The sequence below is a fragment of the Rattus norvegicus genome, chromosome 3 (assembly GCF_036323735.1).
Source record: "Rattus norvegicus strain BN/NHsdMcwi chromosome 3, GRCr8, whole genome shotgun sequence".
Classification (NCBI taxonomy): Eukaryota; Metazoa; Chordata; class Mammalia; order Rodentia; family Muridae; genus Rattus; species Rattus norvegicus.
Window position 1 is genome coordinate 76,359,787 of NC_086021.1, and position 72,089 is coordinate 76,431,875.

Here is a 72,089-nt window from a genome sequence, read left to right on the forward strand (position 1 = left end):
ACACACACACATACACACACACACACACACACACACACTTCACACTTTAGACTTTAAGTGAATAAATAAAAGATGTCTTTTGTGGCTCTGATACCCACTTCATTTTCTAATACCCATTTATATAACCTGTCCATTCATAAAATGGATTTGTATATCTTTTCTAAGGATTCGCAGGAATTCTGAATCAGATCCTTTTTATCGAGATGTATTATTATGTTTTCTTCCCATTTGAATCTTGCCTTTTTCTTCTCTTCCCGTAAGTAGAGACTCTTGGTTGTAACCAAGTGACTCATTTTTCACCCGGAGTTACAGTTCTTCAATTGCTTTCTTCCCATGACCTTATCAGGAAGTTCTCCCTTGTACCCCTCCTTTATCCCCGTATGGATTATGTTCACAGCACCTTCCCCTGATGTAGCCCTGCTCCTGCCATCCATCTGCGATGGCAGTGTTATTGTGCTCTTTTCTCTGCATCCCAGACAGTGCAGGAGGAGCTAGGGAAGGTTCTAGAAGTGTGTAGAAAGGTATGGGATGAAAGGTGAGAACCCTTGACTCCTGTCTTGAAAGGGAGCTCACTGTGGAGAACAGTTGCTTTCCATCTGCTATGTCCGACTCATTAGACGATTCCATTATTCTTTATATGTCGGGAGGGAATCTGGACTTTCATTGAACCTTTTTTATCTGTTGAGATAAATGGTGTTTCTCTCCTTTAATCTGTTAATAAAATCAAGGACATCGGTAGATTCTAATTTTAAGCAGTGAAATAAAAATGTATTTGATCATCTGCACATTCTCCGTGCTCTGAAATATCTGGATCTGGTTCACTGGACTGCTTAGAAATTTGGTTTCATAGCATTTCTTGGTTTTGTTTAGAGGAAGGGACCTTGGCCGGTAGCTTCTCTCTTGCTTGCATGAGAAGGGCATACAGTGTTTGTAAACACAGGGTTTGCAATCAGGGAGAGCCTTTTTGTTTGTTTTTTGCTTTCTTATTTTGTTGTTGTTTATTTGGGTTTGGGGTTTTTGTTTGTTTTTAAGACAGGGTCTCACTGAATAACCCTGGCTAGCCTGGAACTCCCTATGCAGACGGGGCTGCCCCATAGAGGTCTATGCCTCTGCCTCTCAAGCGCTGGGACCACATGCAACACAGGTGAGACCTGTCTGCAGTGGGCCTTCCATTTGGTAGGTGGTGACCTTAAATGAGTTGCTTTAGCTTCTCACACGCAGCAGTAACGTTTACGAGCCTTCACAAAACCAAATCACGCTTGAAAAGGCCCAACCCCGGGCGGGGCACACTGGGATGTTTCCTCAGCTGTTGTCGGCTCCTTTGTGATCTCAAAGTGCTGGCTTTCATTTTTACTAGGGGTAAAAGAACATGTATTTTATGTCAGTAAAATTCATTTCCCCAGCAAAGTAAAACATACATGTTACGGTGACGTATCTTCCTAGGCAGGGACATATATCATTCCAAAAGACAAACATGGGATCCGAGAGACATATTTTCTGCCTTCGTTACATGCACAGGGGAATACAGGTGCCGGAGTATTAGGTAGACCGTGTGGGGTTTGATCATTCTGAGAGAGTGCTCTCATGACAAAGTGGGGGCAGATTCCACTCAGATTCCACTGAGACCTGAGCCACAGTCCTGGGGTTGGAAGCTCAGAGCGTCTTCTGGGTAAATGGAATAGCCTGTGAGAAGAGTTTGCTGTGCATGACTAACAGGAAGGAGTCGAGTCTGCCAGCCGGTATGGAACATGATTGGCAGATTTCAAGGCACCACTATAGAAGTCTAGTGGAAGGTGTTTGCTGGGGTTCAGAGAGACATGGCCCCACTGAGAGGTAGGGTAATAATGGTGAAGGCCAGTGGACAGACACTGATGGTATAGGATGTAGAAGTTAGTACATTTGGGAAGAAAGTGATGGAAAGAATGAGAGCCAGTGGGCAGATAAGAAGGGGAACCAGCGGGGGGCGCAGGACATGAGGGATGTCTCATGCCCCTGGAAAGACCTGCAGACGCGATTTGGACATTGTCCTTTAGCATTGGTGATAGGAGGTCGCAGTGGATTGAGGAGGAAGTGGAAAGACTCCGCCAGGGGCTTTGTGTGAGAGGAGTAGGAGAACGTGAGCAGTGTTGTGAGTGGAAGTTGGTGTTTGGAGACCTGGGGAATATTTGGTGAGGTTCCCCCCCCCGGGGGGGGCTTCTACTTTATATCAGAGAAGCTTGGGCATGTGAAAAGATCAATGAGATGACATCAGATGGCAACGAGATGTGGGGGCCGGAAGACACAATCATCTAAAGAGCAGGTCTGCAGGAAGCGGGTTGTAGAGGTAGATGGAAAATCAGAGGTGCAACACCAACCCCACTGTCAATGAAGAGAGGGAGGAGTCTTTGAGGTTTGCTTGGTGCATGGAGGAGAATGGGGTGAAGAGAGGGCTGATTGGTGATGCTGACCGAAAGGAGTCTCCCATTGATGCAGTCTTCCTGGATGCCATCAGCAGTTCACTGGGCTTTGCAGCCAGGGTCACTCATGACCTGAGCAGAGCCAAGCTGGGATGTTGCCATGTGCAGGTGCTGAGAGGGGAGCAGGGAGATGTCAGATGTCAGCCAGAGGCTAAGCCGCCATTGTGGTGACCACAATCTGTTTATCCACATCTGTGAACATGTTTTTCTGATGCCGGTTAGAATTTTTAACCTTGAAAGCCGGGTGTCGCCTTGCTCTTGGGTGTGAAGAACATAACCTGGAAGTGAAGTAGCTCGATTTTCTCAAAGGGCAGCAGTCTTAGCATCTCCAGGGAAATGAGGAGCACAGGTTCTCGGCTTCCACCAAGATCAGCTCAATCAAAACCATGGGATTAGGGACCAAAATCTGCTAAGTCTAACAACCTACCAGGCCATTGAGTACATGGTCATGCTTGAGAGCAACTGATGTAAAGAAGACACTGTAACAAAAGGTTGGCTACACAGTTAGATTCTAAAAAACAATGTATTTCTTTTTAGTTTATGTGTATAAGTGTTTGCCTGCATGTGGGTTTGTGTATCTCATGCATGTCTGTTGCTCTTGGAGCCAGAAGAGGTGTTCAGATCCCTTGCAACTGGAATTACAGGAATTTGTGAGATGCCATGTAAGTGCTGGGTCCTCTACAAAAGCAACAAATGCTCTCAACCACTGAGCCATCTCTTCAGCACGGACATGTGCACAAGCGCGCAGGAACACACACACACACACACACACACACACACACAGACACTGCCCACTCTTTGGCTGTTTGAACTTGCTCCGATTCCCCTGTCTCAGCTTCCGAAGTGCTGGGATTCCAGGCATGTGCCACCATACCTGGCTATGTTATATGAGCCTTATGCAAATGCAACGAGTACCAGGAATACAGGAGGCTGAATCACCTTGTGTAGCAGACCAAGCACTCAAGACGACTTCCAGTTCATAATAGAGGTTTCAAAATATATGGGGAAAAAATGAAGAAATGAGTGCATATGCAGATATGCAGAAAGATGAAGGGGAGGTGGGAATGCGTCATGCAATCCTGTAATTAAATTAAGCCATCAAATCCACCTCCCAAGCCTGCAAAGCAAACAGTGTCTGATGGGAAAGCTAGCCACACAGATGGCTCCTGCTCTCATGAACCATCTTCACAATAAAAGTTTTTTTTAAAAAACGACAGCAGGGCATGGTGGCACAGGCCTGTAGCCCTGGCATTTGGGAGGTGAAATCAGGGGGATCAGTTATTCAAGGTCATTCTCAGCTGCTTGGTGATTTTCCAGGTCAGCCTGGGCTAACATATCTATTTCTTAGAGTGAGATAAACTAGCACAGTAGAAGACACCCCCGTGTTTTAAGAGAGCAATGACTAAGAAAAGCTCAACTGTTTAGAGCAAACCCTACAAAAGTAAATTTTTATTACCCAATTACAGCAGAGCCTTAATTTTCTATTGCGATAAGAAAGACACTATTAGGAAGACAACAAACAAAAGAGGTTTGGGCTGTAGTTTCAGAGGGTTAGAGTCTATGGTGGAAGAACAAAGGCTTGATGGCAGGAATACCGAGAGCTCACATTCTGATCTGAAAGTAGGAGGGAGGGAGGGGAAAAGGGAGGGAGGAAGGGAAGTAGAGAAAGAAAGGTTATATAATGAGGCTATATAATGGGGCTATATAATGAGACCCTAGCTCAGTGGGGGTGGGGGAATAAAAGGTAAAAATTAAAAAAAAACAGGGGGTTGGGGATTTAGCTCAGTGGTAGAGTGCTTGCCTAGCAAGCGCAAGGCCCTGAGTTCGGTCCCCAGCTCCGAAAAAAAAAAAAACAAAAAAAACCAAAAAACAAACAAACAAAAAAAACAGACACACATGATAAGCACAAAAGAAATGAGATAATAGTAAGGATCTTGGGGTAAAAATGGTCAAAAACAAGAACTATGTATTCCACTGGGAGGACTCAAAAAAAGATACAAGGGTGCATTTCAGGAAGCCATCTATACAAAATCTCTGGCTTTCATTGAGCTGAGCTGTATTTCCACACAGAAAGCATAGCATAGGCAACGGAAGTTTGCCTTTTGATACTAACAGCATCACTGAAGGAACTGTGGGAAGGAATTGTGGGACGGAATTGTGGGGATATTTTGAAAGACCAAAAGTGAATCCCTGGGCCATTTTCAACATATTCAGACATCAGGATATTAGGTGAACAATGAGATATGCCCATGGCCATCAAAAGCTTTTTGCTCATTACCAGTGCCCGCTATACGGATCCTAAGGTCTCAGGGTTTTGGACCCCACTCGGCCTCTGTTCTGGCTGCGCATCAGAAAGGAGGAACAGCTACAGTAGTTATCTCTCCATCTTCTCTATTTTAATACTTTTTAATTTAACTAAACATACAAATACTAAATCAGTACTTGAAGAAAAGAGTTCCAATAAATTCTATAAATTCAATAATCTGAAAGCAGCTACATTTTCTCGAAGAGAGGAGAATAGTTACTAAACAGAAGCCAGGGGCCAAAATAACAATTGTAGGGGTGGAACAGACTTCAGCTTACGTAGACATCCTACTGACCTCTGTAAAGAAGAATCCCATCACAGACTTAGTTACTGAGAGAATTAACCCAGACAGCATCTGCTTCTTCCTCATAAATGTCAGTTTCTCTCTTTCTGTTTTTGGCTTTTGAGACAAGGTCTCTCTGTGTAGCCCTGGTTGTCCTGGAACCAGACTGGCCTTGAACTTGTAGAGATCTGACTGTCTCTGCCTCCCAGGTGCTGGGATCAAAGGTCAGGCCACCATGTCTGGCATCAGTTTCTACCCACATAGCTTTGTAGGCTGACCAGAGTGAACTACATGTCCTTGGTTTGGTTTTTGGAGGAAGAAGAAAAAAAAAAACCCGTTTTCTCTTTATACTTAATAAACAAATTGCTATATCCTTAAAATAGGGCATTAATTACCAAACAAATTAAACTAGATAAATGTATTGAAATGACAATATCTGCCCATCTGCAAGATACACCGTTAAGGGGGGAAAAAGCAAGGTGCCCCATGTATACACTTAAAAACATCAACTGTGTAAACAGGGCACATTCAGTCCTACCACTTGGGAAGTTTGGGTTGAGGCAGGATTGCAAGTTCGAGGCCATCCTGGAGAGCACACACACACACACACACACACACACACACACACACACACACACGCAAACACACACAGAGGTGGGGAGGGAGCATGGGAGGGAGGGAGCAGGGGAGAAGGAAAGGGGAGAAAGAAGGGGAGGGGGAGGGAGAGGGAGAAAATGAGAGAGTGTTTTGTTTATGTTATATACACATACATAAATATTCTTATGTGGGCATTAGGAACTTTCTAGAAGGAGCCAGGGATTATTATAAATGCTAATTTTGAATGTTGGAACTGTGCCTAAAAAAATTCGCTGTGGGGCTGGAGAGATGGCTCAGAGGTTAAGGGCGCCAGCTGCTCTTCCAGAGGTCCTGAGTTCCAGTCCCAGCAACCACACAGTGGCTCACAACCATCTGTAATGGGATCTAATGCCCTCTTCTGGCCTGCAGATGTGCATGCAGATATACGTAAAAATACATACATACATACATACATACATACATACATACATACATACATACATACATATTTTTGTAAAAAGTTTAAAAAGAAAGAAATTTGCTATCCATTTTGTAACCCCTGGTTCTGCCTCTGCCTCTTAGGTGCTGGGACTGAAAGCATATGTCACCACAACCAGCTAGAATAATAATTTAAAACTGATAACCATTAAAATTAAATGATAACCATTGTTCTTCTGGTGTTCAGCTTGTTGTAGGCTTTTTCATCTTTCTGCTTCCATGGGCTCCGCCCTCTCTCCGGGCAATCGTCATGCCCATACATGTGTATTCTGGACTCCTCCTCTTTGGAACAGTGATTGCCACGGTCCTCATGGGAGTGACGGAAAAGCTGTTCTTTGTCCTGTAAGTCTGTAGCCTTCTTTCTCTTAATACGTAAGCTAGAAAATGTAAAAGATAAGTCCAAGAGGAAAATATCATATAAATAGCCATTTTAAACGATTTTTTAAAATTTGTTGTGTATGAGCGTTTTACTTTTCGTATGTGTCTGTGTACCCCACGCAAGCTGTGCCCTTGAAGGCCAGAAGAGGGCGCTAGATTCCTCTGGGATTGGAGTTTCGGGCAGTTCTGAGTTGCCCGCATGGGTGGGGGGGAACCAAATTTAGGTCCTCTAGAAGAGCAGCAATGCTCTTAACTGTTGAGCCTTCTCTCTAGGTCTGTAAATAGCCCTTTTATAATTAAAAAAAAAGTAAGGTTTAACTATTTTTAATTTAATTTCTCATCCCATACATATAGTATAATATTACTAAAAGTGTGGTAGAATTATTGGGGTTGTGAGTTGTGTATTCATTTTTGGGGTGTGTGTACTTTATGCTAATTGTAATTATAATTGTAATTATAGTATGTATTCATTTCTGTATCCTCTTTTTGTTTTTGAGTGATAAGAGGTATCTCAAGTGCTATAGTCTTTTCTTGAGATTTTAAATAATTTTATGATATTCTACAGTGTGAATAACCTCTATGTCTGTTTAATGCCGTGCTTTAAGGACATTTACCTTGAAGCTGCACCAGGGTTCACCCTGAGCAAGTAGAGTCAGTGTATGCTGTGCTTGTGACTGGACCCCCTTTCGCTTTCTTCCTAGGAAAAATCCTTCGTACCATTCATTCCCACCAGAAGGTGTTTTTACAAATACCCTGGGCCTTCTGATTCTGGTATTTGGAGCCCTCATCTTTTGGATTGTCACCAGGCCACAATGGAAACGCCCTAGGGAACCAGGCTCTATCCCTCTTCAGCTAAATGGAGGCAACGCAGACGGAATGGAGGGCGCCATAGCAATAAGCTCCGCCCACAACATGGACGCTGCAGACGCAGAGTTAAGCAGCGAGGGAGCAGCCCGGAAAAGAACCCTCGGCCTTGTTGACACTGGCCAGAGGTCCACCATGTGAAATGTTGATGCAGCCACGTAACTTCTCTTCCAAAGTCAGCCCTACGATTTAGCTTCTCCTACCTAGCCATAGGCCGATGTATATTGTGGTAACCAAGGAGGTTTTCCTGAGAGCGATTGTGTTGACTGAGGCCTGTAAACTTACCAAATGTAAAAGGACATGATCAATATAAGTTGTGATTGTTTCCTCTTTCCTCTTGAGGACCCGGGCGTTGGATGTACCTGCCAGTGGGTTGTCTGATGAACTGGTAGCACCCTTGGCCTCTGGCTATGCCCCATTAATTCGGGGAGCCCAGTGATTTCAGAACTAGGTAGAACCTCTCTTAATCTTTAAAATTAGATCACAAATACCTGGAGAGGGATTTGGATCATTGTGCCACAAAGATATTGTGAGGAAAACATGGGGGTGGCAGCGGTGGTGGTGCCTTAGGAAAATATCTAGTTCCCTCTCCAGCTGATTTGGCCTCACACAGACTCTGAACGTGACAGAATATACGAGGGTGTTTTGGAGCAGTTTGGTTAGTTGCAGACAGCTGAAGAGATCTCTGGTTAGACTTGGAAGCTTTTGTAACACTCAGTCCAGTGCCAGTACTCCGAGGAGCCGGTATACTTCACGGTTCAGCTTCTGAACCTCTTGCAATGCAAACACGCTCAGGCCCCATAAACCCGCCTTGTGTCCGCAGCCTGTGAAGGGTGCCCTCGAGATTCTGTTTTTATTTTCCAAAGTGCTTCTCTAGCTCTTACTATGTGCTTTACAAATATTAGCTCCTTCAGTCTCCAGACAGACTCTGCGAGACAGGTATTGTAACTAGCCCCATTTTAGGTGAAAGATCTGAAGCTTGGAAAGGTTATAACTTGGCCCAGCATCACACACTTCTTTAATTGGTGGAACTGACATTCAAACCCTGGCGGTCTGGCTCCTCTGCCCAAGATCCTATATTTCACCATATTCCTTCCCCTGTTTATTCTAATTGGCAGCACTATGGTCTACCTAGGAATAAAGTTGCAGATGAAGGCTAGTGGAATTGTTACAGGATGCTGCCTTACCTTTGGTCCTCTTCCAAGGGGACCCCTTAGATGATGGGAAAGGCGCCGGAAAGACTTGGATGGAGATCCTGGGGCATTAGCCATTGCCAACAAGCCAGAGCCTGCCTTGATGCTCTCTAATTTTAACAGGGCATCTGTCTTGCCGACAAGAAGACTTGGACGAGGATACTCACAGCCTTCAAGCCATTACCATACTGGTTCCTCGGGATCTTAGCGGCTGAACACAATTTGGAAACACACATATCCTGGTCTGCCCTTCCCTCGGACCATAGGCAGGTTCCTTCCTGATTTCTGTGGAATTTGGAGTTCTTAGCAGGGAGCTGAGATTTAGAAGTGATTTTCACATGGCCAGACTTCTCTCTCAGCTCTGATGGAAACCTGCAGTAGTAACTGGGCCAAAACGATGCCTGTAGCGGGTAGTTTAGGCGACTGTGCTCTGAGCTCTCAGACAGTCGCAGGCTCGTACCTGCCCAGGAGCTCTCTTCGATCCGAGGATGAAAGACACGCACATTAGCTAATTTTTAAGTTGCCTTATTGGGTGTGTGGCTGAGCTCTTCTAAGCCATCCACGGCTACCATGCGCTTACCTTTACTCCTAGCTCAACATCTCTAAATCTACCCTCAACTTAGTTGCCCGCTCACTTTCTGCGAAGCCCATTGGTCTTGCTGCTCAAGATGCTCTCAGGCTGCCCTTCCGTGGGCTGCTTTCCTTTTCCGCCTACATTTTGGAAGATCTCCCCTGCAGCTCTGAGTCTATTCCACCTCTCTCCCCCAAGTACCTTAGTTCTACCTTTTCCACCTTCTCTCCTAGCCTGCAGAAACCTGGAAGTCCCGCCTATTTCCGCCCAGCCATTGACCACTGGCATCTTTATTGATAGATCAAAAACCAATTGGGAGCAAGGACCTTTAGTGTCAGTAAACACAGATTCCCGACTAAATCAAAGCTTCAAACCACTCCTCTACAGAGGCCTGGTGCAGATTGCCTGGTTTTTGGTTTCTCTGCATTTTCTGATTGAGGCACTTGGGCACTAAAGTGTGAGCCTTGTAGTTCCAGCTGCTCGAGAGGCTGAACTTAAGGTACAGTTCAAGGCCAGCCTGGGCAACTGAGTGAAACTCTCTCTTAGGATTTTGGTTTCTCTAGTAACCCAAGTTGGCCTCTCTCGTTGTATAATTAAGGGTGACCTTGAAGACGTGGTTCTCCTTGCCTTCCCAAAGCTGGATGACAGGCGTGTACCACCAGCCACTGTGCCTTAGCACGGCTCCGTCTTTTAAATAAATAAAGCCAAACCAAACAAGAATTTTAAGATGGAGAGAAAAAACGTGTAGTTTACAGAGAAATACACTTAACATGTTTGGCGTGTAGCGAAATTCCTTTTAGGTAACATGATTTATTTCCAAAAGACCAAATACGGGGCGGGGTTGGGGATTTAGCTCAGTGGTAGAGCACTTGCCTAGCAAGCGCAAGGCCCTGGGTTCGGTCCTCAGCTCCGGAAAAAAAAAAAAAAAAAAAAAAAGACCAATACAACCTTTAGTCTATCAGATCTCCCAAACTCCATAACAGCTCAGAATCACCTCAGTGCATCATTGGTTCCTTCCTATTAATTAATTCTACTTCCAAAATCAGTAACAGCATCAGAAGCACTATGAATGAGTGACCCAAGATCATTCTTCAGCTAGAGAGTTCAAGACCAGCCTGGGATACAGGATCCCCTATCTATCTCAGAAATCCAATAAATAAATAAATAAATAAATAAAATCCATATGCGTGCTAGGTAAGAGTTACACCAAACTAAGTATAGTTACACCAAACAGTTTGGTAACAGAGTATAAAGAGCCGGGTCAAATTCCAGGGGTTGGGGGGTTGGGGGGGTGAGGGGAGGATGGGGGCGGGGCAGGAGGAGAATGGGAGGGTAGTAACTGAATCCCAAGAGTCACGGCTGCCTTTTCTTTCCATATAGGCCCACAGAGGCTATCATGCAATGCTAATTATGTGGCACTAGAACAGCTCTACTGCGAAGTATTCGAGTACTCTCATCTTGGCCCTTCCTTTTCTCTCAAGTGGGCTAATGGGAGGGTAATATTATAGGCGTTCCTTTTCTTTCTTTTCCGGCTTTTATGAAAGAAGGCATAGCACAATATATCGAAAAGATCTTTCTATTTGAGACTCTTCTTTTAATGGGCTCTTTATTCTAATGATAATTATACCTTTATCTTTCAAAAGCTGATGTTTCCTACCTAAAGCATCCCCCCCCTCAAATATCCCATTAAAAAGTCTGCAAAGAATAGGAGAGAAGAAAGGCTTAGGTATCAATTCCAAACAGTGATTGAAACCTCCCAAAATAATTATAGCTTATATCTTCAGCAAAGATTATCTGGCGTGGCTTACCCCGTAATCTAATTTCAGGAAAGAACGCTTTATTTCAACAGTGATCTACGTCAACACGAATGCCTTCTCTCTCCCAGGTCTTAGCAAGAAATTGAAATGAATGTTCTTTATGGAATCAGTGACATCAAAAGTGTACAGCTTTCCTGTGCTGTGTCAAACAGAGCCCACCCCTCCATGGTACTTTCCTCCCTTAAGGAGTGTAGCTATTGTTTAATCCATGCACTTAGAAACAGCAACTGGGACCTCTCAATGCAATGATAGATTAAGGCAAGCATACTTTTTAAAGATTGGTGACAAGTTCTTTCTTAAGGACTGGTGACAAGTAGTTTCAGTTTTCTTAAGGACAGCGATGTAAATCGAATGTCTTATTTTAAGTAGGCTTTCTTCCCCACCGAGCTGGAAGACCCAGGGAGCACCCACTAACCATGACTACACACGAAAAAGGGAAAGGAGGAAGTCACAACTTACATGGGCTTTAGTTGTGATGTGACGAGACATTTAGTTATAAATGCCCACTTTTTGGATAACTCTGACAGAAAGCTGTAACTTCAACGTCTAATAGGGATGCAGGAAAGAAAACAATGGTTCTTTCAAGAGCTACCAGAGCATGTTAATGGGAAATAACTCTTATCTATAAATTCGTCTTTTTTATCTCAGTACATTGATGAAAAAGTATCATCTTGAATATTTTATAGTTTCGTAGGGAAGATGTGCATCTATTTTTCTTGACTTTTAATATAGCAATAAAAAGCTATTTCTAAGCTTGTGTGTATGTATGTGTTATCTGTTTGTCCTGGAGTAGTGGGTATAATCATTCCTTAATTTTCTTTTCCATAATCTACTTTTTCATTGTTTTTCAATTGTTTTTTTTGGGGGGGGGGTGTTTTTGTTTTTTCTTTTACTTCTTCTATTGAAAATGCTATAAGCTTTTCCCATATACCCTGAGTGCTAGTCTTTCTCCAGTGCTAGAAGTTCCGAGACTGTCAAACCCCACAGCTTGTACCCTTCCACACAGAATCTGAGTTGGAGCCCATGGCAGTGTGGAAGTGCGCTGCAGATCATGCAGATAAAAGTCACAGACAAGTCTGTCCAAAGCACAGCCTGTTAAATAACTTCCAATGGTAACTTTAAAAACATTTTTATGTTTAATTATGTGTGTGCCTTGGTTTGGTTCCTAAGACCAATGGATTACTTTTGGGTAATCTGGGTGGGGCTATGAGCCATTATAATTATTGATGCTACTGAACAAAATTTAGAGAGCCCAAGATTAGAAGAAAATCTGTTGAACTTTATCCCATATCTTTACTCTGGCTGCCATCGCTCCTTCCTGATGTGACAAGGTCTCTTGCCATTTCCTTTCCGACCAGTGACTACGTGTTAATTATTTACTTCCGGGCAGTCATCTACAAGAGCAGTACGCACTCTTAGTGGCCGAGCCATTCCTTCAGTTCCCCGTTGCCTGGGTCATTTCAAAATGGATTCCTATTGGCTGCCTTTCCCTTCATAGTGGACGTCATGTAGCTATTTCTTACTCTATCTACCAGGTTTTTATCTTGCATTTTGATATTTGTGAATAGAGTCTTGAAAAGATTCTAGGTTCTTCTGTAAAGTCTTAACTGCCTTAATAGACAGTTAGCAAGCACTGGCTGTACTCTCTTGTTCTTACTTTTGGACGGGTTGCTTGGAGTCTGTCTTAATGTGTGTTGTAGAAGAGTCAAGCAGAGTTTATGTGAAGAATTTAAAGCTCTTCTTGTAATGTCAATTTTGATTTGTCAGTTTGACTGGATTGAGAGATACCTAGGAAACACATTTCCGGGTGTGCCTCCGAGGGTGTTACCAAAAATGATTGCCTGTGGGTCAGCGAACTGAGTGGGGAAGGCTCATTCTGAACATGACTGGCACCCTTCAGTAGGCCAGGACCCTGGATGGAACAGAACGTGGATGACAGAGAAAGGTTGCTCATGAGAACACACATGACCCTCCTGGAGCAGGTGTGTGACTCGCTGACAGTTCAGCAGAAACACCAGACTCAGACACTTCAGCCGGTGAATGTAGGTTCGCACCAACACCTTCCCCCTCCCCAGGAGCATCCAGGTCCTCGGCTTCAGGTCCCACTATGACATTGCTCTCTTTTTCTGAGGCTTCCTCATTTTCAGACTGAGCAGCTATTGATTCCGTCAGCTCTCCTGTCTCAAGAAGGGACAATCCAGCTCCGGGTTGTGTCAGCCAGTCTTATAAATGCCCTCTAAATTAAATGTACGCTCAGTGACTCCTCAAACGTCCCCTTGGATACTGTCCTTCCTGAGTCTCACACCACTTCTGAGCTGCTGTGATCACGTGGGATTCTACCCTTTCGCTTTTAAAGCCCATAGAAGCCTTGTCTATGGTTGTTAACTTCCGTGACCACTTCCCAGTATGTTTCAGTCTTCACGGAAGTTCCCCTCCCCCCTTATTTTGTTTAGTTTTCATTATAACTGTTTATGACAGTCTTTGTGTGTAGCCCAGATGGTCCAACAACCTTATATCCCCAACCTTCCAAGTGCTGGGATGATTACAGCATGGCTGTGTGTGTGTGTGTGTGTGTGTGTGTGTGTGTGTGTGTGTGTGTGTGTGTACAGCTATGTATACGTGTGTATGGATGTATTGGGGGTTGGAGTGATAGCACACTGGGTAAAGGCCTTGCTGATGACCTGAGTTTGATACCCAGAGACGACAGTTTTTTGCTATTCCCTTGTCTGTTTCTACCTTATAATGAAAGTCAAACTCTCACCTGATCCTGCAGGATGTTTAAGGTGGGCATGTTTTCTCCAGCATCTAGTTGGATGAGAATTAAACTTACCTGGGTAATAAACCAGGTCTGTAGTTCAGCTAGAAGTTAGAGGGTCACCTTGAGCAAGGCTGTCTGGACCAGCTTTTAGACAAGGATCAACATGGTGGAAGGTTTCGACCAACTCCAGGTGGCCAGGTGTCCTCTGCCCACCACATGCAAGAGAGAGAGAGCACGTGTTGCGTGCACACAAACACACACACACACACACACACACACACACACACACACACACACACACCCATGCACATCTCACCTAGATATAATGATGTAATATTTTTTAATATCCATAGTTTTGGATTGGGTTGTTCTGTGGGACAGTTATATCAGCAGAAGTCACGCCTTCATTATGAAAAACCAGGCCCATATCTGGTACTTTTAATTGCCAGCATGTAACTGAACTCTCCGAGATGGAAAATACAATATTTCTGTCTCATTTATTTGAACAGAGTTTTTTTCTTATATCTATCTTTATTGTTTCCAATTACACGTCCACATGTGTGTATGGAGAAAAGGTTTGTGCACACGAATGCAGGAGGCCAGAAGCATTAGATACCCTCGATTTGAAGTAATTGTGAGCTGCCTGATGTGGGCGCTAGGAACTGAACTTGGGTCCTCAACAAGAGCTCACTGCTCACTCCTAGTTGCTGAACCATTTCTCTAGCCCCGAGGCCTTCTTGTTTAACTGCTGCAGAAGGATTGTGTTGCTTTGCTTGAAGAAAATGCCTGGAAGCCAGGGTAGGGAGTCAGGTGTCCTGCCTTGTCACTGTCTGCCTTGCTCTTCTGAGACAGAGTTTCTCACAACCTGGATCTAGGTGGATGGATATTCCCTTGTGGCCGACCCCCACAACACTGGGGCTGTAGGCACTCGAATTGTCACACTGTTTGTCAAGTGGTGCTAGGATGCAAAACAATGGCAAGGAGTCTTGCCTAGTAGGCCATAGCATGGCAAACAGAATCATCTAAGTACTGGTCAGGCTTAGGACAAATCTCTGCCTTCAAATACTGTAATTGCAATCAGCTCAGAATCTGGTAGGCATACTCAAAGATCCCACCCCACTTCCTCTATCTTGCTAAGGTCAACTTGCCCTCTGGCATTCAGATCCTTAGCCATGCTCTAGGAAAAGCTTCCCCGGGCTCTGCCTCTCATTTGATCTGGGTGAAATGTTATTCCTCAGAGTCATAGAAACCAGATCCCACCATTACCCAGACTTATCAGAGTAGATTTATCATGGCTCCATGTTTCTCCTCCCCTGATTCTACACTTGTTGAGATTTGAACTTGCATACTTACAAATAAACATACATACAGTCAGCTAGACGTTTGCTGTGCATGAATGATTAACAACGGTAGCTAGACTACCGTTGCAAGAGAGGCAGGGAGTAAAAGGGAGAAAAACTAGTGCGCGGCAGCCAGAGCTGGCTCTGGAGTGGAGAGCGAGCTGTGGGAGTGGCCCTAAGGTTAACTAACTCCTTTCTGCCTGTGTCTTTCCCTGGTCTCTTGGCCTTCTCATGTTTCTGTGTCTCAGCCTCTACTTTTTCCCCTACTGAAGGTCATTCTATTTAAGGTGTATGCAGACCTGGGGGAAGCAACCTCAATACTGAAATCTCTCTCTCTCTCTTCCTTACACACACATACATAATTAGCAGTATAATACAACAAATAATTAATGAAGACTGTTAACTTTGGATCAGAGTAAGATAATAGAAGTTTTAAATGTCCCTATTATATCTATATTTTTTTATAATTAATGCTACTGCTCTGTTTTGAGCTAGAGTCTCACTGTGTGGCCTAAGTGGGCCTCAAACTCGTGACCCTCAGGCCTCTGCTTCCTAAACGCTGGGTTTACAGGTAAACACTTCAACATCTTAATTTGTTGATTACTTCTATGCTACAAAAAAAAAAAATCACAAGCACTTTACTAGGTACTGTCGAACATTCACCTGTCTCATTGACGTGATCTCAGTCTTTGTCTCGTCTAATTTTATAAGGAAGAGGAGAGAATATTTTTTGAGAGGAAGCAATGCTTTCTTTTTTTTTTATATTTATTTATTCTATGTATGTGAGTACACTGTCACTGTCTTTAGACACACCAGAAGAGGGCATCTGATCCCATTACAGATGGTTGTGAGCCACCATGTGGTTGCTGGGAATTGAACTCAGGACCTCTGGAAGAGCAGTCGGTGCTCTTAACCGCTGAGCCATCTCTCCAGCCCGCAATGCTTTCTTAAGATCAGGAAAAAGGACTCATAGCACCTGACTTGGTCAGACACCAGCCTAGCCCCGGGGACAGCCTTCTTGCAGACAGATGGATTAGTTGCCAGGTCCCCAGAGGCATAAACATTCATAAGCTCCCAAATCTGATACCAAATACTGAAACCTAGAAGACACAACATCATGGGAACGGGCGGAGCAGAAAGATGTGGACTCTTGTCAGGATGCTATGCTTAAAATGGCCTAGAAGAGGAACTGAGAGCAAGTCACTCAACTTCTTTGATCTCTTCAAAACTAGGCCCTTCATTATCCATTTAGCAGTTAGTTCTTGAGGATCCACCATGTGCACAACTTGGCTTACAGTCACTCAACTAGGCTCATGCTAGAATACTAACGTCACACATTATGGACCCCTGCCATTTCTTTCCTTAAATACAGAATGATCCAGAGTTCTCATAGCCTATGAGCACAGTGGTAACTGTGTTCTTCAGAGACCTCAGGAATGTCAGGGGATCTTAAGAAGGTCGACCAGGGAGGTCATAACAGAATAAAGATAAGCTTTTGTCCGGTGTGTGAGCTTGGAATCTCAGAAGCAAGAGGATTGCCACGAGTTTGAGATCAGCCTGGGCAACAGAGTGAGACCGGGTCTCAACCCTCTTACTCTCCCAAAGAAGAAACAAGAAAGTAGTTCTTTAAAGAAAGGACTGAACAGGGGATGGGGAGAAAGCCCAGCTGTCATGTACATGACCTGAGTTCAATTCTAGCATCCTTGTGAGACAGCTCACAGCTGACTGTGACTCCTGCTCCAGGGCTTCTAAGGCACCTGCAGGCATGTGCACAAACTCCCTGCCCCCAGACGGGCAGTGTGCTGACTGCCACCCAGACATGCATGCCTAAACATTACTAGAAATGATACAAATGCATCTCTTTTATAAAGAAAGAAAAGATGAGCCAGAAAAGACAACACTGGGCCTTGAACGGTTTGGAGAAAGGAGATGAATGAACTCTGAGCAAAGGCCTGGGAGATAATCACAGTTCAGGGCTTTGGAAACACTCTGCTCTGAAGTACAATTCATCACTCTTCACTTGAAACGAAGTAACAATTATGAGTTTGCAATCCCTGCTACTGAGGGAGAGCGTGAACTGAGGGACTTTATTCCTGAAGATTTGGCACTGTGCACAGGCTGTGACAAAGGTGGGGTCTTTTTAGCTGGGATCAAGAGAGGCTTCTGTTTGGCTCCGTGCAAAATGCCACAGGAGTTTAAACGCAGACAGAAAGGATACAATGGTGTCAGGGGTAGCTATTTTTATGCTTCTCAGAAGAAAAGATATCTCTACATTTTGCCAAGCACGACGGTTTGCTGTGTGCTGTCTCTGGAATATTCTCATTTGATTATGCTTCCTGATTGCACCGTGACAGTTTTGTGAACTCAATTGCTGTCCCTCATTGTGTGACAAAGTGCTCACCAGGGTGATTCAAGGACTGTCAGCAGCATGTAGAGCACATGCTCACATAAGGTCATGACCTCATCACTTATGTGAACCGGCATGCATGCAGCCTGGATGAAGAGTATCTAAAAACCCTGATGACAGCCCCCCAAACATCTTTGCTCAAAATCTGGTAAGCACTCTCTTTTTGTGAGAGACCCAGGAACTCAACGTCATCACATGTCAGAGACCCCCTGACGTTGTCCCGGGGCTGGTCAGGTGAAAAGGTCGCTGTGTGTAGACAGGAATATACAGATTTTCATGGCAATCCAAAGCCACGTATTCCTGACCATTGTGACAGTTTGATTTATTACACAAATACAGCAAAGTAAATTCATACTTGGCTATGTAAAAATAAATAAAATGCCTGATGTCTTCTTTTCTTGTATCGAAAGAGGAATGTTCAATTGGGATCATAACTAATATATCATAGTGTTTCAGTGCCTTTGAGATTGTGTGTTACATACTCTATAGTTAAATATTTACAGCTCAATCCGTCACTTTATGGCCTTAAGCCTGATTTTACCGACTGATGTAGAAACTTCAGGAATCTCTCTAAGGGGCAGCTCCATCTGTAATGTGGAGCTGAAGTAACTGAAGCCTCAAAACCTAGGGATTGGCAGGGGAAATGGGTTTGTTTACAGTTTTGGCAAAATCTGAAAAGAAAGAAATTCCATCTCCGCCTTGCCTGGGGCCTCATCATGATTTGCAGAACAGTGAAACAAAAGCCGGGAGATGTGCAAGCGCACGTTAGCCAGGACCCTGGCGAGCATCAGGATGAAGCTAAGTCCTGTCCCTCCTCTGTCTTCATGAGCCCCAAGGCTAGTCTGTCCCCACCCACGACACAGAGTTTCCCGGAAAAATTATAATCCCAAGAATCTCGTTGCAAGCCTACTTTATAAAATGCAACCGTGCCAGATGCCCATCAACAGAGAATGGGATAATGGGAATGTGGCACGTACGGAAAATGAATATTATTCAGGTATAGAGAAAATGAAATTATGACATTGGTAGGAAATATGGATATCAAACAAGGTGACACAGACTCTTGAAAAGAGAAAACCTTCATGTTCTCCTTCATGTGCTGATCTTAGCTCAGAATGTGCACATGTATGTGTGTAAACAGGTGTAACTGTGGGCATAGTACACGATTTAGGAAGACGGTGGAGTAGGTGAGAGGGTAGGGGGGAACAAAGAGGAAAGGACACACAGGAAAGAATCTGTAAAGCTAGCTTTTTCTAGTTTCAACTCCATTCTTCTTTCATCGTTTTGGATACTGGAGTAGCAGGAACTAATTGTGCATCCTTAGGAGACTCTAGCATGGTTGGGCTGAAGAGTTGGCTCAGCAATTAAGAATATTTGTTGCTCTTGCAGAGGGTCTGATTCCCAGCATCCACACAATGGCTTACAACCATCTGTAACTCCAGTCCCAGGGGACCCAGGCCTTCCCTGACCCCCTCAGGCACCAGACGGGCATGTGGTGCTTGTTTATGTGTAAGGAAAAGAGGAAGTGAGGTCCTGAGGGAACGCACACGTGAGCATGGCCATGCCAAGGACCTAGCCTCGGGCCCAGAGGAACAAAGAAAAGCCATTCCATCTGATCCACGTGTGGATGTTGACAGTATGTGGAGAAATGTCCACCACAGCTTATTCTCCCCAGATATTTATGGCCTGCAGACAGTTCCCTGACAGAGATTGCTCCTACCAAGATTAGCTAAATCTGTCTGTCTCCTTAATCCGTAAACCCTGCATCCCTGCTTATCTGTATGCAATAGCTTTGCCTCCCTGTTCAGCTGTAAGCAACAATCCTCTCTCTCTCTAGTCTACTGTGTATAGCAAACAAGCTGAATCCCACTGCACCCTATCCCAGCTTTCCTGTCTGTCTGTCTGTCTGCGTGCCTGCCTGCCTGCCTATCCACCTTTCCTTCATTCTCTCTTCGCCCTAGTCAGATCTGCCCCTGGAACCACGCTGGATGTGGCTTATATACACGCACATATGATGCAATAAAAACAGTACACATGGGGCTGGGGATTTAGCTCAGTGGTAGAGCGCTTGCCTAGGAAGCGCAAGGCCCTGGGTTTGGTCCCCAGCTCCGAAAAAAAGAACCAAAAAAAAAAAAACCAAAACAAAACAAAACAGTACACATACAATAGAATAAATAAATGGTTTTAAATTTTAAAAAGAATCTAAAGATGGCCGGGGGGTGGCGCATGCCTTTAATCCCAGAACTCAGCAGGCAGAAGCAGGAGTATTCTCTGTGGGTTCAAGGCCAGCCTGGTCTACAGAGTGAGCTCCAGAATAGCCAAGGCTATAGAGAAACCCTATCTCAAACAGCAGCAAAAGTCTAATATTCCTTTGAGGCAGTGATTTTGAAAGTTGGCTTTTCTTTCTTAATTCCGTTGCCCATCAGGGCAATATAAATTAGACTTGACCACCCACTGAACACATTTGTCACGTGACTCATTTAGAAAAGATTTTTTTAAAACATTAGTTTGTTTTGAGGAAGGGACTTTATAACCAGAAAATGTTTTGTTTTGTTTTCTTTTGTTTAAAACAATATTAAGCCAGGCAGTGGTGGCACACGCCCTTAATCCCAGCACTTGGGAGGCAGAGTCAGGTGGATCTTTGAATTTGAGGCCAGCCTGGTCTGTAAAGCAAGTTTTAGGATAGCCAGAGCTACATAGAGAAAACCTGTCTTAAAACAAACCCCCCCACAAAACCAACTATGTTAAATCACAATCACTCTATTATGATGCTACTTAATGGTGTTGCTATATATGAACTAAAATATGGTTGTTAAAATAAATAACAACTTTATTATTTTTTAAATGGGCCTTCGAATCCTTTGATGTCTCTCCCATCAAGAAGTAGGATCTACAGACCACAAGAAGAAGCCCACCCAACACTGCCTGCCCGGCCAGAGACGAGAGGCGGAATGGCGCAGAGACTTAGAATAGAAACAAATACAACTGTCAAAAAAATAAAAAAGTCACTGAAATGAAATGTAATGATCGTCTGCTATACTCATAGATCAGTGCCTAGCACAACTGCCATCAGAGAGGCTTCATTAGCAAGTGACGGAAACAGATCTAGAGACCCACAGCAGAAACAGGCAGAGTTCGAGGAATCCTGCAGAAGGAGGGGAGGAAGGATTGTAGGAATCGGGGAGACAAGAACACAAGAACACCTACAGAATCAACTAACCAGGGCTCTCAGGGGCTTATAGAGACTGAACTGCCAAACATGGAGCTTGCATGGATCTAACCTAGGCTCTTTGTCTATAGTCGTATACCTTGGTGTTCTTGTGGGACTTCTAACAAAAGGAGCTGGTACTCTCTCTGACTCCTTTGCTTGCTTTTGGGACCTTTGAACTCCTACTGAGTTGCCTCATCCAGCCTTAATGTCTGGGGGGAGGTGCCTAGCCTTATTGCAACTTGATATACCATGTTTAATGGATATCCCTGGGAGGCCTGCCCTTTTCTGAAGGGAAGTGTGTTATCTGTGCCCTGGACTACTCGCCTCCTGACCCCACCTGCCCTTGGGGCTTGGAGGTGAAGTGACACAGTCAGTGTCACAGACCCCCAGAGCAGGTGAGAAATGTCACAGACCCCCAGAGCAGGTGAGAAATGCCACAGCAAGCTTTCTGAATACTGCTACAAGTTTCTTTAATACCCTCCACCCCATTGACCCCAAGAACGCATCTCTTCTAAACAGGAGTTCCTGATTGGCTGGCATTGTCTGCACCAGCAATCTTTGGTCTCTCAGGCAGTCCTCAATTAGGTCCTCCTGCAGGAGATGCTTAAGCGGCTGCACCGCCCACAACATTTACATAGAAGCAGCCTTCAGTCCCTGCTCCATGAGTGGATGGGGAGAGAGTAAGCAGGCAGTGGCTGGGGGGGGGGGGTTGGGGGATGGGGGGGGTTGGGGGGTGGGGGGGGTGGTGTCGGGGTGGGGAGGGTGAAGTGGGGGCGGCGTGTTGTAGAGGGAGGAACACTATGGTCCAGATGTAATTTATGAGAGAAGAAATGAATTAAAAAGATAATAAAAACCCTTTAAGATGAAGTAATCCCTTGCCCCTTAAAGGTGGGCCGAATGTAGCAATTCACTTGTAAAGAACGAGGGGCGCAGCTCTAGACTGTACGTGCTGGTTAGTTTTAACTCTCAGTTTACACAGTTTGGAACCTAGAATTCCCTGGACAGGGAGTTTCGATGAATTATCTAGATTAAGTTGCTCTGTGAATATGGCGTGTAAGGGGTTTTCTTAACTGGGCAAAGGGAGGCGGGTAGGCACACCCAAGTATGGATGGCACCGTATCATGGGCAAGACCCTGGATTAGATGGAGAGAGTGTGCTCCAGTCTATCAGACACGCATTGACGGCTGTTCTTGATTCTGAATGCAGCCCATTCCTTCAAGCTCCTGTTGTTGTGACTTTGATGGATGGACAACAAACCAGGAACTACCAGCTAAAATAAACTTTCTCCCTTAATTTGCTTTTATCAGGGCATTTTATTATAATAGCATCAAAGTAAACAAAGATACTATGTAACTTCTTTGTATTAATGCTGTTTCTGTTCTATGAGACAGGGTCTCTCTCTATGTAGCCTGGGCTGGCCTTGAACTCAGGCTCTCAAACACAATGCAATCCTCTATCCTCAACCTCGAAAGTGCTAGGATTACCGGCCCCCAACACCAAATCCAGAAATACTGTGCTAATTCACCACTTTATCATTTGGTGAAACCAAATTGAATAGCAGCTGCCCGGAACAGTCATGGCTGGTGTATGGCAGCAGTTCCAGATGAGTACCCAGATCTCTGCTGGCATTGCCACTGATCCGTGTGCGTTTTCACACTATCCTATCTCTGACCACCTCAGCTGAGGAGAGAACAGGAAGGAGGCTCTTCACATTCTTCCCAGCCTATAGATTAATAAGCAGATAAATGTGACTGTTTCGAGTTATTTTAACCATAACAAAAACTGAAAATGTGACAGTGGCTTCAGGACTAGGTGGAGGGTACAAGTTAGAAGATCTTTAAGTGTTATTGAAAGCTTCATTGCTTATTATTATTATTATTATTATTATTATTATTATTATTATTATTATTATTATTATTGTGTGTGTGTGTGCGTGCGCTTGAGTGCAGTACATTTGTGTGCCACATGTGTGCAGTACCCTCGGAAGCCAGAAGAGGGCGACAGATTCCCTGGAACTGCTGTCCCAGGGCTACTGTGAGCCCTTTGCAGTGGGTGCTGAGAACTGAACTTGGTCCTCTGGAAGAGCGACCGGTGTTCTTATTTCAAGCCGTACCTCTGGCCTCATTGTTCTTGACTTATTGGTTAGGGATTCCTGTACGGAAATGCCACAGAAACAGGGCCACAGAAGTTTGGCAACATTGTTACCTATGGTCAGGAGAATGAAATGATGGCCTGCCTGAGGGATTGTTTCAGCCTGGGATGGGAGGTACTGCCTGGTCTCTGCCTGTAGGAAAATGGAGGAGGAAGGAGATAAACTGAGGAGGGAGCCGTTTTCCACAGCAATGAAACAGCATCGAGGGAAGCAAAGCCAGAGTGCTGCCAGGCAAGTCAAAGCTTTAACCACATAACTGCCGACTGCCTAGTGTTCAAGGCTGGCCTCATAGACCTTTCCAGCAGACAAGAGGCCTGCAAACCTTAAGGGAGCCCCATCGAAGCTTCACCGGATTCTAAGAGAGAAGGAAGGGTGTGTATTTTGCCCAACAGAATTGGTTAGAAATCAGTTCCTAAGAAGTCTATGGTTTTAGTTTTCTTTTCTTTTTTTTTTTTTTAAAGATTTATTTATTGTATGTGAGTACACTGTTGCTATCTTCAGACACACAATAAGAGGATATCAGATCCCATTACAGATAGTTGTGAGTCACCATGTGGTTGCTGGAAATTGAACTCAGGACCTCTGGAAGAGCAGTCAATGCTCTTAACCACTGAGCCATCTCTCCACCCCAGTTTTAGTTTTCTTTTTTTTTTTTTTTTTTTTTTTTGGTTCTTTTTTTCGGAGCTGAGGACCGAACCCAGGGCCTTGCGCTTCCTAGGTAAGCGCTCTACCACTGAGCTAAATCCCCAGCCCCAGTTTTAGTTTTCTAATGAACTATGATCAGCTTGGAGTGAAGGGTATATTCAGACTTTTGAATCTCAAATATTTGAGATCAGGAAGCCATCTAAGAAAGCTCTCATGGAAGAGTAAACGAACCCGTCCTAAATGCTTTCCTTTGGCATTTTTTTTTTGTTTTGTTTCATATTCAGAAAACCTAGAGACACAGAAGGACTCTGAAAAGCTGGCCTTTTGTGGAAGGAAACCCACAAACCCATAGATCACCTATCTATGATCATAAATAGCGAATGCAGACAGAGGTCTCTCTTTCCAGGCCCCTTACATTTTGTCTAGAAAAGGAAGATGGGGGGTATCAGAGCTGGCTGTCACCCGGGAGAATCTACCTTCCTCACAGAACAGCTCTAGTCTCCCCTAAACCTCCCAGAGCCTCTGGCACCTCTGTTCCCACAGATGCTCCAGTCTTCTGTTTAGATAGACAGGGCCCATTTGGCCCCTCTCTGAGTCAGTGGTACCCACAGAGCCTCACCACCTCTAGACTTGATTTCAACGTCAGGGTTGTGGACCTCAGGCCTTGACTCTAGAGCTGTGTTGTTTAGGGCACCTCAGGTGGGGTAGTGAGTACGATTTTGTGGCTAGAGGAGGATATAAATAATTTGTGTTCTGTGGATAACTGTGATGGCCTTGACATATAGCTAAGGATACTTTCATGAGTCTTCCCAACAGAAGGCAGAGCCCAGCCTCATCCCCTTGAACAGTGTGGTCTCCATAACTTGCTTTCAACAGACTGACCACAGTAGAAGCGATTACTTTATGCCCTGGCTAGGTACACATCAACTGGACACAAGCTAGAGATTTCTGAATGAGAAGAACATCCACTGAGGACAACCCTCCACAGATTCAGCTGTAAGGCATTTCCTTAATAATTGATGCGGAAGGGCCCAGACCACTGTGGTTGGTGCCATTTTGGGGCTGGTGGCCCTGGGATCTATAGGAAAGCAGGCTGAAGAAGCCAGGAGAAACAAGCCAAAAAGCAGCACTCCTCCATGGCCTCTGCACCAGATCCTGCTTCCAGGTTCCTCCCCTGTTTGAGTTTCTGTCCTGATGAACAGTGATGTGGAAGTGTAAGCCAAATAAATCCTTTCCTCCCCAACTTGTTCTTTTAGTCATGGCGTTCCAACAGAGCCATAGAAACCCTAGCTAAGACAGTATAAGACTTCTCAAACAAGGTCACAGAAGGGGACACAGCTTTTGTGCATTCTTCTCTTTGCCATGAGGATGTCAGACATTGAAACTAGCCACTGTCATGTATGGACGCCAGGAAGCTGTACAGGAAGCTGGCCATGTAGCTGCATTAACAAGAGTTCATATCTGCTATATATGAAGCCTTGGGTTCAATCACCAGTCCTGCATAAATCAGGGCCTGGTGGTGAATACCTGTCATGGTTTGCATTTGCTCAGCCCAGGGAGTGGCAGTATTAGAAGGTGTGGCCCTGTTGGAGTAGGTGTGTTACTGCGGGTGTGGGCTTTAAGACCTAGCCTCCTGAAAGCCAGTATTCTGCTAGCAGCCTTCAGATGAAGATGTAGAACTCTCAGCTCTGCCTGCACCATGCCTGCCTGGATGCTGCCCTGCTCCCACCTTGATGATACTGGACTGAACCTCTGAACCTGTAAGCCAGCCCCAATTAAATGTTGTTATAAGAGTTGCTTTGGCAAAGAAGTGCAGGGCGACAGGAACCGGATGTAGATCTCTCCTGAGAGACACAGCCAGAATACAGCAAATACAGAGGCAAATGCCAACAGCAAACCACTGATCTGAGAACGGGACCCCCATTGAAGGAATCAGAGAAAGAACTGGAAGAGCTTGAAGGGGCTTGAGATCCCATATGAACAACAATGCCAACCAACCAGAGCTTCCAGGGACTAAGCCACTACCTAAAGATTATACATGGACTGACCCTGGACTCTGACCTCATAGGAAGCAATGAGTATCCTAGTAAGAGCACCAGTGGAAGGGGAAGCCCTGGGTCCTGCTAAGACTGAACCCCCAGTGAACGTGATTGTTGGGGGGAGGGTGGTAGTGGGGGGAGGATGGGGAGGGGAACACCCATACAGAAGGGGAGGGGGAGGGGCTAGGGGGATGTTGGCAGAAGGGGAGGGGGAGGGGCTAGGGGGATGTTGGCCTGGAAACCAGGAAGGGGAATAACAATCGAAATGTAAATAAGAAATACCCAAGTTAATAAAGATGGAAAGAAAAAAAAAGAGTTGCTTTGGTCATGGTGTCTTTTCACAGCAGTAAAACCCTAGCTAAGACACCACCTCCATCCCAGTACTCAGGAAGTAGAGGCAGAAGATCAGGTGCTATGGGTCACCTTTAGCTACATAGTGAGTTGTAGGCCAGATGGGGCTATGTGAGAGATGGGGGAGGGGAGAGGACAGGTGGGAGAGCACAGGCAGATGAGCAGATTCTATTTAAACAAAGCTTTAAAAACATCAAATCAATGTTTTGTTTTATACTGTGTACAGATTCATAATAAAAAGCATCTAATATATAACTTGTATCCATGTTCACATAGGTAGCCAGGTTAAACCTGCCAGGTCACAGAGCAAAAAACACAAAGGATATAAAAACAGGATGGGGAGGGGTTGCTGGGGTCAAGAGAGACAAAAGATGGAGGGGCATGTGACCAGAGTACATCATATATATGTATGACGCTGTCAAGGAACAAAACTCATTTGTTTCAAAAAATATATACCTGCTGCTGTTTTACACTGTGAATGGAATATATATATCGTATATTATATATAATATATATTTAATATATTAAAATGAAAATAATGAATAAGAATGATGAACATGAAATCCAGGAGAGTTAACTATCCAGTAATAAGCAAATTAAAACTAACTTTGAAAATGAGAAATTAGAAAGATAACAAGGGTTTTCTCACCCTGAAGGAGGTAAGTATGACCTTTGGAATGTCAGATGGAGGGAGTGATTGGGTGCATATATAACTCCGGCATTTGATGAGCAGACGAAAAGTCATTCGGTTAACATTCAGCTTTCTGATGCGTTTATAAATAATTCCAATAGTAACCTTTTTCATTGGGAAACACCTGTACGGTGCCAACTCTGATTACTCCCTGTGGATACTGCTTAGCTCAAAATTAATATATCATACTTTCAAGAATGACAGACCGTGGGCTGGAATAGGAGAAAACAGTAATTTATAAGATGGAGTAATTACTGGAGGATCCAGGTACTATTTACTGACTTTCTTCTTTGTTCTCAAGCCAACAAAATTATCGAGTCCACATTCCAGAGTCCTTTATTAGCCTTAATCTTAGGTTGTCTATCAAAAACAATACTGTTGTGGATTAATAAACAGCACAAACCCATAATAAACCGCGCAGGCTCTTGGTCTTCCCAGGTAATAAGGGAGCTCAGCTGAAGCATTATCAATGTGACTGACTGGAGGTCCTTTTTCTGTGGCTGCTCACTCTGGCTAGGACGGCCTCGCTGGCTGCACTACAATCAATATCCACCAGGTGGCAGCAACCCCACGACTGCCAATTGCAGCGGCCGTGGAGGAAGCGCCCACCTCTGACTTCTAAGCCTAACTAAAGTTTAGCTTCAGAAACCAGGTTTGATTGTTTGAGAGCTGGCATTGGAAAAATATTGAGTCTAATCACAGCTAAAATTCAGCAATCATTTGATGCATAATAAAGAAAGCCTCCACCTTCTCTTCTCTATGTATAACTGATGGTAAAATTTTATTTGAAAATATATGACCAGGTAGAACTATGAGGAATATAAAAGACTGTCAGGGGTCGAAGATAGTATGTCAGAGAACACAGAGGGCTTTGGGGCAAAAGTAATCACTCTCTCTTTCTCTCTCTCTCTCTCTCTATATATATATATATATATATATATATATATATATATATATATATATATATACATATATGTATATATGTACATACATGTGAATATACACATTCACATGTATGTACACATGAACCTATGCTCTCACACACTCCAAATCCATGGACTGTACACCACCAAGGTAGCATGTATGGGGACAAGAATACAGGGGCTCTTGGCACCTCTATACTGTGTGACTGTGGACACAAACACAATCTAAAAAAATAATGTATTTTAAAAAGAAACTAATTCCCAAAGGGCATTAGGCATCAGATAACTCGTGTCAAGGGAAGTTCTCATTTAGAATATTCAAAAAGAAGCTCCAGGCTAGGTGGCAGGATATTTGAAGGTAAGTTAGATATCGTTGTGGATGGCTCCTCTCAGAGGTTGTTATGGCTGAAATCCATGCACCTGAGAAGAGCCCAGCCAGGCTCTGACTCCTTGAGAGCCTGAGCTTCTCAGAGGACAGTGGTCTTCAGAGACTTCTGAGCTGATACTGCATTATTTTCAAAGGAAAGGAGGCTCACGTTCTCATATGTAAGCATTCTTGACAGGCCTGGGATGTGCAGAGAACAAGTCATGGAAGGCTCTGTGGTTAGCAGAAAGCCCTGACTTTGAAGCCCCGGGACACAGGCTCTGGCTGGAGCCGTCGCAGAGGACTTAGGATCCAGGCTGCCTTGTTCCTGTAATGGAGTTACAGGAGGAATTCTCAGGGTACTAGGAGACTCTGATAAGATAATCTAATTGATACTCAAGAAGTGTTTGAGGAATATCACTTTGGAATTTTAAATTGTGCTTTATGAGCAATCCGAAATATATAACCGAAAGTTCTATAACTTATGTCTTAAGGTTGTCTCTGGTTCTGAGCATTGTACTGAATGGCTTGGGTCCTGGTATCCTGACTGGAGGCTTTGTGGCAATACAGAAAGAACACAGACGCAGGTACGGAAAAGCTGGGATCAGATGGGGTCTGCTACAGCTCAGACCTAGAACCTCAGTCTGTTTATTAGGTAAGCATTCTCAGGCGGTAAACACTCAAGAGGAAGCTTCAATAGCCAGTCTCTGTGCATGCTGATCGGACATCCATAAACCTTCCAACCTCTGAGCAGAGCTTCTCCACTTCTTGAGGTTCCCTGAGGGAAGGCTTTGCCACTTCTGTAGGGTGGAAACATTGGAGTTCTCACAAAGCCTTTCCCATGTCAACAGTACCTCATTCTCTCAGGGTGTCCTCCACCCTCTACAGCATGGAATTCTTAAAATCCTTGGGATTGGGGTTGGGGATTTAGTTCAGTGGTAGAGCGCTTGCCTAGGAAGCGCAAGGCCCTGGGTTCGGTCCCCAGCTCCGGAAAAAAAAAAAAAGAAAAAAAAATCCTTGGGATTTCCTTTGTACTAGGGGATGAGAGGAACCATTTTTGTTATTCCTAATAGGCTCTCAAATTAGAACTTGCTACCCACTCATTCTAAGACTCTAGGAAAGCAACTGAGGTCAATAACCAAGGACCAACGCTTTAATCAACCATGACCCAAACCCCAGAAGACGGTGTAGAGGGAACTTCTGATTGGCCAACAAACACATCCATGTACCCAGAGGGGGGCACATCCCAACCTCCTCTAGGACGAGGTGCCCCTGCTTAGAACCTTTTCCTCTGATTTATTTGCAACTTTGTGACGTCAAGCCAGCAAGTGTGTCTGCATTCTTCGTGCTGCTGGAGAAAGTTAATAAACTCAAGGAGATGGTGTCTGGGATGCTATGTAAATTTATTTACTCATGGCTTTATGTGTCACAGGAGGATGGCTATTTTCATATTTGGATTGGATGAAGCCGCGTGGTCTGTAGAATTTGATGGGGCAGGCAGAGAGGGACCCCCACCCTCCCCACCCAGGCCGTGTTGCTCGCGTAGAATCACGGACACAGCATCAAGGACCAGCATCGATTTCCACCAGACTATGCCTCATCTCAGACTTCCAGATTGAATCGAGCACTGCAGTTCCCACCTATAAGGACAGGGATAAACTGAGCATGCGCTTCCAGTAATGCTCATTCAGAACAAGACTGGTGCGGGGTGGGGCGGGGTGGGGCGGGGCGGGGCGGGGCGCTGCTTTCTAGAGGAAACTGTTCAGCTCTTCATTTTCAGCTTGCTCTCTACTTTCCAGGTGGCCACGGTGGGCAGCTTCCCTTCTGAGTTAGTAATGAAAAGTCCGAGGAGAGGAGGGTGGTGGTGGTAGGTTTTCTTATTCTTCTGAGACCCAGTCTTACGTTGTGGCCCAGGCTGGTCTTAAGTTCATTTGCTCAAGGATCCTCTAGATCAGCCTCATGAACGCTGTGTTTACCGACGTCTGTTGTTGGCCCTAGCCATGGTTTTAGTTGAAACTGGTGCCACACCACTGACGCCCAGAGCGAGCAAAGCTGAAATTCCCATCCATCATCTTTTTACTCTCATGGGTGTCCGGTTTTGGAAATCTGAAGCCTAATTGTGTTGTTTCTTGAGAAGCATAGCTTTAAAAAAAAAAATTGGCCAGATAAACTAAATCATTATCTCAACAGGTAATATAGCCCACCATCCACGCTGAATGTTAATGTGACCTTTAAATACCTTTTTAATAAAAAGACAACAATAAAATTACATGTGTCCATCTTATACAATATATTTTTGAAATGCGGATACATAGAAGATTTTCTTTTTCTTTTTAAATATTTATTTTTATTTTTATATGAGTACACTATAGCCATCCCCAGACACACCAGAAGAGGGCATCAGATCCCATTACAGATGGTTGTGAGCCACCATGTGGCTGCTGGGAAATGAACTCAGGACCTCTGGAAGAGCAGTCAGTGCTCTTAACTGCTGAGCCATCTCTCCAGCCCCATAGATTTTCTAACTTGAGGAAATTAACATGGTACGCCACTAACTTTTGAGGGGAAGTAAGAATCTCTCTCTCTCTCCCCCTCCCCCTTTCCCTCCCCTCCCCATCCCCCTCCCCTCTTCTCATTTTCTCGCTTGTTCAATAGGATCTTAACATGTAGCTCCGGCTGGTCTCAAACTTGGGATCCTCCTGCCTCCATTTCCCGAGCACTTGAGATTAGAATTCACCACCGAGCTAGGTGAGAGGCTTGAGTAGACTTAGCAGCTTTTGAGGTCGAAGTGTGTCACCCGGTGTTCTGCAACGGCGCTTTCTTCCGAGTGGCTGCCCTTGTCCATGTTTTAGGGGAGATCAGAGAACAGTCTTGGGTGTCTGGTCCAGCTTCCTACCTTGTTAAGTCTCTCTCTGTGTCTGCTGCTATGCCCTGTACTCCAGGCTGGCTGGCCTACAAGTGTCCTAGCGACTCTCCTGTCTACGTCTGTCATCTCAGCATAGGAAAAGCTGGGGCTGCAGATAGTTGATGCTTTTATCCGCTGAGCTGTTCCCCTGGCCCACACACTGGGTACTTGAACCATCATTTCCTCACCTTCCTCTCACCCCACATCCACCCCGCCAGCCCTTGGCGACTTTTGGGACTCTTTATATAAATGAGATAATGTAGAGCTTTTTTGTGCTTGGCTATGACACTAATGTCCTCCAGGCCCAGTAATGTTGCCAGGGTTAGTCAGGGTTCTCTGGTGGAACAGAACTGATAGAATGAATCTACCGTAAAGGAGAATTTGTATAAGGGCTTTCATACGGTCTGGGTGGTCCAGCCGTGGCTATCTTCCGGGGGCGGGGGCTGAGAACCAATCGCTGCTCAGTCTCAGAGGCTGGAGGTCTCAGCAGTGAGGATCTGCTCTGAAGACCTAGGTGACTCCCGGAGAAACTCTGATCTTCAGTCCACATCGGAAGCCTGGAGATTCAGTGATATTTAGTGAAAAGGTGCAGCAGACGCAGCAGCATTAGCGCGAGCGTAGATGAACTCTCCAGTGAGACTCAAGGGCGATGAAGCCAAAAGCTTTTCCCTGGGACTTTGTTTTATCTGGGTTGCCGTGGCAAGGTGCTACCCACGTTTAGCGTGGCTCTTCCACTTTAGTTAACAGAGTCATGAAAACCCATCACAGGTGTGCTCAGCCGCTGACGGTCGGTCGGCTGCAGCCAAACGGACAAGACTAACCGTGGCAAGAGGCAGGGCGCACGAGACACTGTCTCGAGAGCCCTGAGACTCCCCTCCCCTCTGAGTCATCCTGAGTGTCCTACAGAGAAGAGGCGATAGACCCACTAACTCCGTATTTGTTTTCTTGGGGAAAATGATTCCACTTGTTCTTGAGATTTAATTGTTTAATGATTTCTGTTGCTTTCCAACATCAGCCTAGCAACCCTTCATTAGTGAGTCTGTGACTCACACTATGACATGATAATTAAACGATTAACCCCTTCACGTCAACTCACGCGGTGTTCAACCGGTTACCATACTGTAGTGTGCTGGAAAGATCACTACGTCCGTAAAGACAGCTAATATTTGCTCCATTGTGCTGTCTCCATGGCAACTCTGAGACATCAGTTTCGTTTGTGCGAGAAGGAACCAAACTGAGGTTCCAAGTTGTGAAGTGATTTTTACCAAATATCTCACGAGCTCACAGTGGCAAAATGGTCTCAAAAAAAAAATCTAGGATGGGCTAAATTTTGCAGAAAATCTCCTATTAAATCGTTCAGGATAAGAAAAAAGATGCATACAAGAATGTTGAACTATTTTGTTTCTTGTTAATCCAAAAGTATTAGCAAAATGAACATTCATTTAAATAAAAATTTATTTAAAGTGTAAAAAGGGACATGTAATCTTACAAAATTATACACAGACATGTAATCTTACAAAATTATACACAGTCACCATATTAAAATATCTTTTTTGGGGGGTGGGGAGATGGTTTAATCAAAAAGTGCTTGTCACACAAGCTTGAGGATCTGAGTTTGGATCTCCGGGACCCACATACAAAGTCATTCCTGCTGGTGTCTGCCTGTAGTCCCCATGCTGAGAAGACAGGACCTAGCAGATCCTGGGGTCTCATTAGCTCACTGGCTGAGCCAGTGACCTCCAGGTTCAGCCAGAGACTCTGCCTCAAAAGAAGGTGATATCCAAGTTTACTTTCTGTTATCGTGACAAGAGGCTGACCAACCTCAGCCTGGGGGAGGAAAGAGCTTCTGTGGAGACCGTTCATGACTCAAAGGCAGCCAGGGCAGAAGACAGGAGGCAGCAGCTGAAGCCCAGGCCATGGAGGAGTGCTGCTTACTGACTTGCTCAACCTGCTGGACCCTGGACCGCCTGCCCAGGCAACGCGCTGCCCACAGTGTACTGGACTCTCCCCATCATCAGTCAAGAAAATGCCTCTCCGACATGCTCACAACCCAGTCGGGTGGAGGTGACTCCTAATTGAGTTTCCTTCTTCCCCGTGACTCTAATTTGTGTCAGGATGACAAAAACCAACCAGGGTACATGAAGAGTGATGGAGACAGACCTGCTCCTGACCGCTGGCTTCCATGTGCACTGTACATATGTGCACACGCATGAATACAATACACACAAGCGTACAATAAGCACAAAATAAAATAGATAGTTTGTATCAGGAGCTGTTTTCTGCTTTCTGTATCTGTCTACACTGCCTTTAAAATCCCAGGATTTTAAAAGTCACAGACTCTAGGTCCACCAGAGCTTAATGACTAGCAACTGAGCTCCTGATGCTACAGAATTGAGTCCTAACTCAGGCAGAGTCTCAGTGCAGAGCCTTCCCCAGTCTGGCCAAAGGACCACTCTCCCAGTGAAGTTCTAAGTCTCTGTGTTACACCCGCAGATCAAGTTGACTGCCCGGGATATGAGTCTGCCTGGGGATGGTGGGGACACTGGGCAGTCTCAAATGCACCCTGGGCACATCCTTCAGTCATGGGTGTGTTGCCTTGGAATCTTCCTCAGTAGTTCCCAGCAGTGACTGAACGGTTGCTGGTCAAGGAGCTCAGCATAAGAGTGAATCACTTTGCCTGTCCGGTAGCATGAAGAGTCCTCTTTATTCTAGGTAGATAATGAAAGTTAAGTATGTGAGGATTTCATCTTGCCTCATTTTACATTTTTTTCTTCTGTTTTTTCCAGCCATGAATTTGCCTGGCAGGTTTAGCAGCTTGGGAAAACTGAATTTGGAGGGAAACAGGAAGCCCGAGGAAAAGAAACCCTTCAGATTTTAGAAGTCTGAGCCATTTCTCAGAAAGGCCAAAAGGTATGGTCCTATGGGTAAGTTTTCACAGTGCAGTGGAAACCAAAATAATAGGGCAACTTCTGGGTTGGGCCTTTCAGGACAATGAGAGCCCCTCCTTTGCCTCTTTCTGTAAACAAGAGGGTGGGGGAGGGGAGGTGTTAGTGAGAGCCATCTGTGATAAGCATGAGGACAGCCTATCCAACAGAAATCAGAACCCGAGCCCTTGAGAAAATCAGGAAAATAGTCTAACTGGCAGTAAAGTTATTGGATTCCATTTCCTATCTGCTGTGATGGGCTTTCTCCTAATGCCGCTGTCTGGGTCAGCTCGGTTCCCTGGAAGTTCTTTCAGGCTCTGCCCTCTTCCGCACTGTAATTAACCAGGTCAGGGTCAGGTCCAAGGGACAGTTTGTTCTGTACTTTCCCTCTCCGCTCCCCGAGTCTCGCAGTTCTCAGCTATGTTCTCTGTAATAGCCTCACACAATGTTCTTTCCTGAGCTCCTCTCTCTCCACCAAGCTCTCAGACAGTCAATCAACCACCACTCTGCTGTCCCAAAGCTCTCTAATTAGGCTCTGCACCTCCGTGCTGCTTCTATTCTGGCTGTAGTTCCGTGTTTCTGCCTCTCACTCCCGACTGTCTTATTGTACAGTAGATTGGGGCAAATTATCCCCTGCAGAAACCTCTCTCTCCACTCCGGAAAAGGACAGGCTCTCTCGAATGAAACTACCAGGGATAGGGGATTACTAACCTAAGAAAAATAGTCTCATGATACAGACACTCTCAGAAGAGCCAGCTGGACCTGGATAGAGCTGATACAAAGACACCAGCCATACCCCTTCCCCATAGAAAGCTAGTTGTGCACTGTGGTGCTGGTCTTTGAGAAGCAAGCCAGGCACAGCTTGGCATACGGGCATGCTGCAAGGATCCCAGCTGCATCTTCCAAGAAGGGCGGGCATGTAGCCATAGAGACCAACTGGGGAAGGTTGTGTTTAGGGTAGCAGCTTGTATCTGACATCGGAAGGTGGGTCAGCAGAGGGTGGGACTCAGGTGGAAGTCGCAGGACACCATACTCGATCTAGAGTAGTGGGTGTTACCTGGAGGTGGTTTTGTGATCTAATGACTAGGGATGCTAAAGAGGAGAGCTCCAACCCACAAATGGCTCTGAAGCTCAGGCTGAAAAACCAACTGGGGAAGAGTGCTAGAGTGACTGATAGTAACAGGGCTGGACCCCGAGCATCTCCCGAGATACAGGGTTAATAGCAGGAAAATAGCACTAACCTATAATCCAACCCCCGAGGAGCTGAGGCAGGGAGACTGCCCCAAGTTCAAGACTAGCCTGGGCTACATAGGAATATCCTATCTCAACAACAAAAACAAAACCCAACTAAATAAACAAACATACACCAATTAAACAACAACAAGGCTCTCTGCTCCTCCCTGTTCCAGGAACAGCCACACCTTCTCCTGCAGAGCCAGCCTTGTCCTGTAGACAAGATGGTGAAGGTCGGTGTGAACGATTTGGCCATATTGGGCACCTGGGTACAAGGGCTGCCTTCTGCTGTGCAGTTGGCAAAGTGGAGATTGTTGCCATTAACGACCCCTTCATTGTCCTCAACTCCATGGTCTACATGTTCCAGTAGGACTCTACCCATGGCAAGTTCAACAGCACAGTCAAGGCTGAGAAGAGGAAACTTATCATCAGCGGGAAGCCCATCACCATCTTCCAGGAGCGAGATCCCGCTAACATCAAATGGGGTGACGCTGGTGCTGAGTATGTCGTGGAGTCTACTGATGTCTTCACCACCATGGAGAAGGCTGGGGCCCACTTGAAGGGTGGGGCCAAAAGTGTCATCATCTCTGCCCCTTTGGCTGTTGCCTCCATGTTTGTGATGGGTGTGAACCATGAGAAATATGACAACTCCCTCAAGATTGTCAGCAATGCATCCCGCACCACCAACTGCTTAGCCCCCCTGGCCAAGGTCATCCATGACAACTTTGGCATCGTGGAAGGGCTCATGACCACAGTCAATGCCATCACTGTCACTCAGAAGACTGTGTATGGCCCCTCTGGGAAGCTGGAGCATGATGGCTGAGGGGTAGCCCAGAACATCATCCCTGCATCCACTGGTGCTGCCAAGGCTGTGGGCAAGGTCATCCCAGAGCTGAACAGGAAACTCACTGGCATGGCCTTCCATGTTCCTACCCCCAATGTATCCATTGTGGATCTGACATGCAGCCTGGAGAAACCTGACAAGTATGATGACATCAAGAAGGCAGTGAAGCAGGCGTCCGAGGGTCCACTAAAGGGCATCCTGGGCTACACTGAGGACCAGGTTGTCTCCTGCGACTTCAACAGCAACTCCCACTCTTCCACCTTTGATGTTGGGGCTGGCATTGCTCTCAATGACAACTTTGTAAAGCTCATTTCCTGGTATGACAATGAATACGGCTACAGCAAGAGAGTGGCAGATCTCATGACCTACATGGCCTCCAAGATGTAAGAAACTCTGGACCACCCACCCCAGCCCAGCAAGGATACTGAGAGCAGAAAGAGAGACCCTCATTTGCCGAGGAGTTCCCATCCCAACTCAGCCCCCAACACGGAGCATCTCCCTCACAGTTTCTATTCCAGACTCCCATAATAACAGGCAGAACCTAGGGAGCCCTCCCTACTCTCTTGAATACCATCAATAAAGTTTGTTGCGACCCACCTCCCCTTCCAAAAAAAAAAAATCAACAGAAAAAACAAACTCTAGGTGTTTGGTCTGTAGGTCTGAGAGGAGCAAGAAGCTCAGGATGGTCTCCTAGGCATGAGAACCAGACCAAGAACAAGAGTGAATGAGCCCCAAATCCCCAAGGTAAGGAAAGCTGTGGGACATCCATGCATAGGTAATACTTTGCGTTTCTAAAACAAAATATAGACTGGGTAGATGGTTGTTTACTTATTTTTGGTGTCTTTGAAATAGGGCCTCTAGTAGCCCAGGCTACCCTCCTAACTCATTGTATAGCCGAGGCTGGCCTTGAACTCACTATGTAATTTGAAGATAACCTTGAACTTGAGATCCTGCTACCCTCGTGCTGGGATTACAAGCATATGCTTCTGCTCCTAGCTGAAGGCTGCAGTTTATGAACAATGGAAATTTGTTTCATGTTGTCCAGGACGCTGAATCAAAGACCAAGGTGCTGGCAGATTTGGTGTCTGAGGGCTCACTGCCCAGTTCATAGATGGCACATTTTTTTCTTCATCCTTACATTGGCAGGAGTGGAGAAAAAAAATCTCTGTGTCTTTGATGAAATCTAGTCGATTCCCCTAGACCTCGACTCCTAATTCCACCATCTTGGAGGTAAGATCACGTACAACTAAAACTGCGGTTTCAAAACATTGATTCTGAAGAGCTGAAGACTGCCCAGTCAGTAAAATGCTTGCCCAGGACCCGAGTTCAATCTCCAGCGATGGTGTTAACATGTAGGCATAGCAGCACACACCTTACTGTTAGCACTGGAGAGGGAAAGGTACGGGGACCCCTGAGGCTCGCTGGCCAGCACTTTTATCCAAATTGATGAGCTCCAGGTCCAGGGAGAGACTGCCTCAGAAAGTAAGTTGGCATGCAATGGAGACAGACACTGGATGGCAACCTCCTGCCTCCGCATACTTGCACACAGGGGTACATACATACACAGCCAAAAGAACTTTGAGAATATACAACTATTCAGACTGCAGCACTGGTGTGAAGCTCTCTAAGAACCTCAAGGGAGTCTAAGACCCAAAAAGGCCAAGAACCACTGTGGACAGGAAGGGCATCCAAATTCTGAACCTACAGAAGAAGGGATTTAAAATCGAGGACACTGGAGCAGCAGCGTGTGGAGGCCTGGCTCCGCTCCACACATCGGCCCCCTCTTATCTCATTTGCACCCCATAAGGAGCTTATGAAGCAGGTGCAGTTCCAATCTCGTCTGGCAGCTAAGAAGCTGTGGTCAGACTTTCTCTACAGCCAAGTTTGCCGACTGTCTTCACACCATGACACGCACAGAAAAAACTGTTATGCAGGAAGACAGAAAGACACATGGACTTCGTAAGAGAGGAAGTTTGCTGCTACCGATATACAACGTACGAACTATAACTTCAGATCTACGCTACAGCAAAAACACAATCGCAAGACGCACATTGCAAAGGCTACAGAGGTCAAGGCATATTCGAAATGTTTCTTTAAAACGTACATAAACATTTTATAGTGGAATCATAAAAACTAAGTAAAATAGGGGTTGGGGATTTAGCTCAGCTGTAGAGCGCTTGCCCATCAAGCACAAGGCCCTGGGTTCGGTCCCCAGCTCTGAAAAAAAAAAAAAAAAGAAAAACTAAGTAAAATATATCAAAGACACAGTGGGGTGAGGAGCAGAGGTAAGAGCAAGATTGGGGCTTCATACCCAACCCACGGCACACCCCTACTGCTGCTGCAGTCTGGAGCTCACACAGATAAGACAGGATGGAAATGCTTCCAAGGAAATATAATTGGTTTAAAAATCTTAAGTCAACATAGGAAGCTGAGGCAGGGGAATCTCTTGGCCTAGGAATTCAAGATGGAGTGCATAGAAAAATCCTTTCCTCCCTCTCCCTCCCTCCCTCCTTCCTCCCTCCCTCCCTCCCTCCCTTTCTGTTCTCTCTCCTTCTCTCCATATATATATATATATATATATATATATATATATATATATATATATATATAACATACCATATATCACACACACAGAGTCTTAAACAAAGTATTGCCCAACCAGTAATAGCCCAACCAGTAATATATTACATGTATTATGTATAATATATTATAATAACTAATTAAATCATATATTAATATATAACATATAAGAGCTTACTTCATTAGAACCGAGCTAGGCTTGTTTCCACAATACAGTTAGTCCAGGATGGGCATGGTGTGCATGCCTTTATTCCTTCATTTAGGAGGCAGAAGCATGACAATGTGAGTTTTAGGCTAGCCTAGGCTACATACCGAGAGCCTGTCTAAAGTTAATTCGACTACAAAGCCCATTCAGCATTCACCTTTATTCAGTATATTACTGATGGAAACATATTACTCCAATAGATTTTTAAAAAGCAACTGACTAAGTTTAATAGTCTTCTCCACCCCGTTTTTTAAAAAGGCAGTCTTTCAATCTGTAGCCAAGGCTATCCTGAAACTTAGTACTACTCTGGCCTCAGCTCCCAAGTGCTGGGATTATAGTCTTGAGCTACCAGATCCCAGCCAATAGTCATTTTTGTGGTTAGAAATTCTTGGTGAATTGAGGCTTTTTAAAAGACCTGATAAAGAGAAGCCATAAAAATCTAATGGCAAATGTTATAATCACGAGACCTTAAGACCTTTGCAACGTTTCGTGAGCTTTCTCACCACTTCCATTTAGCCATTCCATTCCAGCCCTTAAGCCCAGAAAAAGAATAAAAGGCTCCAGGGGTGATGTGGGGTTTAATCTCCGCAGTCAAACTGACACACCTGGGAAGAGGGAGCCTCAACTAAAGAGTCTCCTCCAGCAGCTTGGCCCGTGGGCCCGTCTGTAGGGCATTTTTTTTTCAATTGCTAATTGGTGGGAGCAGGCCCAGATGGTGCGGTCCCCAGGCTGGTGGTCGTGGCAGGATGTATAAGAGAGGTGGCTGAGCAAGCCAGCGGATGAGCAGCATTCTTCCACGGCCTCTGTCCTCTCGCCCCAAGCTCCAGCCTTGGCTTCTCTTCATGATGGACCAGATGCGGAAGTGTAGACCAAACTCTTTCCTCCCTAAGCCACTTCCGGTTAGTGCTTTATCACAGTAACAGAGAAGTTAATCTAGAGGAAACAGCAGAGTTCTATGTGTGGGTGGTAGCTAGGAAACCCCAAAGAACCTAGTGAGAAGCCATTGGCTTTACCTGTGTTTGTCAGGTCTCCAGTAAATAAGGTCTCTATGCAAAACTAGCGTCAGCCGCCAAGCCTACCTACCTGAGTTCAAACCCCAGGTACCACGTGGTGGAGGGGGAGAGATGATCCTCACAAGCTGTTATCTGACCACTACATGTGTGGACGCATATATGCCCCTCCCCCCATGCCTGATACACAGGCAAAATAAATACACAACTGTAAAATAAGAAGAAGAAATGCAAAGCTATGTCTGAGTAACAAATATTCTAAAAACACAACTACAAGATACAACCAAACAACAGAGCCAAACAAGCAAAGTACCTTCTGCGTCTAGAGGAAGAATTCTCAGAGAATTCTTCTTGTCCCCTCTAATTCAGATCGTTACTAATTTATGCTTCTTGCCAATATCAATAAACAAACAACAAGCCCAAATAATACTGGACTATTATTGATAGGCACATATCTCTTCATAATGAATTCACTGTCATCCATAGGAGATTCCAGGCCCCCACAGACATGAGAATCTGAAGATGCTCAAGTCCCTTGCAAGTGATGCTCACCCTCCCGTATCTGTTAAGCCATCTCGTGGTACCCAATAAAATATACATGCCACCTTAGTAGTTATACAGTATTGTTTAGAGAATTATGCAAGGAAGAAAAATCTACATGCTCAGTACAGATGTATTCTTTTAAAAAAAAACCAAAAAAACAAAAAAAAAAAAAACCAAAACAACAACAACAACAAAAAAAAACGTTTTCAGCCTATGATTGATTGATTCCCGGATGCAAAACCTTCAGACGGTGAGGGCTGACTCGTCTTCCACAATCCCAGACCTTGGCTCTAGGCCAACTAGTTTCTTGCTTTTGTTATTTGCAACAGAATCCAGGATTGGGAGGAATAAAAGGACTGAGCAGAAATATAATTCCCGATAATGTTGTCTCTGTACCTTATCCTTTTTGTCTCTCCCCAGGGAAAAGGCGGTTATTATTCTTTATGCTAAATCCAGCTGTCCTCCCCATGGTGGCCATGTAAATCCTGGCACTGAGCGTGTGGCAGAATAAAACCACGGCTGTGGGAAGCTTTCACTGAAGAGCAACAGGCGGCCCCAAGCCCCAAACTGCTCCAGCCATTTTCTCCTAAAAATGTAAGGTTCTATTCATCAAAAACTTTTATATATTCTTGTGATTTTTCCTTTAAAAGAAAATGAAGAAGACAACGAAGAGAGATCAACATGATATACAGGCAAAGAATAGGGCCCCGTGGTTCACAGACCATGGTGTCTTTTCATTCTCTGGAGTAAGTAAATAATCTCGGAGAGGCTTGGCGTTGACTGTGTTCTGCGCACAAAAATGGCCAAAGAGGGACCTGCCCTCCAATTAGACATCTAAATGATTCTGTTTGAAGGAAGCTGTCTCCTCCACAGACCCATTTAACAAGATGAATTACCCAAGGGCCGAGTGTAAGGCACTGAAACTTGGTTTTAATGTGATTTCAAAATATCAGACTTCTTGCCATCTCTTCTCAAGCAAAAGAGAATTCATCACGTAGACATGATGTAAAGTTTAAGACATTTAAGCCCTCTGATTTTATTCTCCCTCGTGTTTCTTCAGACTTTGAAAACAATTACAGGTCACACACATCTAATCCAAGCACTGGAGGCAGGGGAATCACAAGTTTAAGGCCAGCTACACGCATAATGAGCTGCATCTCAAAACAATAAGCAAATAAATAAATGACTGAAAAAAGAACATTCATTCAGAGTCCAAAATATCGTGTGCCTTGTTTGAGCTGGGGCCTCAGGTATCCAAGCTCAAACTTGCTATGTAGCCTAGATTGATCTTGTACTGAAGGACCCCATATCTCCACCTTCCAGATGCTAGGCTCACAGGCTTGCAACAAATGCCGAATCTAGTTTATTATAAAGTTCACAGTTGTTCTAAACTTCCTCCTCCTCCTCCTCCTCCTCCTCCTCCTCCTCCTCCTCCTCCTCCTCTTCCTCCTCTTCCTCCTCTTCCTCCTCCTCTTCCTCTTCCTCCTCCCCCTCCTCCTCCTCCTCCTCTTTTCCCAATGATGCTGGGGACTGAACCCAAGGCCTCCTGCATGCTGCGTAAACACTCTTTTATCTACTAAGATAAGTAATTAAAAATTAAGAGTTTAAAAAAATCACACTCCTGCTATATTAAAAATTAAAATTAACTGGGCTCTGTTTACCAGACTCTTTCCCTCTTGCACTCATCTTACATGATTTCAATACTGTCATGTATTAGCGGAACAAAGCAGTGTGCACAGCAGAGAGAAGCAGGCAATTGGTATGGGAGCCCAGCCACAGTGGACAAAGGAGTACGTGGCGGCTTGGTTGAGCCACCACCAGCCCAGCCTGCCTTGCCCACGAGGATGGCATTGCTGCTCGGCCCACAGGCCTGGCCCACTGCATGGAGCTGCTGCTGCTGCAGCTGCCGCCACTCTTTAAGGTGGTTGGCCACTGGGAGTTTGATTGCGCTCCAGTGAATATATAGGCAACACAAATTGAACTTGTCTTTCTTTTTGTAGTGGGGGTGGGGGTGCAAGGGTTGGAGGGTAGACCTGGGAGGACTAGGAAGCCGTCGTGAGCAGGGTACGTTGTATGAAATTCCTAAATAATTAATAAAAATATTATGTTAGGGGAAAAAGAAGATGTCAGGAAACTGAAAGTTGGAGGCCAAAACTCTTGGAAAATAAAGCTTTAACAGGTTGGGACCATAAGCTAAGCTGGTTGAGAGTTTATCTAGTGTCTTGGTCACTGTTCTGTGAAGAGACACCATAGCAAGATAACTCTTATCAAAGAAAGCATCTAAGTGGGGGCTTGCTTAGATTCAGAGAACTCCCCTATCATCACCATGGTGGAGAGCAAAGAGGGGTAGTTCTGAGACAGCAGCCGAGAGCTTTACATCCTGATCCACCAGCAGCAAGCAGAGCGTGACAGAGGCCTAGGCCCATTCTCAGTGGCACACCTCCTCCAACAAGGCTACACCTCCTAACCCTTCCCAGACATCAACTGAGAACTAAGCATATAAACGTATGCCTTTTCATTCAAAGCACAACACCTAGTAAGTTCAAGTCCTAGGTTCTATTCCTGGTCAAATACACACACACACACACACACACACACACACACACACTTTATAATAAGCCTTAATCAGTACAAGAACTGGGCAGATATCTATTCTCTATGCTATTATGTCTATTTCCCAGACAATAATCCCATTATATATTTGCCATGTTTTGTCTGGGCTGCTCTTAACTCCAATTAGCCAACACACATGGCCATTATTTTAAGATTCTTACTCCATGATGACTTCTCCTCTATCTACTTCCTCTCTCTCTCTTCATGGTCTCCTCTGACCCCAAGGCTGGGAACATCAAGCCTCTCCAATCTCAATTCTGCTCAGCTATAGGCTATAGGTATCTTTATTCACCAATCAGAAATGACTTGGGGCCAAGGTCACATGGCGTCACCTGGGTCTAGTGCAGACTTTCTTCTCTCTGGGGCAAGCAGGTCTTGGGGGACCGCACTTAGCATTACAATATAAGACCAAACCCCAACAACCAGGCTTGCCTTGAACTCACAGACTTCTGCTTCCTTCTGCTTCTTGAGTTCTGGAATTAAAGGCATATGCCACCCGTGCCCGGCCCATCTATTTCTTTGTAAGGAGTTTCTCTGATAAGGGTTGAGAAATGCCCTGATATTAGGTATAATGATAAGAATTTTAGGAAAATAATAATTAGATTCTCCCTGGTGCCTATAACATAGCCAGACATGGGGTTTTGCCCAGTTAAGAGTGTCAGGTATGAGTTCTGTCTGTGGAATAGGCTTTAAATCCATTCAGAAAGCGATTGGTTACTCCCGTAATATTCTTACCACCATTCTGCCTGTGAGCATGTCTTGCTGGGCTGGTGATTACTGTAGCTCACAGGGTTCATAGCTAGGTACAACTGTTGTTGGTTACTTTGCTCCTTTGCTGGACAGCATAGAAACTTCCAGCACAACGAGAGATAGACAGCAGGAGTGAAGCTTCTAGAAAGCATTTTTTTAATTAGCCTTGATTTGGCTTTATCTTTCATACAAATCAGTAAATCTGACACTTAAAAAATGACCCAGTAAGGTGACCACCACAGCACACCTAACTCCTTCCAGGGCTCTCTCCAAGTCTTCCCTTTGATTTGCTCAAAGCGAGGATAATGGCTACAATGATGTGAACAACTGCTTTGCATAAGTGTGGGTCTGAGCAGCGGACGGAAATACCAAATGGCTCCGTTCTACGCTTCATGTCTGTTAGGGTCACCAAATAGAGATAAAGCCATTTCACGTCTTCCGCTGAGAGATGCTTTGCGCGCTGTGCGTCAAAATGATCCCAGCAGCGAAATAGCAGCAGCATCAAAACTCACTGTCTTGTGTGAGGGATCTGGGGCGACACCCTTATGGCGTCCAGAAAGAGAAATCACGGAGAGAGGTCCTTGGGCTCCTCCTTACCTTGTTCACATTTGCACGGGACGATTTTAAGGAACCGGCAATGCCAAAAATAGATTCTCAGTACACTTCTTGGGTGGCAGCCGTGAGTATGTGCCTGTCAGATCTGCAGACACAGGGAGTGGAGTTGAGAAGTCTCCGGGCATTGGTGTGCTCCAGAAACCACTGAAGCATTTAATGGTTTTAAAGTTCCCATGGGGTCTGAGGCCATGGTCTTTCACATGGCCGTGCCCACATCAACATCATACCCTCATCCAGGACTTTACTCAGCTTCACTTGCTCCCCACACAACCTCTGATCTGGAATCTTCTGTGTCCTCATGCCTCATCCTTACTTCCCCATGACTCTCCTCTCTGATGGACAGAAGCAGAGGACTTTGAAGGCATATCATAGGCATGAGACAATTTTATGTGAAGGGAAAGAGAATTGACATTTTAGGTTCTGTGGCCTTGTGGTCTCGGTGGCAACTACACTCTCACTGCAACACCAATGCAGCCAACAGTACAACCATTGGGTGTGTCATTCTAATGCAAGTTTTATTTTCTTAAACAAAAACAGGGTGGAAAGTCAGACTTGCTTCTTAGTAGCCTCAGATCTAGGAAGTTGGACTAGATCTCAACTCTTTAATAACTCTACGGTTCGACAGCACATTGGCTGCTACTTCTCCTCTGCTAGCACAGATAGATTTATTGTGTGTGCGTGTGCATGTGCGTGTGCATGTGTGTTGGGTGTGCATGCATATATTTCAAAATACGCCAATCTTCTCCCATCAAACTATCTCATGAAAGTCAAGTAAGGTTAGCTGAAAGGGGCTTGAGAGATGGCTCAGTGGTTGAGTGCTAACTGCTCTTCCGTAAAACCCCAGTTTGATTCCAATTACTGACATCCGGTGGTTCACATTTGCCTATAACTCCAGCTCCAAGGGACCCAACACCTTCTTTTGGCTACAGTGGAAACAAGCACACATATAGTACATATAGTAGACTCAGTGTGTGTATGTGTGTGTTTGTCTGTCTGTCTGTCTGTCTCTCTCTCTCTCTCTCTCTCTCTCTCTCTCTCTGTCTTTGACTCTCTCACTTTTGGCTACTTTATTGGATTCTTTTTCTTACTATCCTCTCCAACCTTCCAACTCCCTGACACTAGCTAGGTAGGAGAGAGAGAGAAGGTCAGAGAGGAAAGAGGGTGACTGTTGCAGTAAATAGGCGCCACCTGTTGTGGTAAATATTAAAAATAGGGGAACCTTTTCACCCATGCTAGCTCCAGCGCCCATAGGGCCACATGACACAGTGGGGTACTCTTACCTCAGTGGCTCCACGTTGCCCCCAAGTACTCTCAGACCCAGGTGGTCCGTGAGCCATTCCAGCGTGGCGCCTTGCCACTCTGGTCCCTAGAGTCAGTTCCAGCATGGAGGGCCATGTGGAACTAAGCATAATCTATCTCTGCTTAGTATCTCTCTTGACATTCTCTACTAGCATGGAACCCTCTGGTTCCAGCTACACAGTAAAATCAGAACTCAACAAACTGTAACTTAACGCTTAGATTTATGCATTAAATTCTCAATCTACGGGGCTGGGGATTTAGCTCAGTGGTAGAGCACTTACCTAGGAAGCGCGAGGCCCTGGGTTTGGTCCCCAGCTCCGAAAAAAAGAACCAAAAAAAAAAAAAATTCTCAATCTACAATACACCCACACAATAAACTCACAGCCAATTGATAAAGGTATAAACTGCCCGCCTTGATAAGATAAATCTACCTATAGAAATCCATCCTTAAGAAATATACATGACTACACAGGGCCATTTAATACCACCCAGATCTGGGTCGTCCTTCTCCGACTCCATCCTGAGTCTCCCTCTCCTTCCCCTTCTCTCCCGCCTTACAAAAGCTTTGTCCCTGCCTTGCTTTTACTGTCCAATCATGGGCCTTGACCTAACTTGTGCCAGCCCTCTCCTGCATATATAGACCTACAGGTGTCAATCTCATTAGACTGCTTCCTGCTGATTGGAGCATGGAGTTCCTTTGGGGGCAAGTTGATCTTCATCATCAGGATATCCAATTTCTTCTTCCAGTCTCTTTGCTCATGACCAATTGACAACGAGCTGCAGCAGCTAGGGGAGCATCAGACACCTCTCTCATGGCCCTGACATTTATATACCCTCTGAAGAGTTCCCAGAACTCCAAACATACCCTATCTTCAGCTGGCAAAATCACACTCCCGCCAGAGCATGAGACAAATCATAATCAGCTGCTGTGGACGGTCAGAAGCAGCTCCATATCCCCACCTGGACTTAAAAACAAAAACAGATTCCCATAACATTTCTGTGTTTTTAAAGAAACCAAAATTCCCACCACAGTACAAAGACCTGGCAGGAAACTATAGCAGCAAGTGCTTCCAACTGGAGGGGTGGTCCGCTATCCAGAGAGCAGTTCGCTTAGTAGCTCTGCCGAGAAGGAACATGGCAGAAGGATGGAGGGAACTTCTCTGTCCTGTGACATTTCTGTTGTTGAGTTCTCCGTTGCCCCACCCCCGGCCTAGCTGTAGCCATTCTGCTCCATGCCTACCAGCTATTTCATACCGTTGCTACAATGTGCCCGCCAGTCACTGACACAAAAATAACTTGACTCAGAACAGGGTCATGCTGACCATTTCCCCTGTTATGCTCTGAGTGTTCTGTATGAGGTTTGTTAATCTTCAGAAATTCCCGTAGGACCTATCAAGTTAAGGGTCAATCTGAACTGCTATGTCTAGAATGGCTTGAGTCAGAACTGACCACCAAATAGCACTTCCTGCACCAGTCTGTGAACTCATCATGGTTTTTTCCCTTTATCAGCCTGCCATGAGAAATGTTTGTGGACATAGTTCAGTTAATTCTGAGCTACATCCCTGACCCATTTATTATTAGGGTGTGCGTTCAATAAACCATCCCTGTCTGACTGACATTGGTGTTCGTGTGGTTTATGGACAGACTCTCAGACCCCAATATCTGTCCACTGATAATAGATGGATTAAGAAGAGAAAAGGTTAATAACTCTGCTTAGTGCATAGGAACATCACAGGAACCTGAGTACTTAACATTCCAGCAAGGTCTAGATGCTTCTCAATTTCTTTGTAGACCCCTGGGAAACCATGAGGCTGTTGGCAGTTTTGGAAGAAGAGTGAAAGGTTTCTAAGGGAAATTAACAATCCCCCAGAGCAGACAGTAGTCTAGGACAGTGGTTCTCAACTTTCCTAATGCTGCGGCCCTTTAATATGGTTCCTCATGCTGTGGTGATAGATCCCTAACCGTAACATTTCATTGCTACTTCATAACTGTAATTTTGCTAATGTTATGAATCATAATGTAAATATCTGATATACAGGATATCTGAGATGCTAACCTGTAAAAGGGTCATTCAATGCCCAAAGGGGTGGAGACTCACAGGTCGAGAACCACTGGTCTAGACAAAGTTTATATTATGGTTGACTTTAGTCTTTAGTGTTGTCTCCTGCATGTGAACCCTTGATGATTAATGGAGGGTCAGGATATTCACATTCCTCTTGACCCCATGCTTTGAGGGAGGAAGCAATTGCATCATGTAACCAGTCCTCCTGCTTTCTGGTAATCAGCTATGGCCCTGCTTTCATAAATGTTTGAGTTTAGCAGGAGACACTAATGGCAACGGGCTAACCGTGGGCTGGTGTTGTGGGCAGAGCTTTCTCTCCTGCTCCTTCCCAATCTTCTTTCTCCTCCAGCATCTGTGTTTCCTTACTTTTTGAAAACTTGTTACATGGAGTCTGTCGGGATGCATCAGAGGGTAAAGGTACTTGTGGACGACTTGAGTTCAGTCCTCAGACTGAACAGATTAAACATGACAGAAGAAAAGAACCAGATTTCCACAAGTTGTCCTCTGACCTCCAAAGGGCCCCTTACACATGCATGCACATGCAGAAGAAATAAATATAATGTATTCATTTCCAGTGCTTTGTCACTGAGATATATTTCCAACCCAAGACTATTTAAAATTTTTATTAGCTCCTTCATTATCTTTTGGAAATAGAGAATTTATGCATTCTAGGATGGCCTCAAATTCTCTACGTAGATGAGGCTAGCTCTAGCCTTCTCATCCTCCTGCCTCCAGCACCAGAGTACTAGGATAACAAATCATGTGCCACCATCTTAAGTTGTAGGTCATGCTTATTTTTGTACGCCGAGTGTCAAGCAAGTTCTGTATCAACTAACTTACATCCCTAAGACCATTTTTAAACGCTGTTTAAAAAAGAAAACAGTAAAGGTAAAATTTGCATGCGAGAAAAATCAGTGAAAAAAGACCTGGCTTGTGTCCAGGATAAACTGAGTTCTTCAACAACTGCTTCAGGACGTTGACCTTGGCTCTGTCCCCTGCCCTATCACATCTGGGATCAGACATTTGGTGATTTCAAAGGGAAACAAGGGAGTGGCTGCATAAAGGAAGTCAAGAGAGTGGGAAATTTCACAAAAAGCAGGTCTAAGGAGGCTCGGCCAATGTATGATTAGACCACCTATGTCTGCTGACCGACCTCCTTTCCGAGATATTCCAAAAGAATGGTTTCCAGGCTCTCCAGGGGGAAAAAAATCATCCTGCTTTGTAGGAAATTCCACACTTCTCAAAGACAGGAGGCAATTTTTGACTCTAAGCCTTATAGTAATGGAGACTGGAAACCCATGTAGGCATTGGCTGGAACGAATGCTGCATACTTTTGATAACCCCTGAACTTTTCCAGATGAGAACACTAAGGATGAGGGACAGATAGAGCTGGGGGAGGGGAGGGGACAGCTGGGAGGTCCCAAGGATTTCACTGCAGCATGATAGAACATAGTGCAACTTGGCCAAGTTTCCTGGGTCCGGGGTTGGATGGTTTCTGAGTTCGCAGGGCCAGAGTCAATCAGCAGACTGTGAGCTCTCCCTGATGTTGGAAAGTATCTCTTGATAATACTCAATGGAACCCTTCCCTCTTTCCCTGAATTTGGCTTTCACTACCTTCCTGAGGGGCTTTGGTTCTCACAGTGAACTCCCGAGGCGGCTATTTATCATCAGGTCTGTCCCTGCTCCTCAGGCCACAAGGTAAACCTTTCTAAACCTTTCTTCAGACTGTTACAGACTGAAGGTCAGCTGTGACTCTGATCTTTCTATGTCTTCAGGCCATGGGGATGGTGATAAAAGGAATGAAGTGAAATCTGGATTCGAGTGATTTTCCCGAGAGGCAACTCTGTATTACAGAATTCATCACCAAAAAGCAAGGTCTCAAGGCAGATCCAGTTCAAAGGATCTAAACAATGTTTTCCAAATAGGAATAACAGAGGAGCACGAGGCCTCTGACCTTCCTGGAGATCATAGGCACTTAATGGTTGTTGGGCCAGGGAGGAGCCACAGTCCTCATTGGGAAAGCCCCTGCTCAAGCAAATAATCTGCCACCCAAGCTCATACACGCACCTTAATAAAATGCAGTGGGGGGAAAGAAAAGAAAAGGAAAAGAGGATGATAGGGTAGGAACAAAGGACAATATATTTGTAGGGTTATGAGAGAATAAATAAAAATGTTTATTGAATGGATAAAAAACATTTTAGAGATGGTTTCTATTTCTATGAGGTCTCCAATATCCAATCCCCCTCTCAGCAAGACGGAACATGATACATTCTTTTAACAATGATGCTTTTGACATTGCATCATTGTACCCACTCTCGGATACTTCTGATGGGCATAACCAACTTGTAGCAATTGGCAGCATTTCCTTGGCTGAGGCTAATCTATAGGTTTATGAGGGGCAAGGGGGAAAAGGTTAAAAGCAATTAGACTGAGGTGAGGCTGTAAAACAATCAATTAAAATCCTGAAGGGGGCGGAAGACACACGAAGTTCTCTGCCAGGGCAAACTCACTTTGTGATGAGTGTCCTGACCTATAACATTCATTTCCAGGGTGCTGAGCCAATCAGACCGAGGCTTTGCCTAGCTGTTCCCGCTTAAGACTATTTTAAAGCACAAAGTGAAGCTTGACTTAAGATTAACCTTTCTGAAATAAATAGTTCTGACTTTTTGCTGGGGGAATGGAAGAGTTAGCTGCTGTCATACAGATGTATTTTCTCACAAAATGTACAATTATATTTCTTTAACATTTTGAAAAGAGAAGATCAAGGCAATTTGCTTTTAAAACCACAAAAGTTTGATATTTAGCTTCAGGTTAATCTCAGAGAGTTTAGTATTATCATCTGCACTTTGGATGTGTTTTTTCCCCCTTGGGTTTCAAATCTTTGGACTTTCTGCCAGTTTCCTAAAAACTCAACTCCATGAGCCCAGGAGTGAACCAGTCAGCACTGTTGTGGCTCTTCAAAGCCCATCTAACTTTTGTATATATGTTAAAACAAAACAAAACAACAAAAATAACTTTGGGTCTAACATGATGGTGCACACCTTTAATTCCAGTACCCAGAGATCAAGGCAAGCAGATCTCTGCAAGTTAGAGCCTATCTTGATCTACACAGAGATTTCCAGGGCTACACAGTGAGACCTTGTCTCAAAATTAAATACCTCTGTCTGTCTTTCTGTCTCTCTCTCCATCTCTTTCTTTTCTGACTCTCTCTGTCTCTCTGTTGTCTCTGTCTCTGTCTGTCTGCCTCTGCCTCTCTCTCTCTCTCTCTCTCTCTCTCTCTCTCTCTCTCTCTCTCTCTGTGTGTGTGTGTGTGTGTGTCTATCTGTCTCTCTCTATCTCTCTGTCTCTCTGTGTGTGTCTCTGTCTATCTCTCTGTCTCTCTCTCTGTCTCTATCTCTGTCTCTCTGTCTCTCTGTCTCTCTGTCTCTCTCTCTCTCTCTCTCTGTGTGTGTGTGTGTGTGTGTGTGTGTGTGTGTGTGTGTGTGTTCTCTCTGGACTTGATTTGATTTTAGAATTCAACAATGCTACATCCTTTCAATGATTAAAGGGATATTGTAGTACAGACATATGAAGGAGCTATAACCCAACCCTAGCCACTGGGAGACATTTTTAAAACAAGATCCTTCTTGGGGTTGGGTAGAAGGGAGAATGAATAAAGCCTTTCAAGGAAAGACATTGACAAACTGACTTCTCCCTTCAAGTAGTCTTTGTATTAGCATTTAAAATGTCAATTTAGCATTTCTTTTTTTTTTAAACTTTTCAGTAATAGTTGCTTTAATTTTTATCTTTTTTAATGTTATGTTCATTGGTACTTTGTCTGCATGTGTGTCTGTATGAGGGTATTATTGAGTCCCCTGGAATTGGAGTTGCAGACAGTTGTGAGCTACCATGAGGGTGCTGGGATTTGAACCCATCCCCTGGAAGAGCCATCTCTCTGGCCTCTGGTAATTGCTTTCTTAAATGTAACCCTATTCTTTGAGAAATCAAAATGGAAATGCATAGTTAGCAATTCAATACAAATGACAGTTATTGAGATCAGCCGTGAGCACGTGAGGCATACTAGGGCACTGGGGTGGGGGATCCCCAGTGAGAAACCTTCCTTTTCTCCTGAAATATCAGTTCTATCAGGTATCTGATTTGGTGCTGGAAAAACCATAGAGGCACAGATAGAGGATGGGGCGGCATGGGCGGGCTTCTGCCTCCCATAGTTCTGTGGGTTGCATGCATTTGCCAGTGGTGATGACTGTTTGCCCCAGGCTGGCCCACATCAACCTCACATGCAGTACAGTCTCAGGGAGCCTCTGTTTGCATAAGCTACTAAGTAGTAAGGTCAGGCCACACCAGGGCATGCCCTCACACAGAAAATAGATACCAACTCCCACTGCTGGAGACCAGGTCCCCAACCCTGACTGTATAATTCCAGTCGTTATTAGCCAGCTATTCAAAAGCAGCCAGGCTGTTAATAACGGAACAGACATCTGTCTGCAGTGCAAGACATGGAACAAGGACTTTACCAAAGCAACAGCGTCATAGAATTCCACAAAGGCTCAGGGTGAGTGTCTGTCTTTGCCAAAATGTATTACCTTAAATCATTTGGTTGGATCTTGTTTGAAAAAAGCTTTTTTCTGGATCTTATTTTACCCCGATGGGTGGTTTAAAGCATAGTTTTTCACACATTATTTTCTATAGATCTAAATTTCCACCCCACTACATCCCCAATTCTGAGGATCTTCCTCCGAATGCTAGGTAAATACCATACCACTGAGGAATACCTCTAAACCCCAGATCGTATTTTCATAGTCAGAAAACTAGAGTTTTGGGGAGCAGGGAACTAGAAAAGGCACCAAAAGGTGACTTTCCAAATCTATTGTCAAAGAATTCATTGAAAAATCTTTTCTTTTGTTTTGCAGTCTTTAAGATTAGGTGAATGAGTGAAGCTAACTTGGAGTGCAGCCAAGTGGAACCAAGAGCCAATTTTACCCTCACTTCCAAGTAGACTTTTATGCTGTCTCTTCTAATATATGATATATATATATATGTATATATATGTATATATGAATGATTGGTTGCAGATGGATCACTTGTTGGCAACTTTGTAATGAGATGCAAAGAGAAAACTTCCCAGACCATTTGACCATTTAGATCTGGCTTATGTTGGCTTTGTCCCAAACTTTGGAAACATTTGGACTTCAGTCACAAGCCATAGTAACGTATACAGTTGTCAAACCCCTTTCATATGAGTCGATGTAACCTATATAACAATAATGTCCACTCTTGGTTAGTATTGTCCTAATAATTCTTTTGTTGCTGTTGTTATTTTCTGAGACAGGGTTTCTCTGCATAGCCCTGGCTGTTCTAGAACTAGCTTTGTAGACCAGGCTGGCCTTGAACTCACAGAGATCCACTTGTCTCTGCCTCCAGAGGGCTGGGATTAAAGGGGTGCCCCACCACTGCCTGCTCAGCTTGTTTTTAGAAGTGTAAGCTCCAAGTCTACTTTGATAGGCTTTGAATTAGAAAGACTAGAGATTGGATCTAGGGACTTTTTTTTCAAAACAACCTCCAGGGCTCAAAGGTAGCATGCTTGTCTAGCATGGCCAAGCCTGTGAGTTCAGTTCTGAGGTTCCCATCACATGTGCATTTTCCTTGAGTTATTCTATGTACAGTAAAGTTTGAAAAACCCTGCTCTGGAACTACACAACCAGCCAGTGCAGGTTAACTATAACATCCACTTTCTGAATCCATCATGGTTTCAAATGCTCTGTTTTGTAAGTACACCCTCAGGTTTGTCATGGTTTTGTTGTTTATATGAGCCCGGTTTTAGGTTCAGACAGTAGGCTATCAGACCGTCAGAATAATGACTGGTATTTTCTAAACTTACACTACCTACTATACTACGGCTAGATAGAGGCACAGAGTGTCTGCATCGTGCTTTGTCTGCTCATAAATGCTACGTTTCATATCACAGGCCTGCTCTGGACCATGACTGGTAATGTGGTTCTATGACAAATGTTTGTGTCCCTCCAAGATTAATGAAACCTAATTTACAATATGACAGTATTAAGCCTCTCAAGTCCTGAGACTGGCGTGCATTACCACACCTGGTAGAACTTAGTGTGTCTTCAAAAGAAAAATAAGATCGGGGCTATTGGTACAGCTAAGCCCAGAACACGAGCTCCGTGTGGTGAAGCTCTGGGTTCATTCCCTAGAGTGAAAGAGAGAATGGGCAGGAAATGGAGGGACAGGGGAGGGGGAAGGGGACAGGGGAGAGGAGAAAAAGAAAACTGACATCAAAACCTTCCAAATAGTTTTATAACAACGCACACAGGTTATGAGAACAAATTGAAAAGGTTATTTTTACCCAGTTATAAAAAACACAGTAACAAGTCACTATAGTGTTCCCAGGCAGACTGGGAATCTCAAACAGACCCACATAAACTTGCTCTTGTAGAAACTTGCTCTGTCACTGATGCCATTGAAGGCCCCTCAGGAAAGGAATTTAATGGTGCCAGGACGTTGAAAATCCACAGGAAAATGATAGCTCAGTTGGACTCCTACTTTGTACTTTTACCACCAGCTACATCCCCAGCCCAAAGTTTAGTACTGAAAAAAAAAATTTATTTGTGTATGTAAAGGTGAGCCCTTGGAAGCCAGTTGTGAACCATCTGATATGAGCACTAGGAACCGAATTCCAGTCCTTTTTTTTTTTTTCCCCGGAGCTGGGGACCGAACCCAGGGCCTTGTGCTTCCTAGGCAAGCACTCTACCGCTGAGCTAAATCCCCAACCCTCCAGTCCTTTGAAAGACCAGCGAGCACTCTTAACCACTGAGCCGTCTGTTACCTTTAACACTTACCTTGTACAGAACAACCTCTACAAACGTTACCAATGCTAATAAATTGGCTGTGACTTACTCTATTGTCTTATCCTGTTGCACAATGTAGATTCTCCAACTGCAGACAACAATGGTGACATTATTTGTCATTAGTTGCAGTGGTTCTCAACCTGTGGGTCATGACTCCTTTTGGGGGGGGTCGAATATCAGATATTCTTCATATCAGATATTTACATTATGAGTCACAATAGTAGCAAATTATAGTTATGAGTTAGCAACAAAATAATTGGTTGAGGGTCACTGCAGCACGAGGAACTGTATTACAGGGTCGCAGCCCTAGGAAGGTTGAGAGCCGCTGGTTCAGAGTACCGTGGAGAAAAGGCTTGCCATGTGTTAAGGGAGTTCCCTTCTGTTCTTAGCTTTGCTAAGAGCATTGCTTACTTATAATAGATGTAAAGTTCTATTAATATGTTTCCATCTATCAATATGTGGACATGATTTTCTCCTTCACTCTGCTAATCCACAGAGTACATTTTACATATTTGAAGTGTCTGACCTATGAGCCATCTTTGATAGTTTTAACAGGCAAGTTTTTCTGTATAGGGTTTACATGTTTCCTCTTTGGTTTATGCCCAGTAATCTTACTTTTTTAAAAAAATCTTTCAATAAATATCTTTAGAATTTTGTATCTTGGTATATTCCTGGACATTAGGAATATGTTGGCTCCTAGATGCTATAAAAGTACCTGTACCTTTTTAAGTGGACGGTCATACCCTCTGAAATAATTAAGTTTCATTCTTGTCTTTCCTTTTGCTCCCACAATGTTGAACTACACAGAGCAGTGACAGTGCTTATCCCTCTCTAGCTGGTGAGCTTAAAAAGAACAGTTGTTACATGTCCTATTGGTGGTAGTTTGAGTGAAAATGGCCCCCATAAACTCATATGTTTGAGTCCTTGGTCCCCAGTTGGTAGAACTGTTCTGGAAGGATTAGGAGGTGTGGTCTTACTGGGGGTGGACTTCGAAGTTTCAAAAGCCCATGCCATTCCCAGTTACCATGTGTTTGCACTTTCTCTCTCTCTGTCTCTCTGTCTCTCTCTCTCTCTCTCTCTCTCTCTCTCTCTCTCTCACACACACACACACACACACACACACACACACACACACACACACACATTTGTGGATCAGATGTAAGCTCTCAGTTACTGCTCCAGCACAATGTATGCCTATTTAGTGTCTGTCATACATACTCTTCACCATGATGATTCTAATTCTTTGCAACTGTGAGCTTAATAAACATTTTTGTGGGCTGGAGAGATGGCTCAGTGATTAAGAGCACTGACTGCTCTTCCAGAGGTCCTGAGTTCAAATCCCAGCAACCACATGGTGGCTCGAAACCATCTGTAATGGGACCCGATTCTCTGAAGACAGCTGCAGTGTACTCATATAAATAAAATAAATCTTTTTTTTAAAAAAAATAAACATTTTCGTTTGTAAGTTGCTTGTCATGGTGCCTCCTCAAAGCAAAACAGAAAGTAACTAAGGCAGCATCTAAAATGTGTTATATTAATTGGCTGGTGTCTTGAAAGGTTACTCCCGCTACACATTAACGTTGTGAGCAACAGTTTCACATAGTTCATGATTAGCAAATACATCTTCTTGTATCTCAAGCCTCTTTTCTATGTTAACTGAAATAGTCAGAGGGCTAACATGGCATGAGAAGAAGGCTTTCTGGGCGTTGAGTGAACTCTTCTTTCCCATGGTGCCTAACTTTACTGAGCTTCATCAACTGTTTTCTACGAAGCTGGATCCAGAGGCCAGTACTTTATCTGCGATGCACACACCCATGCTCAGAAGCAGATAGTCTTGAAAGTGCTCTTTCCTGTCTGTTCTTGTTTGCATTTGGTATCAAGGTTACCGTAGTTTCACAAAACAAGCTGGGTCCTGTTCTCTCCCTTTCGCATCTCTGGGAGACTCTACCTAAAAGGAAGAGCCTCTGCTTGTATTTTGTCCCATTTGTCTGTATTTTAAATGTCCACTTACCTGTTCCTTTCTCCACCTTTCTCTCCTACTTAATTCCTCTCCTCCTTGCCCCCCGCCCCCACTCTTTTTCCTTTTCCTTCACCTTATTCCTTCTACACCATCAGTAGGAGTACTTTTGATCTCAAGGCAGCAGGAAAAAAACAAACAAACAAAACAGAAAAAAGAATCAGCTGAAGCCCAGTTAGTAGGATGCTTATTTTAATAGGTGTTTTTCACGATCACAAACACAATATTTCCCTGTGCTTGACGTGACCAATTAGTACTTCCTAGATGCCTAGGGAAGAGAACCTGGCAGTCATGCAAAATAATACTGACTGTTAAATGAGGATTTCAGTCTTCTGCTCATAACCACCTGTTTTGGAATATTTTTGAAAGCAATTCAGTCACATACGTAACATGGTAATTCTAGACCTTTCTGCCTGGTGACACTCAGCAATGAGAAGGAACAATTGAACACGGTAAGAAAAAAACAAATCAAAAGTTCACGGAAGCAGGAGCTTTTCCAAAATCAGCTGGGATGGTTCTTGCCGTTTATTTAAACTGAGAGAGTTAATGGGAGGAAGTCTCAGTTGAGGAAGTGCCCCTCCATCAGAATGGCCTGTGGGGGCATTTTCTTGATTAATGATCGATGTAGGAAAAACCCAGTCCACTGTGGGGACTGCCACCTCTGAATAAGCAAGCGGTCCTGGGTTGTATAAGAAAGCTGTTAGAGAGAGCAAGCTTCACTGGGGAGTAAGCTGTTGTGGGTTATCTTGGTGCTGTTTTATTCTGATGTTAATTCTGCTTCCTCAGTAAGGGCTGCCTTCCCCACCTACCCACCCATCCCCCTTGAGCTGCCGATCAGGTGATCTCTTGTGAACCTCCATTTAAACTCGTCAATAGAGGCTTGTGATTGAGCAATGGAAGGGAAAGGTGGGACAGGTCTTTGAGAGGAGGGCAGGAAGAGAGAGGAGGGGGAAAAGGGAAGAGAGAGGACAGACTTCATGATGGAGCAGAACTACATGACCAGGAGAAACCACAAGTAGCAAAGGGTCTCATAACTGGGGAATAAATTAGTATAGTTCCAGACATGGCCAATCTAGGCATATAATTTTTAAAAATATTTATTTTTATTTATATGAGTACACTATAGCTGTCTTCATACACACCAGAAGAGGACATTGGATCCCATTACAGACAGTTGCTACCACGTGGTTGCTGGGAATTGAACTCAGGACCTCTGAGAGAGTAATCAGTGCTGTTAACTGCTGAGCCACCTCTCCAGCCCATAGCTCGTAATTAGAATAGGTGGATTGTGTATTTTTATACAGGCTTATTGGGGCTGGAAATTCCAGCAATGGCAAGCCAATGAGCCTTCTTCTTATGCTCTTTGATTCAATTCCTGCCTTGGCTTCCCTCGGTGATGGACTGTGCTGTGGAAGAGTCTTTCATAGACTCTGAAGCTCCAAACAGAGCTATACGGATTGTCCAGCAAGCTCTAGGAACCTCCTGGTTCTTCCTCTCCAGCTCTGGGATTGCAGGTGTGTGGCTTGTACATGGGTGATGGGGAACCAAACTCAAGTCCCCATGCTTGCACACTACTAACTGGCCACTTTCCAGCTCCTGTTCTTACACCTTTAATACATAGACAGTCATAGAAACTGTGCCGTCAGTACAATATAACATTTCAAACATATATATTTTTCCACATCTCAATAAATATATTTCTTCAGTTATATTTCTGCAACATTATTTTTAATAGCTTCCTACTATTCTACTCTATAGAATCTATATGTTTGTTCGGGAATGGGGATTGATGTCTGTGACATCACAGGAGAATGAGGCTACTCTATGCTAACAACAGCAGCAAAAACATATATATTCTATACAGTAATAATGTACACAGCCAAAGCAGTGTGGGATTTTTAGACTTCTTCAATATTTTTTGCTGCTATAAATAAAATTTCATGATATTTGAGACTCGATGCCTGTAAATCTTTTCACTAAACTCCTTTCTCAGTGGAATTGAGGGCTCGAAATATTTATGTTACGCTGTTTTAGTAAATTTTGAAAATTTCAACATGTTCTTTAAAACATTTTATAAGTTATATATTTTGCTTATAGAAAAAAATTTCCCTTCTTTCTCCATAGGATCATCATAGCCAGCTCACATTATAGGCTGGCAGAAAATTTACTACTCTGAAATGTAATAGATTTTATTTTAACTAAAGTAAAAAATCCTCAATCTTCTCCTTGCCGCTCACTTCCTTGAATTCCTTCCGCACTTGGAGTCCTAATAATTGGTTTTGTAGCCTAATCTTTTGGTTTATTAATATAGGTAAATCTCTCTACTAGTTCTATTCATCTTTTGATTAAATTGATCATATTGCATAGAGCAGTAAGCATCCAGTATTCAAGTGAATTCAAAGGAGGCTGTGCCAAGCCATTTTGATTTGCAAATCTACATGTAAATGCCGTTCCTCGTGGCAGTTAAATGCTCAGTCTTCTGATATTAGCACAGCATGAAAAGCAACAGTTTTTATACTTGCGAGAATACATTTCCCTTAGCAACAAGCATACATCAGTATGCATACATATGTATATACCTTTTTCTACTATGATATGCTTTATTGCTTACAGACATGAAATCAATTATTTAACTTCCAGAGCAAATACATTTGGCTGTTGTTTCTTATCCGGACGAGATCGCTAGCTCGACGCTTCCTTCTCTGCGACCTCAACCAGGGCAAAGGAGAGTACAATTTAGCAGTTTACTTAATGATTAACTATGTTCAAAGGCTCAGAAAATGCTGGTGGCTGGACAAGGTAGAGAGTGGTTCACAGCATGGTCTACTCCATTCACACAAAGCCAGGAAAAGGTATAGAAAAATATGGCCTATTTAGGAACAACTTTTATGACATGAGTGAGTTTCCCTAAGTCACTGTAATAGAAGTATGCATTAAGAGCCAGCATATTAAGCCAGCATTCTTGGGGGACATTGTGGATACACAATTGTTGAGGTTTGTATGTGTGTGGGAAAGCCTGACATTTAGAAATGGCACATTGGAGAGTGGTATTCTGACTTTAATCTTCTAGATGAAACAATGAACTAATTAGCTGCTATGAGCCATTGATCTACTTTCCACACCTTTGGGGATCAATTTCACCCAATACGGAGTGGAGCCAGCCCCGTGTTCTGCACCCCAGCAGTGACCTCTCTGATTCAAATGTAAAATGCTCTTGCAGATGAAATTCACTAGGACAAAATGTTCAATAGAAAGATTACATTTCCAGTGGGGCAGAAAGATATTTGCCAGCATCTCATTAAGGCTTCGATACAAAGTCTCGGATTTCAATCAGAGCTGAGATAGAACGGCAATAATCCAGGAGCCAGAACCAGCTAGGGCTTTGTTTCCCAAAGCATTATGCATTTCCCCCCCATCTACAATAAAACCTCGAAAAAATTTCCAGGAGAATAGATATGGAAAAGAAATAACCCCGTAGTCATTTTAATGTCAGCCACGCAACGTGCTCTGTGAAGCCTCCATAGCCAGATAACTTTGCCTCTCACTTAAGGGGGAGAAGGTGACATCATTTACATTTAGCCCAACACGTGAGAAAGGCTGGAAAATCTTTCCATCGTGAAGGCAGCATCCATTCTTCCACCTCTGCAGCCCCACCTCCCATCATTAATATGGACCAGCCATTTTCCCACCAGCATTTTATTCTCTACCCCTAGAAGTAATTTACCGACTTAATGGAAATGTAAGAGACTTGCTTTAACAGACTTTATGAATGTAAGCAGAAGGTCCTGCTGAACACTTCCCTCCGGAAAGAGGTTATCTTTTGGCCAGAGGGCATTTGTAATAGTTCAGTAATCAAAAAAGATTTACCTCTTCGGACTTGCTAATTTGCTCAGTCTCTTAAGTAACAAAAGGGTCTAAACTCTGCCTCTCAATTTAAAGCGAGCCCGGTAAAAGCTTCCAGCTTAGCAAGACACCTGAGAATTCACATCTGAGCTTTTAGCCCCATTTCAATTTGTGCAAGCCTAATATCACCGGGGCCTGATTTCGACCGCACGGAAGGTGTGCCTTTTTGTGGAATTTAGCTCTTTATCCGGAGGTGGGGGGACGGGGCTGCTTGGGGAGCCTACGGACAGGGCAAACTGCCGCACCGAGAAAGCTCGGTTTCCTTGAACGGTCAGAATTTCTGAGTGCGAAGCAGGTTTCACGAGAAAGTGAAAACGTCTGCCGTCAAGTCAGGACTGAGAGGGTAGAAGAAAAATCAACTGCATTCTTCTTAAATTGCACGGTTGCATATCAGTCAGGCACAACTGTGCCGCTGAATCCACAGCTGTGTCCCCAGTGTGTAGGAAAGTGCTGGGCAATTGGAGACTCCAGCAGCATCACTGAATGGGTGCCCGAAGTTGAGGGGCACCATCGCCATGTTTCAGCCATGGAGAGAAACGTCCTTTGGCTTCCTGTCCTCTCCCCAGTCCTTGACGGACACCTTTGGGCTGTTTGCATTAGCTTTTCCTGCCTTCAGATGCCGAGTCCGGCTGGAACCGGCTAGCCATACAACTTCATGGAAAAATGTATGGTGGGTCCCTTAACCCAGAAAGCAAATGGAAGGAAACATTTCTATCTATAATTTTGACAAACAACCTTGAAGCTTTCAAATAAACAAGTATGACTCTTAAAAGAACCAAAGAGGCCAAATCCCAAATCTTAATTTCTGGTTGTTTATTATTGTCGTTTTGAGACCAGATCTCACATAGCCAGGGCTAGCCTCAAACTCACAAAGTGGCTGAGGATGGCTCTAAGTGCCTGGTCTTCCTGACTCCACCTTTGAATTGCTGGGTTCGCAGGTCTGCACCACCACACTCGTTGTCTAAAGGGGCTCTCCCTCTGTCAGTGAAGTCCTGGCCTAACCAAGTAGACCAGTAGGTAGGAGAGAGCCTCTACCCAAGTGTCCTCTGGAAATATCATCCTGTGGGTTACCGAATTGTCATCAGGCGTCCCCAGCAACTCCCAAATATGACGAGAGAGGACGATGATCACGGTTGGTTTGTTAGCATATAGAAAGAACGACAGCTAAGAAATGGACTGATGTAAGGATCTGGACGTGGCTGGCTGAGGGAAATGCAAGCAAGGTGTTTTCTCTTTCAAAGCAACCGTCACTTCGGTTAACGTTCTTCCAGAAACCTCGTGGTGGTCCTAACACAAGTTTCCTGATTGTGTTGTCTAAGCACCAGCCAAGGACTTCTACCCCTACCCGGCCTGTCTCACGGCAGATTGGCATCTTCATTAACAGATCCAGTCATCTTAAACGCTTGTAAGAACCATAATGAATAACTCCCAGATCAGAGCGCTAGTGTGTAGAATGTGACTTCGGTGGACGGTTCAGTTGGTAAAGTGCCTGCTGTGTAATTGTGAAGACCGGAGTCCCATCACCAGCACCCATGTCAGAAATCAGTGCCAGGTGGTGTGTGCTGCTCATCCCAGAGCTGCGGAGACACAAGACAGCCTGGGGCTCACTGATCAGCCCGTCTAACCCACTTGGTATGCTCCAGACCAGTTAAAGACCTTGTCTTGAAAATAAACAAGTAAATGAACAAATGAACAAAAAAAATGGATGACCGGTGCCTGAGGAATGACACCGGAGGTTGTCCTGTGGTCTCCTCACATGCTCATGCACACACAGCCACCCACCCATACATACGCACGTACACCTTGCACATACACAAAGGACATTTATAGAGATTTCACCTTTGTAAGCACGTCTACATTCTTATTTTCAAAATAAATGTGCTTTCTTGTCTTAAACATAATTATTGCCTGAATAATGTAATACACAGTAAAATAATGGTACAAAGACCTGGCTCCCGGGGTCTCCACCAATAAATTTGTACTTTGGCATTTATTCTAATATCAATCTCTTCATCTCTAAGAAATATTTTTGGCTGCTATTTCTTGAGTTTTTACAGTTTGATATTGTTTTATGACTTGCTACTATGCGACAGGCGCTTTTTTTTCCCCTTGTGGTGGGCTAAATGAAAAATGTCCCCTACAGGTGCATGTATTTGAATACCTGGTCCCCAGGGGATGGTGCTGTTTGGGAAGGTTATGGAGCCATTTCCAATCCTCTCTCTGCTTCCCATGTGCAGACACAATGTGGTCTCTGTTTCCTTCCCATAACAGATTCCATCCCTTGGGACCTGTAAGCCAAAATACCCCCCCCCCATCCCTAAATTGCTTTTTGTCCTAGCCTTCTGTCATAGCAACAGGAAGGATACGGCACACCCATGATTCTCACATCTGCACCGTTTCTCTTGTTAGTTTGCTCACACAGCTACGTTGCAGACTGCTCATACCTTTCCTTCCGGTATGGTACTTCCCCTCCTCGGCAATCCCTGTCTCGGGATTCCACTTGCTTAATTTTCTGGTTTATCACCAAGCGTCTCTGCACACACACTCAGCCGCACTGAGTTCTCCTCAAGCTCCATTGATACTGTTCCAGTGGCTTTCTCATTGCTCTCTCCGACTCCACCCGGCTCGTTGTCCAGGCCTTCTTCCAGATAGGACTTCCTCTCTCCTCTGGCCTTGTCTGTATGTGTTCTTTCTTGGCTTATGTCTTATTTTCCCAAAGCAATGCCATTAAGACTTCTTTTGCTTTTCAATATTATAAATGTGAAGAGACGATATAAGACACATTGCTTGTTGCATTTATTTCAGAAACAGACTTTACTGACTTAAACTTCGTTTTTTTTTTGTTTGTTTGTTTGTTTTCTGTTTTTTGTTTTTTTGAGACAAGAGTCTCTCTACATTGCCCAGGCTGGTCCTAAATTCACAACTCTCCTGGCTGTTCCTGAAGCCTGGAATTTTAAGTGTGTACCATCATGACCATCATGTCGTAACTTTTACTGCAATTTGAAATACTGTCTGAAAGTCAACAAGCACCAGAACACTCTGACAGCCCTTTGAGAACTTTAGCTCTATTAACTTAAGAGTCAACTAAAACTATGTGCTTACATATACTCCTGCTGCCATGAGAAATACAGAGAAAGATATGATACAAAAGAAATTCACAGTATGTAGATGATGATGATGGTGGTGGTGGTGAGATAGCCTATGGGCTCAATAAAACCACAGGGTTCGCAGGTGGAAATTGAGGCAGAAGTTGGTATCATATCAGATTGCTGTGATCCTGTGTAAAAGATTCCACCATTCCAGACTGATTTTGAAGATGGAAAGTGTCACAAACCAAAAAATATTGGGCAGGTCCTAGTACCTTAGAAAAGCAAGAAAATAGGTTCTCAGGGTTATAGTGCATTCAGGGTTATGGATATAGTGCCATTGGTAGCATGCAGGAGGCACATCCCCAGCACCATATAAAAGCAAGCAAACAAAATAGGCTTGTGGCAAAATTCTGTAACCTGAGCATTTGGGACGCAAAGGCAGGGGATCAGGTATTCTAGGTAATCCTTAGCTATATAATAAGTTTGAAGCCAGCCTGTCCAGGAGACTTTGTGTTCAGAAGAAGAGGAGGAGGAGCCACAGCAAGAGGAGAATAAGAAGATGAGGAGGAGGAGGAGGGGGAGGAGGGGAAGGAGCGGGAGGAGGAGAGGGAGGAGGAGGAAGAGAAAAGAAAACAGAGGCTAGTAATAGACTTCCAGGAGGGTATACACAGCCCTGCCAAGATCTTGGGTTTATCAACAATGACACTTATTTCAGATTTTGAATGACAAAAATGTGAGGGACTATCTGCATTGTTTTAAGTCACAAAGTATATAGTACTGGCTACAAAAAAAGGGAGGGGGGCTACAAAGACCTAGGAGAGACACACACGTGACTGCAGTTGCATCAAGTAAGTTTGTTACGTTAGTCAATTTTTCTAATGCCACAGCAAACACACCAATGAAACATTTTAATGGAAGAAAACTTTCATTTGGGCCCAAAATTTCAGAGATCTACACCGGTGGTCTATGGACAGAACATCATGACAGAAGGGTGCGGAGAGGTGAAAAGACTTCGTCCTGGTATGGACGTGGCAGAAGGAATGTAGAGAGAGACAAGATCTTGCCTTAATAAAGAAAACCAAACACCACAGCACACGCACACCACTGAAGTAGCCGATCCAATGATATGGTAGAAGTTTGTTTGCAGAGAACCTGAGGTAATCAGCGCATGATAACCTTCAAGATATTTCCACTTGATTGAGTTGTCCCAGTTTGAACAGGTATGTTTCTATGTCTTGCTGTTGCTATGTCTTAGCTTAGCCAATGAGCTGCTGGTGTGTCTTAGCTTAGCCAATGAGCTGCTGCTGTGTCTTAGCTTAGCCAATGATACGTTTCGGCTGAAACCGACAGTTAAACGAGGACAGACTGATGGCACGCTCCTCCGAATGTCATCGGCTTGCCAACAGTTGTATCTCTTGTCAACGGGAATGTGGTCTCAAACATCTGGAATTGGCCCAAGACCCCCAGCCATAAGCAAGAGTGTATATTAGTTCATCCTTAGTGGCCAGAATAACTCTCCATACCAGGACGAAGTCTTTTCAATTCATGTAGGTTAAAATCCTCCCCAAACAATTAAACTTCAAGACCGAGGCAAAGAGAGCACAGCAATGCTCACCCGTGCATTCCTGCGGGCAGTTCTCATGAAACACTTCCATTGCCGTTCCTTGAAAGTAAGCACTTCAGGGGTCTCCCCAAATCCCTGCAGGCATGCGCCCCCTTCCGTGAGGACCCCCAGTGTTCCACGGGAGTCAATTATTCAGTTACACTTAGAGAGCAACGAAGGCTTCTTCCTTGTGAGGTTGCCATAGTACTTTCATTTAAGGCTGTAGTCCCCAGGACTGCGAGTGCTGACAGCAGAGCTGTGATCAGAACATGGGAATGTTATCTTCCTCGGTGTCTCTAAGGACTTGTACATGCTAAGCTGTATCCCCAGCAATAAGAAAGTGGGGGCATTTGTTTCTTTTCTTTCTTTAGTTAGTTGTTTATTTTGTTTTTGTTTCCACAGTATATCATTATATAGCACAGGTTAGCCTGGAACTCACTAAATCTTCCAAGCTGGTCTCAAATTCACAATCTTCCTACCTCAGTCCCAAGTTCTGGTATTAAAAGTATATACCACCAAACAGCTCAAGAATGTGGGAGTTTAAATATGTGTATATATTTTTAAGTATGACATTAAATAACTCCCAATGTAACTCAAGACAGACTTTGTCTGGCCTCTCACTGGTTACCTGTCTCCCAGAGAAACAGAAAAGCACAAGTCAGAGAAACATGGTCAGAAAGGTTTGCTAAAGGATCTGGGCAGAAAAGAGAGAAAGGAATTCTCAAAGATTCTGCCAGTTAAATTGCTTAAGTCAGCCAGAAAGCAAGGACTCCTGGACTTTTGACTTAGAACATTTTAAAGCTATTAATTTCTTAGCAGCCAAGCTACACATTTAATCAGTTAATGATAATCATGTAGATTTCAAGTTCTTGGGATGAAAAAGACTCAAGGCCAAGGAACAGGACATTGACCGTCAAAGGCTAGGGTGTGGCTCAGTAAAACACCTGCTTTGTACACACCTGGACCTGCCTGGAGTCCTGCTGACCTTTCGACCCCTCCCACTAGTGCCGGTGCAGAAATCCATTCTAGCTGAGAAAAATGATCAGTGTACCTGGCGCTTCCGTACCAGGGGTCTGCTGATTCTGCCTCTGCCTGCTCACTAGCTGTACCCGTTTATTCTGCGAACCATCTCTTCACTAAACGAACCAGACCTTTATTCATTTCTCAGCTCCAAGCTGTCCTTCCAACCTGCACCCTCCTTCCCCTGTGTCACGTTATATTCTTGTGCATCTCCCAATGTTCTCAATATTGTAAAGTAACTTCTAAACCCCCGGCTCCATTAGATTCCTAGCTGAAATCATTGAGAGACTGAGGCTGTTTTAAGAATAAAGAGAAATGGATTGAAGTGCATGGGGTAGCTCAGAATCCTCTGGAAGAAACAGTGGGGCTACTCAGACAGAGCTTTTGCCAAAACTGCACCCATAGCCCCACTTTGAAGAGAGCCTTGTTGCCTTTGAACTTGAAGCTCTCTTAGGCCAAAGAGTCACTGCACCAGCAACTGGATGTCACTATTGACGTCACTGCAACAGAAACAACTGCTTTAAAATGGGTAATAATTAAAGAACACGGTGTGTGTGTGTGTGTGTGTGTGTGTGTGTGTGTGTGTGTGTGTGTGTATGTGTGTGTGTGTGTTGGGGGGCTGACTTGGCATGGGTTTTCTTAGGTCCTAACTCCAGGGTCAGTAGGTTGAAATATTTACTCTCTTTAGACATATATATGTATAATTCCCACCCCCACCCCCTTTAAACTGAACCCAACACATGGCCACAATTTATGACCTGAAACCATGACTCTTAGTGAGTTTTTCTCATTTAGATGCTGGATGCTTTGTTGACCACACTGGAGTGAGTCCCTGCCTCTAACTACAGCCACACGTGTCAGAGTCTGAGGAGAAACTAGAAAATGAAAGTTAATTGTTTTTCCTCTAACTTTGGGCAAATCTCAGGTACTCTCTCCCCACCCCCCAGCACATCTTATAAAGGTGCATTTGGACTGAGCTTAGAAACTCTCTACTTGAGTATCTTTACCTGTGTTAGCGCATTCCAAAGGAGGCCCTTCTTGGGTTTGATGGGATAACTTTTACCAAGTTAGATATAAACTCTCTAGCCTAGCCATTTTGAGTCATCTTGTTTAAGCAGGTAGTGGCTTCCTTCCTCTGGTACCTGTAGCTAAGCAAATGCCACTTCCCCGGGGATCCTCTTCTACCCGTTCCTCTTGATAGCTGTGCACACACACCACCATCAATTCCTCAGTGTCCTCCCGAGCCCAGAGAGAACACTCCTTTTCTTTATGCACCTTCAACCCAAAGCATTATCCACATCCACCTCCAACCCAGAACTGTACGCGAACCTGTCTGTTGTACACCTGTCTGTTGTACACCTGTCTGTTGTACACCTGTCTGTTGTACACCTGTCTTTAGGCCATCGCTGCAAGTTCATTTCTCCAACAAAGGGATTGTTTGTCTTTCCCTCCTGTATTCCCCAGGAGCATTTAGGAAGCAACGATATGGTCTTTTGCTGAAGAAAAACCCCCTCCTCCTTGCTCTGTGGTGGGATCTCTTCCTGAGTAGCACACCTGACCTCTCTCCAAGCCCCTGCCCCACTTCCTCCCTGCAGCAGGAGAAAGTTATCTGTTGGTGAGACTGGGAGGAAATAAACTGGGCACAGGCCACCTCTTCCCCATGAAGTGCAAACTTCTGGTTTCTTTGGAGACCCAGGTGTGTCATGTGATGTTTTTCTAGAAACTGTCTTTTGAGAGGATGTTTTTGCTGAAGCGGACGCATGAGAGGATGGATGTTTTGCTAAGAACAGACACATGGTGTTTTTCTAGAGGCAGCCTAGAAAAAGGGCATGTGATATTTTGCTAAGTGGATGCTCAAGAGAACATGTGGTGTTTGGAAAAGATATAATAAATATAGCCCAACAGACAGTGGCTGATGCTAGGTGGTATTTGGTAGGCCTTGCCTTTCTTTGTTGGTCATCATTTTTTCATGACTCCCTAGAGAGAAATGCATCAAAAAACTTCTGGTGGTGTTCCAGGGGCTTCTTGCTGCTCCAAGGACTTGGGCAGATTGGCAGAGCCTCGAGGTTTCTTCTGGATCGACCTGTTGTTACTGATTCATAAATGGTGTTTACAAATGGATCAAGAAGCTGCTGCTGATTCGTGTAAACTGTTGATATCTTGACAACACAGATTAGATTTACTCTAAATAAATATTTCTAAATAGGTCCACATCCTCCTTTGCCCTATTAATCTTTCCTCTCCATTACCTCTGGTGGGGGGTGGTGGTGACCTAAAAGGGATGTTAAAATTTTAAAAACCCTTATTAAAAATAAGTTTTTAAAAAAATCTAAGCCTATATCCCCATTTTTTTTTCGGGTTCTCTTTAGCCCTGGCTGTTGTGCAACTCCTCCTATCCTCTATAGACCAGGCTGGCCTTGATCTCAAGATCCACCTGCCTCTGCCTCCAGAGTGCTGGAACTAAACGCTTGCGCTACCATGCCTCGTGCCTAGCGTCCTCCTCACCTTTTAAGACCTATTTATTTGTTATTTTATGTGTACGAGTGTTTGCCTGAATGTATATACACATTCCAAGTGCATGCCTGGTACCTAGGAGGACAGGAGAGTATGATAGGAAATCCCCTGAAGTAGAGTTATATCGACAGTTTAAGCCAGAATATGGGTGCTGGGAGCTGAACTCAGATTCTCTGCGAGAGCAGCAAGTACTAGTAACCTTTGAAGCATCTCTCTAGCCCCTCCCTGTAGCGTGTAGTTTCTACTACCCTGCTTTAAGCTCCAGGCAGACAATGCTACCAGTCACTGCCTTGGTTCCCTTGGATCCATAGATGAAAAGACACACACACACACACACACACACACACACACATACACACATACACACACACACACACACAAGCTCATTTTTATCCTGCCTTATGGCTCAGTGGCTTGACTCTTCTAAGCCTCCAGCTGCTTCCCTTTATTCCTTGCTCAACACTCTAAATCTGCCCTCAATTTAGTTGCCCAGTTGCTGTCTCCTTGCTCAGCACCAAATCTGCCCTCAGCTTAGCTGCGTTTCTAATCTCCTGCCTGCTACCCTAGGCCCAGCCAGGTAAGCAGCCAATGGCTTTTCTACCCGAAACCTTACATGGCTGGTGACTCTCCCTCCAAAGCATGGCAAACCCTTTCCTCCTCCTGTGTCTCCTATTCTGCCCACGGGAACCAAGAAGTCCTGCCTCTTCCGCCCAGCCATTGACTGCTGGCACCTTTATTGATCAATCAAGAGCCAATTCGGAAACAGGACCTTCAGTGTTCACATGCAGATTCCCGATCAAAGCATCAAAACCACCTCTTACACCTCCATATCTTTTAAATTCTTTTCTCTGATATCCTCTGTGTGTGTGGGTAAATCACCTTCTCCATTCTCCTCTGAGGAAACCTACTGATTCACCTTACTCACAGACACAGACAGACTGACAGACCAACAGACACACACAGAGAAAGAGACAGAGCGCTCGTGCCAGAGAGAAGAGAGAAAGAGAGAGAGAGAGAGAGAGAGAGAGAGAGAGAGAGAGAGAGAGAGAGGAGCAGCACATGTGTATGTGCAGATTAAAGTCAAGGAGAGAACAGTGTTGTATATCTACATTATCAAATACAATGTCTTTGAAGAACTCTGGAGTCCTCCCTCTGCCTCACTCTGCTTAGTCCTAAATAAAGGATAACATCGGATCATTGGCCAGAATATCCAATATGAGATTCTAAATAGTAAGATTAGTGAGAAATATGGTATCAATTGACTCATCTTTCCACATACAGTTTCTTATAAAAGGTGGTAAAATATTCATTGGTCTCATTTATGAAAAATATTTCCCTTGAATTACAAAGAAAAATTTAAAACCAATCAAGTAAGCAGCACACACACACACACACACACACACACACACACACACACACACACTTTAGGCTTTACTGCAGTCTTTACGGAGAGTTTTGAGATACACAGCTACCCTGAAATGCTATAAATTGCTGAAACCAGTGTTACGGTCAGTTGAAAAGCTAGAACTTATCTCGACTGGTGTCCCAGTTAGGTTTCTGTTGCTGTAATAAAAAACAGCATAACCAAGAGCAACTTGGAAAGGGTTCATTTGGTTTACACATTCTACCAGGAAGGGAACCAGGACAGGAACTCAAGACAGGAACCTGTAGGCAGGAACTGAAACAAAGGGATGCTTCCTACTAGCTTGCTTTCACAACTTGCTCAGCCTGCTTTCTCATACAACCCAGGACCACACTCCCAGGGATGGCACCAACCACAATGGACTGGGCCCTCCCACGTCAATCATTAATCAAGAAAATGTCCCATGGATTTGCCTACAAACCAATCTGATGGAGGCATTGTCTCAGTTGAGGTTCCCTCTTTGCTGATGACCCCAGCTTGTGTCAAGTTGACCAAAAATGTAGCCTGTTTGCCTGGTTCTAGCAGAAACAAGTCTATATGTTATCATCAAAGCCCAATCTCTTGAGTAACCTGACATTTCCCTTTGTCTGTCGACATGCACTTTTGCCTCCCCCCACCTTCCTTTAGGCCTCATGTGCCTTCCAGCTTCCCACTGGGTTTCACCTAATTTGACTGTGCCATCTCTAGTACGCAAATGCCTATATTCAGTTGTTTCTATATTCAAATCGTATTCATAGAAAATCGCTTGGTTCCCAAACCCATTAAGTAAGTGTTGAATCGAATTATCATACTGCTTAGAACGCTCACGTGTGCCCTAGGCTCTGAATTAGTTATCCGTCTTACTTCACCTCCTCTGAAAAAAATGTTCCTGATATATCCTCAGCTCTCCCATTGTCTTCCCTCGTTATTTCTCACTTAAGTTGCTAAGTGGCTTCCCTACCCCTGCTCTCAGTCCCCACCGATCCACCTTTCATTCAGCTACCAAAATATTTAAGAAATATCCATTAGAGCACTGTAAAATTAACCACTGTAGAGCACATCAATGGTTCCCTGTTGCCAGATAAAACTTTTCGGCACTTGTACTGTGGGCCCTGGCTCAATTCTCCTTGCTTTGCCCGTGTTATACTCGGTTCTGCCCTGTACCAGGCACTTTGATCTTGAATGTTTAGTAAAACCTGTGTACCCTATGGGTGCTATCTTGCAATCCAGCCTGGCTCCTTCCTTCTCCAAACACCACTCACAGTGGCACCATACTTAATACTCCCATGACCCTGAACTCCACGTGACAGCACTCAAGTTATCTATACGTGCCTTAGTAGATGTGCTCTTGCCTGTTTGAGACGACATCTCACTGCATGGCCCAGGCAGGCCTTGAACTCTTGATCCTTGCTCAGCCTCCCCAGTGCTGGGATTACAGAGGTGCATCACCATGTCTACCAGTGATCTGAATGAAAAGCCATAGGGATGAAATACTGTCTCTAAACGTCACAGTTGTGTGGGAGGGAGGGAGATATAGAAACTAGGGTAAGAGCTGAGGAGTGGGATGGAAACTCAGGCTAGCCTTTCAGAGAATGGGGACAGAAGAAGCTTTTGGACATGAGACTTCAGGAATGTGTCTGGCCACGGAAGAGGAAGTCCACGGGATGTGCTTGGACAGGTTCACTACACAGGGCTTAGATAGGCACCTGGGCAGCCCCAAGGCTGTGGACAGGAGCCGTTGCCCCCAGCAGGAAGTAGTGTTCTCTGTGTTTGGGCACAGCAGAAGCTATAGTGTAATGTGATTATCTTTAAACACCCCAGTGTGTAAAGTGAATAAGAACGTAATGTTATCAGTTTGTCTCTACTTTAATGCCCTCAATTCACAACCCTTAACCTACTCGTAAAGTTGGGTGAGCAGCACCCTGGATAAACACAGACATTTGAATGGGTTAATAGGCAGTGGCTTTATTTTTTCTTTTTCTTTTTCCAGTTTTCTATGATGCTATGAATTGAATCCAGGGCCTTGTACATGCTTGGAAAATGTCCTCTGGCTCAGCTATAGCCCAGTCCACTGACTGCAGCCTTTGCTTTTGTTTTAAAGTTTTATATTATTATACACTCACTGTGTGTGATAATGAGTTTGTTACATTTTATATACGTGTATGATGTGTTTTGATCATGTTCATCCCTAAGACCTCTCTCGGCCCCTACCATCCGTGCTGATCTCCTTCTTCTTCTTACCTGGGTGGCTTCAGTCTTAACAGCATCTGAAGCAC

The 72,089-nt window shown here is 44.4% G+C and overlaps 1 protein-coding gene, 2 long non-coding RNA genes and 1 pseudogene across 4 annotated transcripts in view; 3 read left to right on the plus strand and 1 right to left on the minus strand.

Annotated features, from left to right (window-relative positions):
* The window catches only part of Cybrd1 (cytochrome b reductase 1), a 27,616-nt gene extending 17,556 nt beyond the window's left edge, over nucleotides 1-10,060 (plus strand). Inside the window, exons 2-3 of one of the 2 annotated variants that reach the window (XM_063283275.1) lie at nucleotides 6,306-6,460; nucleotides 7,198-7,670. In XM_063283275.1, coding sequence (XP_063139345.1) covers nucleotides 6,306-6,460; nucleotides 7,198-7,323 — 281 coding nt within the window. In that variant the 3' untranslated portion in view covers nucleotides 7,324-7,670. Of the gene's footprint in view, nucleotides 1-6,305; nucleotides 6,461-7,197 lie in introns of both variants that reach the window. The other variant, NM_001011954.1, reaches the window with a different exon arrangement.
* Nucleotides 10,061-29,208: 19,148 nt separating this feature from the next.
* On the minus strand, nucleotides 29,209-31,522 carry LOC134486105 (uncharacterized). Its single transcript, XR_010064808.1, has 2 exons — nucleotides 30,719-31,522; nucleotides 29,209-29,462 (listed from the first exon to the last, which is right to left on the minus strand). It is a non-coding gene; the product is annotated as an uncharacterized LOC134486105 (long non-coding RNA).
* LOC108350392 (glyceraldehyde-3-phosphate dehydrogenase pseudogene) lies at nucleotides 31,176-41,284 on the plus strand. The gene is made up of 3 exons (XR_005502192.2): nucleotides 31,176-31,313; nucleotides 33,514-33,637; nucleotides 40,487-41,284. It is a non-coding gene; the product is annotated as a glyceraldehyde-3-phosphate dehydrogenase pseudogene (long non-coding RNA).
* Nucleotides 35,109-36,364, plus strand: Gapdh-ps28 (Glyceraldehyde-3-phosphate dehydrogenase, pseudogene 28; annotated as a pseudogene).
* Nucleotides 41,285-72,089: the final 30,805 nt, after the last annotated feature.